The sequence below is a fragment of the Entelurus aequoreus genome, linkage group LG02 (genome assembly GCF_033978785.1).
Source record: "Entelurus aequoreus isolate RoL-2023_Sb linkage group LG02, RoL_Eaeq_v1.1, whole genome shotgun sequence".
NCBI classification, from domain to species: domain Eukaryota; kingdom Metazoa; phylum Chordata; class Actinopteri; order Syngnathiformes; family Syngnathidae; genus Entelurus; species Entelurus aequoreus.
Genome location: NC_084732.1, coordinates 27,226,154 through 27,297,030, shown reverse-complemented (window position 1 = coordinate 27,297,030; position 70,877 = coordinate 27,226,154). Strand labels below are relative to the sequence as shown.

The 70,877-nt window shown below is 39.8% G+C and overlaps 1 protein-coding gene across 1 annotated transcript; it reads left to right on the top strand.

The window, feature by feature from the left end:
- The first annotated feature begins 37,272 nt into the window (after positions 1-37,272).
- Positions 37,273-70,483, top strand: LOC133632059 (secretory carrier-associated membrane protein 5-like). Its single transcript, XM_062024303.1, has 7 exons — positions 37,273-37,468; positions 43,159-43,203; positions 43,285-43,404; positions 50,094-50,250; positions 50,480-50,581; positions 56,859-56,976; positions 69,765-70,483. Exons 2-7 carry the CDS (start codon positions 43,197-43,199, stop codon positions 69,942-69,944), a joined length of 684 nt encoding a protein of 227 aa, XP_061880287.1. The 5' UTR covers positions 37,273-37,468; positions 43,159-43,196; the 3' UTR covers positions 69,945-70,483.
- Positions 70,484-70,877: the final 394 nt, after the last annotated feature.

Genomic DNA, 70,877 nt, shown 5'->3' with positions numbered 1-70,877 from the left:
TACGCAAAGTGTTCAAAAAACCATTACTATTAAACAAGAGTTACAGTGCAAGTATTCATCACTTTTTCCACATTTTGCTCCGTTGCAGCCTTACTCCAAAATGGAATGAATGCATGTCTATCCAACAAGAATACCACATAATGACAATGTGAAAATGTTTATTAAAAAATGTTTGCAAATGTATATAAAATAAATAAATAATCCAATGCACATAATTGCTCAATACTTTGTTGATGCACCTTTGGCAGCAATTACAGCAGACCTGGGCAAATTAAAGGCCTACTGAAATGAAATGTTCTTATCTAAACGGGGATAGCAGGTCCATTCTATGTGTCGTACTTGATCATTTCGCGACATTGTCATATTTTTGCTGAAAGGATTTAGTAGAGAACATCGACGATAAAGTTCGCAACTTTTGGTCGCTGATAAAAAAAAGCCTTGCCTGTACCGGAAGTAGCGTGACGTCACAGGTTGTGGAGCGCCTCACATCTGCACATTGTTTACAATCATGACCACCAGCAGCGAAAGCGATTCGGACCGAGAAAGCGACGATTACCCCATTAATTTGAGCGAGGATGAAAGATTTGTGGATGAGGAAAGTGAGAGTGAAGGATTAGAGGGCAGTGGAAGCGATTCAGATAGGGAAGATGCTGTGAGAGGTGGGTGGGACCTGATATTCAGCTGGGAATGACTAAAACAGTAAATAAACACAAGACATACACTACCGTTCAAAAGTTTGGGGTCACCCAAACAATTTTGTGGAGTAGCCTTCATTTCTAAGAACAAGTATAGACTGTCGCGTTTCAGATGAAAGTTCTCTTTTTCTGGCCATTTTGAGCGTTTAATTGACCCCACAAATGTGATGCTCCAGAAACTCAATCTGCTCAAAGGAAGGTCAGTTTTGTAGCTTCTGTAACGAGCTAAACTGTTTTCAGATGTGTGAACATGATTGCACAAGGGTTTTCTAATCATCAATTAGCCTTCTGAGCCAATGAGCAAAGACATTGTACCATTAGAACACTGGAGTGATAGTTGCTGGAAATGGGCCTCTATACACCTATGTAGATATTGCACCAAAAACCAGACATTTGCAGCTAGAATAGTCATTTACCACATTAGCAATGTATAGAGTGTATTTCTTTAAAGTTAAGACTAGTTTAAAGTTATCTTCATTGAAAAGTACAGTGCTTTTCCTTCAAAAATAAGGACATTTTAATGTGACCCCAAACTTTTGAACGGTAGTGTATATATACTCTATTAGCCACAACACAACCAGGTTTATATTTAATATGCCACAAATTAATCTGCATAACAAACACCTCCCCCCTCCCGTCCATATAACCCACCAATACAACTCAAACACCCGCACAACACACTCAATCCCACAGCCCAAAGTACCGTTCACCTCCATAAAGTTCATACAGCACATATATTTCCCCAAAGTTACGTACGTGACATGCACATAGCGGCACGCACGTACGGGCAAGCGATCAAATGTTTGGAAGCCAAAGCTGCGTACTCACAGTAGCGCGTCTGCTATCCAACTCAAAGTTCTCCTGGTTGTGTTGCTGCAGCCAGCCGCTAATAAACCGATCCCACCTACAGCTTTCTTCTTTGCTGTCTCCATTGTTCATTAAACAAATTGCAAAAGATTCACCAACACAGATGTCCAGAATACTGTGGAATTTTGCGATGAAAACAGACGACTTAATAGCTGGCCACAATGGTGTCCTAATATGTCCGCACAATCCGTGACGTCACGCGCAAACTTCATCATACCGAGACGTTTTCAGCAGAATATTTCGCGGGAAATTTAAAATTGCACTTTACTAATCTAACCCGGCCGTATTGGCATGTATTGCAATGTTAAGATTTCATCATTGATATATAAACTATCAGACTGCGTGGTCGGTAGTAGTGGGTTTCAGTAGACCTTTAAGTCCCGGGGGCCACATGCGGCCCGTTAAGCTTTTCAATCCAAACATTTTTTTAAGATCTTTAAGATGGAAACTGTAGCTGACATTATGATGTGCAGTGATGTTTTCAAATTACCATAAGTCTTGAACTATACAACGTATTTCAATGGTTGGAATCTGCGTTTTTGCATGATATTTTAGTGACTAGTCTTGTTCTGATACCAATATTATTTCGATACTTTTCGGTACTTTTCTAAATAAAGGGGACCAGAAAAAAATTGCATTATTGGCTTTATTTTAACAAAAAATTTTAGGGTGTGGCGGACCGGTACTTTCCAAATGCGGTATGGTATCGAATATGATTCATTAGTATCGGGGTACTATACTAATACCCGTATACCGTACAATCGTACTTGTTACTATGGTAATCTACGAGACGAGGCACCAAGCAGTGTGGGTGGGGATCGTTTCCACAGAGTGTTTCCAGAGTGGTCAGCCTGAAATGTGGGTGTCAGGGACAGACGCGGAAGGAGATTTTTACAAGAAAGTTCTAAAGCTTAGTGGTATATCAGATTTATCAGATTGTAGATGTTTTTTGTTTTTTTACCTTTCACGTTGATATTTCGCTGTGTTTGTTGCATTTTTGTTGCATTTTGCTTGATTGTAAAATATGTTGACTGAGAGGGGGTGTGACGTTCATATGTTGTCAATATTCAGGGTTTTATCGTTCATAGAAAAACATACAATTCCATTCCGTTTTTAAGGCGGTCTGTCATAACATTTTTAGCATTCAATCAGACTTTATTGTGAGATTTTGTATTAGTTTTCCTAAAAATAGATATAATGGCCCCAGACAAATTTTTTTCTCTAAATTTGGCCCCCGAGTCAAAATAATTGCCCAGGCCTGAATTACAGCCTCAATGTAATGATCGGGTCGCATTGTGATGCGGGGATTCGTTCTCCCAAGATGCAGATGGACTCCGGACACGGCGTGCAGGTAGGAAATGATTTATTCTTCATAAATCATGTGGGGAAAAAACAGGAAACTGTCGTTACCTGTTGCGTGATGCAATCCTGCCCACCCACTCCACCTGACAATTAAGGGACAGCGGAGCTCATACTCCAACAGGCTCCTTCAACTTCCTTCCCGCACTGTGCGATTCAAGAACTCCTTCATTCCGTACTCCATCCAGCTGTACAATCACTCGCCATACAGCAATAGATGACATCTGCCTATTATCTGACACCTGACATGTTAGCTACTTCTCTTTGTTTATAATGTCTATCTTCTATTTCCTGCTGGACCTACTCTCTATTTTATGCTGCTGCTGTTATATATACTGTATATACTGTAATATATATGTTATAGATATAATATAATATATCTGTATATAAATTATTCTCTACACATATTATGTATATATTCATATATATGTTGGTTTTTTTTATAGCTTTTTTAGTCTATTTATACCTGCATTGTCCTTTCCATCCTTACACTTTCCATCATTGTAACTGAGCTACTGTGTTGAACAATTTCCCTTGTGGATCATTAAAGTTTGTCTAAGTCTAAGCAAACTCTTTTAAAGGGGGGTACTGTTATGATCCGCTGCCTGGATCATAGTCTGTTTACATTTTCAAGTCACATGTGTTTTCTGCACCTTTCGAGTTTGTGTGTTTCAGTTGCCATGACGGCATATTACAATCACCTGCCTCTGGTTAGTGTTCGGGACGTTCACCTGTTGCCCGGGCACTAATCAGAGAGCTATTTAGTCTATGCCCTGGCCTCACTCGGTCTGGCTTCCTAAATTGCTTTATGCAACAGTCGACAACAATTTTGATTCCTGCTAGCTTCCACGCTAGGCTCTTTTGCTTGCTAGCTCCCACGCTAGCCCCTTTGGTTTTTTGCCTTCTGTGCTATGAGCATGTTTTTGTTTGTTCCCGTCTGATTTATTTTCCAAAATAAATCATTTCCTACCTGTCCGTTTGCATCTTGGGAGAACGACCCCCGCATCACCATGCGACCCGGTCGTCACACCCAAGTCTTTTTGAATATTATGCCACAAGCTTGGCACACCTATCTTTGGTTAGTTTCACACGTTCCTCCTTGCCCATATCTCCCAAGCTCCATCAGATTGGATGCGAAGCATTGATTTTCATCCGGGATGTCTCCGTACATTGCTGCATTCCTCTTTCCCTCTATCATGAATAGGCTGTAATTGCTGCCAAAGGTGCATCAACAAAGTATTGAACGAAAGCTGTGAATACCTACTAGGGGTGTGGGAAAAAATCAATTCAAATTTGAATCGCGATTCTCACGTTGTATGATTCAGAATCAATTCTCATTTTTAAAAAATCTATATTTTTATTTTTATTTATTTAATTACTATTATTTATTTTTATTTTTTTAAATTAATCAATCCAACAAAACAATACACAGCAATACCATAACAATGCAATCCAATTCCTAAACCAAACCCGACCCAGCAACACTCAGAACTGCAATAAACAGAGCAATTGAGAGGAGACACAAACACGACACAGAACAAACCAAAAGTAGTGAAACAAAAATGAATATTATCAACAACAGTATCAATATTAGTTACAATTTCAACATAGCAGTGATTAAAAATCCCTCATTGACATTATCATTAGACATTTATAAAAATTAAAAAAAAAAAGAACAATAGTGTCACAGTGGCTTACACTTGCATCGCATCTCATAAGCTTGACAACACACTGTGTCCAATATTTTCACAAAGATAAAATAAGTCATATTTTTGGTTCATTTAATAGTTAAAACAAATTTACATTATTGCAATCAGTTGATAAAACATTGTCCTTTACAATTATGAAAGCTTTTTACAAAAATCTACTACTCTGCTTGCATGTCAGCAGTCTGGGGTAGATCCTGCTGAAATCATATGTATTGAATGAATAAAGAATCGTTTTGAATCGGGAAAAAATCGTCTTTGAATTGAGAATCGTGTTGAATTGAAAAAAAATTGATTTTGAATCGAATCGTAACGCCAAGAATCGATATTGAATCGAATCATGGGACACCCAAAGATTCACAGCCCTAATATTGGAAGTGTAGACCGATTTGGCAAAAATACCCGTCAATTCAGTCAATTTCATGGCTGGCTCACAGCGTGGTCACTCCGTGATCACTTACGACCGTCATACGATTCTGGATGTGGAGAGATCGGGCCATTTTGGGCTGAAAGATGTGTGTAGCTTGGGAATTCTTCGCGAGCTACATCCAGCAGTGGCCTTTGAAGCAGCGGGGTCCACTACCAGCGGGGACCGTCAACGAAAGAGACGTAAGCGGTGTGTTCGGAAGCAGAAGCAGGGATGCCGGGCGGGGCTAACAACAAAGCTAAAGGCTAATCCTCAAAGAAGCGCTAATAAGGAGTCCGTTAAGCTAGAAATAGCCAGCGCCAGGCTGGATAATCCCTGCACACATAGCAATTCTCTTAGAATAAAACACAACTCACATTATGTTTTTTCTTTTGTGACTGTGTCAGAGGCAGACATACAATCTACTGAGGTGGCTAACTATGATGCATTCAATTTATTGCAGCACCAAACAAGCAATCTGAAAATTCCCGTCGTATCAATTCCTAGATATGGTCGAAACTATTTAAAGTGCACTACGCATAATAAACGCAACATTATTAATATTGCTACTTCGGATAATTTCAACAAACAATCCTCAAAACAGCCCACTACCTATAATATGGGCTTTTTAAACATAAGATCATTATCTTCCAAAACGTTATTAGTTAATGAAGTCATTAGAGACAACAAACTTGACGTCGTTGGTCTCGCCGAGACCTGGCTCAAACCAGACGATTTTTTTGCGCTAAATGAGGCATCTCCTCCTAACTATACGAATGCACGTGTTGCCCATCCTCTTAAAAGGGGAGGGGGTGTCGCACTAATATGCAATGAAAACTTTAATCTTACACCTATCGTAAATAATAAATATGACTCATTTGAGGTGCTCACTATGAGGTTTGTCACACCGCTGCCTCTCCACCTGGCTGTTATCTACCGCCCCCCTGGGCCCTATTCGGACTTTATCAGTGAATTCTCAGAGTTTGTTGCTGATCTAGTGACGCACGCCGACAATATAATCATAATGGGGGACTTTAATATCCATATGAATACCCCATCGGACCCTCCGTGCGTGGCGCTCCAGACTATAATTGATAGCTGTGGTCTTACACAAATAATAAATGAACCCACGCATCGCAACGGTAATACGATAGATCTAGTGCTTGTCAGGGGTGTCACCACCTCTAAAGTTACGATACTACCGTACATTAAAGTAATAACCGATCATTACCTTATAAAATTCGAAGTTCTGACTCATTGTCAACAAACTAATAATAATAATAATAACTACTATAGCAGCAGCAACATTAATGCTGCCACAACGACGACTCTTGCTGACCTACTGCCTTCGGTAATGGCACCATTCCCAAATTATGTGGGCTCTATTGATAACCTCACTAACAACTTTAACGACGCCCTGCGCGACACCATTGATAGTGTAGCACCGCTAAAGCTAAAAAGGGCCCCTAAAAGGCGTACCCCATGGTTTACAGAAGAAACTAAAGCCCATAAATGATCATGTAGAAAGCTGGAACGCAAACGGCATGCGACTAAACTTGAGGTTTTCCATCAAGCTTGGAGTGATAGTTTAATAACTTATAAACGCATGCTTACCTCAGCTAAAGCTAAATATTACTCAAATCTCATCCACCTCAACAGAAATGATCCTACATTTTTGTTTAGTACAGTAGCATCGCTAACCCAACAAGGGACTCCTCCCAGTAGCTCCACCCACTCAGCAGATGACTTTATGAATTTCTTTAATAAGAAAATTGAAGTCATTAGAAAATAGATTAAAGACAATGCATCCCAGCTACAACTGGGTTATATTAACACAAATACGACTGTATATACGACGGACACTGCCCTCCAAAATAGTTTCTCTCTCTTTGATGAAATAACATTGGAGGAATTGTTAAAATGTGTAAATGGGACAAAACAAACAACATGTTTACTTGACCCAATTCCTGGGAAACTTATTAAGGAGCTTTTTGTTTTATTAGGTCCATCAGTGTTAAATATTATAAACTTATCACTTTCCTCTGGCACTGTTCCCCTAGCATTCAAAAAAGAGGTTATTCATCCTCTACTCAAAAGACCTAACCTCGATCCTGATCTCTTGGTAAACTACCGGCCGGTGTCCCACCTTCCGTTTATCTCGAAAATCCTCGAAAAAAATTGTTGGACAGCAGCTAAATGAACACTTAGCGTCTAACAATCTCTGTGAACCTTTTCAATCCGGTTTCAGGGCAAATCACTCTACGGAGACAGCCCTCGCAAAAATGACTAATGATCTATTGCTAACGATGGATTCTGATGCTTCATCTATGTTGCTGCTTCTTGATCTTAGCGCCGCTTTCGATACTGTTGATCATAATATTTTATTAGAGCGTATCAAAACGCGTATTGGGATGTCAGACTTAGCCTTGTCTTGGTTTAACTCTTATCTTACTGACAGGATGCAGTGTGTCTCCCATAACAATGTGACCTCGGACTATGTTAAGGTAACGTGCGGAGTTCCCCAGGGTTCGGTTCTTGGCCCTGCACTCTTTAGTATTTACATGCTGCCGCTAGGTGACATCATACGCAAATACGGTGTTAGCTTTCACTGTTATGCTGATGACACCCAACTCTACATGCCCCTAAAGCTGACCAACACGCCGGATTGTAGTCAGCTGGAGGCGTGTCTTAATGAAATTAAACAATGGATGTCCGCTAACTTTTTGCAACTCAACGCTAAGAAAACGGAAATGCTGATTATCGGTCCTGCTCAACACCGACATCTATTTAATAATACCACCTTAACATTTGACAACCAAACAATTAAACAAGGCGACTCGGTAAAGAATCTGGGTATTATCTTCGACCCAACTCTCTCGTTTGAGTCACACATTAAGAGTGTTACTAAAACGGCCTTCTTTCATCTCCGTAATATCGCTAAAATTCGTTCCATTTTGTCCACAAGCGATGCTGAGATCATTATTCATGCGTTCGTTACATCTCGTCTCGATTACTGTAACGTTTTGTTTTCGGGCCTCCCTATGTCTAGCATTAAAAGATCACAGATGGTGATACAAAATGCGGCTGCTAGACTTTTGACAAAAACAAGAAAGTTTGATCATATTACGCCTATACTGGCTCACTTGCACTGGCTTCCTGTGCACCTAAGATGCGACTTTAAGGTTTTACTACTTACGTATAAAATACTACACGGTCAAGCTCCATCCTATCTTGCCGATTGTATTGTACCATATGTCCCGACAAGAAATCTGCGTTCAAAGAACTCCGGCTTATTAGTGATTCCCAGAGCCCCAAAAAAGTCTGCGGGCTATAGAGCGTTTTCTATTCGGGCTCCAATATTATGGAATGCCCTCCCGGTAAAAGTTAGAGATGCTACCTCAGTAGAAGCATTTAAGTCTCATCTTAAAACTCATTTGTATACTCTAGCCTTTAAATAGACTCCCTTTTTAGACCAGTTGATCTGCCGTTTCTTTTCTTTTCTTTTCTACTCTGCTCCGGGGTGGACCGCTAGCCTGTTCATCGGATGGGGACATCTCTACGCTGCTGACCCGTCTCCGCTCGGGATGGTTCCTGCTGGCCCCACTATGGACTGGACTCTCGCTGATGTGTTGGACTTTCACAATATTATGTCAGACCCACTCGACATCCATTGCTTTCGGTCTCCCCTAGAGGGGGGGGGGGGGGGGGGGGTTACCCACATATGCGGTCCTCTCCAAGGTTTCTCATAGTCATTCACATTGACGTCCCACTGGGGTGAGTTTTCCTTGCCCGTATGTGGGCTCTGTACCGAGGATGTCGTTGTGGCTTGTACAGCCCTTTGAGACACTTGTGATTTAGGGCCATATAAATAAACATTGATTGATTGATTGATTGATTGAACTACAAAGGGTCAGCAGGCTCAGCATCAGTGACCCCTGACCTCACAAACGGACAACATTTTGTAGAAAGTCTGTTTTAGAAAAGGGGGCAGGTCAACAATTTTTTCTTCTATTTTCACTTCCTGCAGGTTGTGACGATCACATGGTCAAATACTTTAATACAAAAGAAAAAAATGTGCAGAAGCAATGGCATGTGCTGAGCATAATGTGTGTATGATGTACCATTAACACCCACATATTAAGACTTGAACATTAAAAAAATATGACTATCACTATAGTGTGGCATTAAATGTTGAGGTGCAAATAGACCTCCAAGATTAGAAGATTATGCAATGAGGTTAAAGGCTGATTGCATGTAATACCGACAGGCCGCTATAATATTGTATTATATGAATAAATCATAATATAATACAGGAAGGGACGTCAATATGAAGCAGGCGACAATTGGAGAGAGTCGGTTATTTCCAAACTGTGACAACTGATGATAAAAATCTTAAATGATAATTTGGAGTGCATGAGAAAGTGCTGAGGAAAACATACCGTGGCTTTTTTTTTTTAACAAAAATGTCTTTTTTTTTTTTAAACAAATGTAATGCCTTTCCATCAGCGTCAGGACACACCTACATTGATCAAGTACGACACATGAGCTTTACCCAAGTACAAGCCCTTCCTACCACTTCGGAAAACACCACTTTGAGTGCAGTACATGCTACAAGTATTGGCATGCATTCAAATGTATATTCTACACATCTTTTAACGTGACACAAATATACATGGTGCGTGCAACTGGTAAGTTGTACAAAAATACCTTTAATAATAATAGAGAATATACATTTTTAAGCCGTGCAGATTTCATAGTATTTCATTTACTTTCATACAGGTGAGTTATAAAGGAATCAGTGAATATAAAAAGCATCTGTGCCTACCTTGCAAAGCTACATGATTGACTTGAACGCCGCTTGGTCACATAGGAATGGATGCACATTTGATCAAGGACGATACATTACACGCCCAACACACCCAGAGATGCAGAAATCGGAAACATGGAGAAATGTATGCAAAAGGCCAGAACTTTGTCTCTACTGACTGATGTTCAGTGGGATCTGATTGTTTTAAATGTTGATCACATGTCTAAAACAACACTGTCTGACATGTTTAAAAATGTATTGATGGATTGGGATGGTGACAATTTTAACGTTGGTCATTTATTTACCACGTATGTACTGTTTGTCGATGTTGTGAGATACTGCATACAAAACTCTGTACCAGTAAACATTACCGCAGAGTTAACAGCATTACAAAAAAATAATTGAAACAAAAGCAAAAAAATATGTATTAATGCAGGGTCTCATGGTCATTATTAGGTCGTCATAATTCATGTTTTTACATGTTTTCTTTTGTACAGTTGTTAGGTTGTATTTTTTCATTTATTAGGTCACTATATTTAAATAAATTTTGTTTTGCTCAGATGTGGGACCAAATCTGAGGATGTTGTCGTGGTTTATGCAGCCCTTTGAGACCTTTGTGATTAAGGGCTATAAAAATAATCTTTGATTGATTTATGTTTTTCAGCGGAATTCAAGTTTGTATTGTCGTAATTTCAGATTTAATTAGATATTGTGACAACAGTTCAACACATGACGCAATTATGGTTAGTAGGTGCTTTATAGCTTCATATCCCAAATAGGCCACACTTTGTAAACTTTACAGAATATAATGTACCAATAATAGCAAGTTGCACTTCTTCTTTGTCTTTATACATTTCTTAAACCCTAACCCCAAAACATTGTTTTTCCTTCATGAAATTGGGAAAAAAAAAATCTAAACAAAATTGTTTTTAAATACCTCATCTATGTACACTTAAATGTTAAACCTAACCATTTTTTGTTTTTTCTGAAGTCTAATTTTATTTGAAATGTAAATATATTCTTTCTGAATGGTAAAATCACTACCAATAAACCTTACCATTAACTATTTTTAAATGAAATAAAAAAAAAAAAAATTGTAACTCTAATACAACTTAAATTTCATAACGTAATTGGCATACTTTTTCAATTGCTTTAATACCGAACAAACCAAAACACTGCATACATTTTGTTTTTCCACATTTGAAGAAACTGGCCATCACATTATTACACAACAACGATTTGGTGCATTTGCAAACAGCTAAAATGATGTACAAAGCAAACTATAACCTGCTACCCAGGAATATACAACAATTCTTCTCAACAAAAGAGAAACATAACCTTAGAAGAACATCTAATCTGAAACATTTATATGCACGTACAACACTTAAAACCTTTAGTATATCAGTAAGTGGAATTACATTATGGAATGGATTAATTAAAGAAATTAAACAGTGTACTAATATGACACAATTCAAGAAACTGTTCAAACTCAAAATGTTTACAAAGAACAACAATGAAAAATCATGATGAACATTCTGAACTTATTGATAATCTTAATTATCTTATTATATGAAATACAACTTACTTTGCTATTTATTATTATTATTTTTTAATGGTATTATTTATGGAGTATATTGTGGATACATTAAGAATGGGAAGTGAACAAAAGTAGTAGTCATTTTATTTCAGACACAGGGGGATACATATCACAGAAAAAGGAACCATACAACGATAAAACCAAAATAAAAGAAATACAAGCAGAAATAAAACAAATAAAAAACTTGTATAAAAAATAAAATAAAAAACACTCCACAATATTCCAATGTACAGCATACAGGCTTACTCGCCAATGGTTCCACAGACCGGATGGAAATCTGACAGAACTGCGAGTCGGGTTAGTTACACCATGCATGACATTGTTGTCTGACTCAGCTGCCCTGCACATGAACCTGTACATGAGATGAGTTATCATTTATCAGGAAAAAGTGTTAGCAACTGCTATGTAATGGAAAATACGTTTTTTTAAATAAGCTTTGCTTCTTCCTACTCCTTTTCAAACATGTTGAAAAGAGAAAATGGAAATTCTGATGGATCATGTTGTAATTGTATGCATGTTCGAAATAAACTCAATCCATAAACCATAAACTGATATAACGTTATGGACAGTTGTATTTTTCATGCACTTATATTTGCTGTATTTATCTGGCACACATGGAAGATATTGATGCATGGTTGGTTATGGTTTAAAGTCTTATCCAACAATTGCGACAACGACTTTTTACTGTCAACTGAGTTTCGTTTTTTAATGATTTCTGCTGGTGGTGTGCCTCCGGATTTTTTCAATGCAAAAAATATGCCTTGGCTCAAAAAAGTTTGAAAAACACTGATATAACTTATCTGTGATGAGTACAAATGCACAAATGCGCAAGGTGTACAGGTCAGTGTAATAAAAATCATTAAACTAGGAAAATGTGACATAAAAATAAACTTTACAAATGTATAAAAAGTATTTAAACACAGCTAAACACACACAAAAAAATAATAATATGTGGATTAAAAATTAACAGTATTTACTTAGACTTAGACTTACACAAACTTTAATGATCCACAAGGGAAATTGTTCACAAGACATGGATGAAAACTCTTGTCATAATAAAAAATAAACATATTCTGAAAATCTTACAATGATAAAATGTAGACATTTAAAGTTTAAAAAGTAGTATGGGAAGATTTGAAAAACTTTGACATTAATAACTTTAAAGGCCTACTGAAACCCACTACTACCGACCACGCAGTCTGATAGTTTATATATCAATGATGAAATCTTAACATTGCAACACATGCCAATACGGCCGGGTTAACTTATAAAGTGCAATTTTAAATTTCCCGCGAAACTTCCGGTTGAAATCGTCTCGGTATGATGATGTTTGTGCGTGACGTCACGGAGTGAACGGAAGTATTCTGACCCCATTGGATCCAATACAAAAAGCTCTGTTTTCACCACATAATTCCACAGTATTCTGGACATCTGTGTTGGTGAATCTTTTGCAATTTCTTTAATGAACAATGAAGACTGCAAAGAAGAAAGCAGTAGGTGGGATCGGTGTATTAGCAGCGGACTACAGCAACACAACCAGGAGGACTTTGACATGGATAGCAGACGCGCTAGCCGCCGACCTCACCTTGACTTCCTCCGTCTCCGGGCCGCCGACCGCATCTATGATCAGGTGAAGTCCTTTGTCGCTCCGTCGATCGCTGGAACGCAGGTGAGCACGGGTGTTGATGAGCAGATGAGGGCTGGCTGGCGTAGGTGGAGAGCTAATGTTTTTAGCATAGCTCTGTCGAGGTCCCGTAGCTAAGTTAGTTTCAATGGCGTCATTAGCAACAGCATTATTAAGCTTCGACAGGCTGGAAAGCATTAACCGTGTAGTTACATGTCCATGGTTTAATAGTATTGTTGATTTTCTGTCTATCCTTCCAGTCAGGGGTTTATTTCTTTTGTTTTTATCTGCATTTAAGCACGATGCTATCACGTTAGCTCCGTAGCTAAAGAGCTTCGCCGATGTATTGTCATGGAGATAAAAGTCACTGTGAATGTCCATTTCGCGTTCTCGACTCTCATTTTCAAGAGGATATAGTATCCGAGTTGGTTTAAAATACAAATCCGTGATCCACAATAGAAAAAGGAGAAAGTGTGGAATCCAATTAACCCTTGTACCTAAGTTACGGTCAGAGCGAAAAAAGATACGTCCTGCACTGCACTCTAGTCCTTCACTCTCACGTTCCTCATCCACAAATCTTTCATCCTCGCTCAAATTAATGGGGTAATCGTCGCTTTCTCGGTCCGAATTGCTCTCGCTGCATTGTAAACAATGGGGAAATGTGAGGAGCCCTTCAACCTGTGACGTCACGCTACTTCCGGTACAGGCAAGGCTTTTTTTTTATCAGCGATCAAAAGTTGTGAACTTTATCGTCGATGTTCTCTACTAAATCCTTTCAGCAAAAATATGGCAATATCGCAAAATGATCAAGTATGACACATAGAATGGATCTGCTATCCCCGTTTAAATAAAAAAAATTCATTTCAGTATGCCTTTAATCATTTACCATTCATATGAAACTAATTGTTCGTCTTTTTTAACTGCAGGGTATGGCTTAAAACCTGAACTAAACCATACAATCAACAACATTACTTTATTAGTAGTAGTATTGTTTAAACTATTGTTGCATATTATATTTTAATGCTGGTAAAAAAAATATTGAATCTGTTGGTGGTATTTAAAATCAAGATATAATTCAGAAACAAAGAAAGGCTTATTTCTAAGTTTTTTAGTTTGACTCTGATATACAGTAAGATTAAATGTACCGTAACATTATAAAACATTACAAAATTTTCCTGAAAATAGTGGACAGTGTTAGGGTTAGGTAGAAACTGATGGGATGTCGCGATGTCATTGTATGATCAATTGTCTCAGCATCATCCAACGATGGGCAGCATAGTTACATTCAATAATGAAGGATGTGACTATTTTGATTGTTACGATAGAGCAAATTTGATTTATGTAACGGCATTGTGCTCGTGCTTATATAACTGCTTCTATTTGTCTTTCATTGTTATCTCTTTCAACAGCAATCATCTTTTCAAACACACGCTGCGATGACTTTATTATAAATACACAGAAGGGAATAAGCGGTAGAAAATGGATGGATGGAAGGACACCTGTTCTCGTAATTTGTTTGTTTTTTTAAACTCTGAACTGTCACGCATGGAAATTGATTGTCTTTCCAGATTGTACACGTTTGTAGAAATGGATGTCTGTCTCCTCTACATCGACATCAACATCTTCAACTTGCTTCCTCAGGGGGTCAGAGCCTCCGCTTTTTGCATGGAATAGGCTGACCCCAACTGACCCCCACCCCATAAAACCCATCATGGTAGAACATGGTAGACATTCTTCTACCCTTCTTGGGTGGTCCCACACATACACATACACACACACATTAACATGCCTAACATAACACCCTCACCATTTTTTTCAGAGTTCCAGGGATAATGACATTTCCTGTCAAATCAAATATATTAAATATATAGAGATGACATAGACACATCTTTCAAAGACCTGTCAAAATAAATATATTAAATATATAGAGATGACATAGACACATCTTTCGAAGACCTGTCAAATTGGATATAGTAAATATAAATCATATCTAGGGCTGGGCGATATGGCCATCTCGATATTTTTAGGCCATGTCACGATACACAATATATATCTCTATATTTTGCCTAAGCCTTGAATGAACACTTGATGCATACAATCACAGCAGTATGATGATTCTATGTGTCTACATTAAAACATTCTTGTTACTGCATTAATATATGCTCATTTTAAACTTTCATGCAGAGAGGGAAATCACAACTAAGTCAATTTACCAAAAGTCTATTTATTAAACAGTTATCAAGCAGTGGCACAAACATTCATGTCATTTCAAAACACAAAGTGCAAGATTGTCAGAGACATTTTAATCCAAGCTATTAGTGCACTTTTGTGCATGATGTCACTAAGATGACAACACTAAATTTAAGTGCACTTTTTGTACAGAACGCCACCACGATATTGTAAAACAAATAAAGTGCACTTTTGTGCATGATGTCACACAAGATATTTCAAAAACTAGCTGCATAATAGGTAATCAAATAGTGTATGTCCTTTGCTATGTGGTAGGTTCCTGCAGACGTTATCTCCTGTTTTTGACTATTTTCTGTTGATGTGGAAATGGAAGACGCCAGGCTCAATTGGGTCAGTGCTGGTTGCTTCGGCATTTTGTCGGGTGTGGCACCGGCCGGAGATGTTGACATGGGGAGTTTCAAGCACTCTTCATTCTCTAGCGGGTGACTTTTCAAATGATGCAACAAATTAGTAGTGCTGCTACTTTTTGTAGCAACGCTTTTTCCGCATACTTGACATATTACGGTTGTCTGTTCAACATCTTCCCGCTTGAAGCCAAACCACCGCCAGGCTGTTTTTCTTGGGATTTAATTATTCTTCCTCCATTTGTTACCAGATTAGCACCTTCTCTCTCTCGTATTACCACTCGCACCGCTCCGCTTGCACCACAGCTAACTTTACCCATGCCGCTACCTCTTTGCTTCGCGAGGGCGTATGACGTTGCACGCGGGACAGTGTTTGACGTAACAAGGTGCGCTTGTTTTATCACTCTGTGAGAAGGAGAGACAAGAAAGAGTGAGAAAAGCCTGTAGTGTAATGCCCGCAGCTAAAAGCAACTGCGTGAACACGTATACCCGAATACTCACGAAATAGTCATTTTCTACATCGCACAGAGACAAACCCGCGATATATCGAGTATATTCGATATATCGAGTATATTCGATATATTGAGCATATTCGATATATCGCCCAGCACTAATCATATCTTATCACGTCATAGATGCCAGAGGGCGGGACATTCACACCGGATGCCAGGGGGCGGGGCTTTCAGGTCATAAACCATTTTGATTGATGGGTTTAACACTAAGTATATCCTATATTCTCTCTTATGCTGAGTAGCCGCATTTTAAAGTGCATGCAGAGGTACATAAGGTCTGCTTAAAATGCAGTTACTGCAGTCTTGGGAAGTTAACGAAAAAAACATTAAGCCGCTAATGACAATGTTTTTGACCCACCATTAAGACTAATTATTTGCTGCTGTTGTAGACCACACACCATGAGACTTGGCGGTTAATTGAATAGAAGCGTTAATTGGAGCATTTAGGATAGGGGTCTACAAACACGATTTAGTGTACACAGCCATTACTGTAGGTCATTCCTCAATGGTTACTGTTTTATTAACAGGGGAAAGGTAGATCAGGAAGGGCACATGTGCTCTTTTTGCATGATAAAGGAGGAGGTGGCGTAGGAGCAGGAGGAAGAGGAGGGGCAGGTTGGGGTGTGGCGTCATCGTTGTGCATCCCAATCAATCAGCCGCTGGGCGCTGAGGGCTTTACCGACTTGTGCATGCAAACACGTCGCAAGGAGCCAACTGGAACCCTGCCTGGCTGCACTTCTTCTTCCTCTTCCCCACAAAGGAGCTGCATCCTTTACATGCAAGAGTGATGCAGAGCGAGTGTGCATCAATGACAAACAGTACGCGTATGTCGGGGAGAAAAAAACCACGAGGCCGGCGATTATTAAAGCTTCTAATGTCGGGATCGTATTAATTTCCTACTGATATGAGATTGATGTGGCCTTGATGAAAGCAAATGGCACGGATGCATTTCCCAGGTGTCTAATTAGAAGCAATGTCCATAGTTGGGGGGGAGTAGTGGGGTGGGGGGGTCCTTCTGTGATTGTGGTCAAGCTGTAATGAACACAAACTAGCAGCTGCTCACAAATCACGCTCTGCAAGGTAAAGTGAGCAATAACGATCTGAAAGTACGCCGTGTCATAAAATGCTACTATTTGGCTCACTGCCTTCAGTGTAGTGCAGTATACGGTATAAAGCGGTGTAAAAAAAAAAAAAAAAAAAAGCAAATAAAAAAGTAGTCTGAATGTAATGTGCAGGACAGGATTGTAGAATGGAAAAATTTATGTTGCAATACCAAAGCTGCCGGCGATGAAAAGATGATCAATCAGATAAAAGATTGTTTAAAGTGTAGCTGATTAAGAATTACACTACTATACAACTGTATACATTTATACACTCTCTGTGGTGGGAGCTTCAAACATGTTTAGTTCAGTTCAGTTCAGTTTCAGTTTATTTTGAACATGCATACAATACAATGTAATGCATCACACAGTTCCAGATGTTTCATTACAGCACATCCGAAAAGGAGTAGGAAGAATCAATCAATCAATCAATGTTTACTTATATAGCCCTACATCACGAGTGTCTCAAAGGGCTGCACAAGCCACAACGACATCCTCGACTCAGATCCCACATCAGGGCAAGAAAAAACTCAACCAAATGGGATGGCAATGAGAAACCTTGGAGGGGACCGCAGATGTGGGGACCCCCTCCCCCCCTGGGCGACCGGTGCAATGGATGTCGAATGGATCTAGCATAATATTGTGAGAGTCCAGTCCATAGTGGATCTAACATAATAGTGAGAGTCCAGTCCAGAGACGTCCCCATCTGATGCACAGATGAGTGGTCCACCTTGGGTCCCGACTTTGGACAGCTAGCGGTTCATTTGTGGTCATCGAATCTGTGCCCCCCCCCCTCCCTCCTCCTTCGTGGAGAGGGGGGGCACAGAAAAGAAACGGCAGATCAACTGGTCTAAAAGGGGGGTCTATTTAAAGGCTAGGGGATGGCGTGGCGCGGTTGGGAGAGTGGCTGTGTACACTTCACCCTTGCTTCTGATGGGTCGTAGTTAGGGCCTTGCATGGCAGCTCCCGCCATCAGTGTGTGAATGTGTGTGTGAATGGGTGAATGTGGAAATAGTGTCAAAGCGCTTTGAGTACCTTGAAGGTAGAAAAGCGCTGTACAAGTATAACCCATTTACCATTACATTTACCATATAAAGTAGCATCCCTAACTGTTACCGGGAGGGCATTCCAGAGTACTGGAGCCCGAATAGAAAACGCTCTATAGCCCGCAGACTTTTTTTGGGCTCTGGGAATCACTAATAAGCCTGAGTTCTTTGAACGCAGATTTCTTGCCGGGACATATGGTACAATACAATCAGCAAGATAGGATGGAGCTAGACAGTGTAGTATTTTATACGCAAGTAGCAAAACCTTAAAGTCACATCTTAAGTGCACAGGAAGCCAGTGCAGGTGAGCCAGTGTAGCAGAGCTTATTTAATCCTACCCCTTTTCATACCGTAACAATTTTATCCAATTTCCTTGTTCTCTGTAACAGAACAGTGAACAGATAAATAATAAATAAATAATGTACCATAGTAAACATACAAATATTAAATACATAAATAATCTTTGTCTCAATAAAAAATGGGGGGGGAAAAAAAGGGTTCAAGATGTTCATCATAATTCTTGTTCTGTGTACTTTGTGAAAACTCGTAGTTTGAACCGTCTCTTAAACTGAATCATATTGGTGCTTTGTTTGATTTCTTTGGTTAATCCGTTCCATAATTAAACAAGTTGAAGTACATCATTTTTACACACTACTACCCCTTCCAGTCTATTCACTTCCTTTAACGCAGTGTTTCTTAACCATAGGGCTGAGGCCCTGCGAGCTGCCAAAAATACAAACCCCGTTTCCATATGAGTTGGGATATTGTGTTAGATGTAAATACAAACGGAATACAATGATTTGCAAATCACGGACGGTGTGGCGAAGTTGGTAGAGTGGCTGGTTACTGGGGTTCAATTCCCACCTTCTACCTTCCTAGTCACGTCTGTTGTGTCCTTGGGCAAGACACTTCACCCTTTGCCTCTGATGGCTGCTGGTTAGCGCCTTGCATGGCAGCTCCCGCCGTGAATGTGTGTGTGAATGGGTAAATGTGGAAATACTGTCAAAGCGCTTTGAGTACCTTGAAGGTAGAAAAGCGCTATACAAGTATAACCCATTTATCATTTTCAACGCATATTAAGTTGAATATGCTACAAAAACAACATATTTGATGTTCAAACTGATAAAAAAATTTTTTTTGCAAATAATCATTAACTTTAGAATTTGATGCCAGCAACACGTGACAAAGAAGTTGGGAAAGGTGGCAATAAATACTGATAAAGTTGAGGAATGCTCATCAAACACTTATTTGGAACATCCCACAGGTGAACAGGCAAATTGGGAACAGGTGGGTGCCATGATTGGGTATAAAAGTAGATTCCATGAAATGCTCAGTCATTCACAAACAAGGATGGGGCCAGGGTCACCACTTTGTCAACAAATGCGTGAGCAAATTCTTGAACAGTTTAAGAAAAACCTTTCTCAACCAGCTATTGCTAGGAATTTAGGGATTTCACCATCTACAGTCAGTAATATCATCAAAGGGTTCAGAGAATCGGGAGAAATCACTGCACGTAAGCAGCTAAGCCCGTGACCTTCGATCCCTCAGGCTGTACTGCATCAACAAGCGACATCAGTGTGTTAAGGATATCACCACATGGGCTCAGGAACACTTCAGAAACCCACTGTCAGTAACTACAGTTGGTCGCTATATCTGTAAGTGCAAGTTAAAACTCTCCTATGCAAGGCGAAAACCGTTTATCAACAACACCCAGAAACGCCGTCGGCTTCGCTGGGCCTGAACTCATCTAAGATGGACTGATACAAAGTGGAAAAGTGTTCTGTGATCTGACGAGTCCACATTTCAAATTGTTTTTGGAAACTGTGGACGTCTTGTCTTCCGGACCAAAGAGGAAAAGAACCATCCGGATTGTTATAGGCGCAAAGTTGAAAAGCCAGCATCTGTGATGGTATGGGGGTGTATTAGTGCCCAAGACATGGGTAACTTACACATCTGTGAAGGCGCCATTAATGCTGAAAGGTACATACAGGTTTTGGAGCAACATATGTTGCCATCCAAGCAACGTTACCATGGACGCCCCTGCTTATTTCAGCAAGACAATGCCAAGCCACGTGTTACATTAACGTGGCTTCATAGTAAAAGAGTGCGGGTACTAGACTGGCCTGCCTGTAGTCCAGACCTGTCTCCTATTGAAAATGTGTGGCACATCATGGAGCCTAAAATACCACAACGGAGACCCCCGGACTGTTGAACAACCTAAGCTGTACATCAAGCAAGAATGGGAAAGAATTCCACCTGAGAAGCTTAAAAAATGTGTCTCCTCAGTTCACAAATGTTTCCTGAGTGTTGTTATAATAATGATAAATGGGTTATACTTGTATAGCGCTTTTCTACCTTCAAGGTACTCAAAGCGCTTTGACAGTATTTCCACATTCACCCATTCACACACACATTCACACACTGATGGCGGGAGCTGCCATGCAAGGCGCTAACCAGCAGCCATCAGGAGCAAGGGTGAAGTGTCTTGCCCACGGACACAATGGACGTGACTAGGATGGTAGAAGGTGGGGATTGAACCCCAGTAACCAGCAACCCTCCGATTGCTGGCATGGCCACTCTACCAACTTAAGGCCATGTAACACAGTGATGAACATGCCCTTTCCCAACTACTTTGGCACGTGTTGCAGCCATGAAATTCTAAGTTAATTATTATTTGCAAAAAAAAAAAAAGGTTTATGAGTTTGAACATCAAATATCTTGTCTTTGTAGTGCATTCAATTGAATACGGGTTGAAAAAGATTTGCAAATCATTGTATTCCGTTTATATTTACATCTAACACAATTTCCCAACTCATATGGAAACGGGGTTTGTATTTGTTTCTCAGCTGTGGTCCGTTTGGGCCACAGGGGTACTCAGTTGTAATACACTTTTCCACCACTTGTGGCAGTAATGGCAATATAAACAGAAGAAATCAGGAGCTAAAGTCATAAAGAAGTTTCTTAAGTGCAAAAATTATGACTAAAGTGGTGAAGCTGTATTTTCATTTTATTTTATTTCTAATGTAGAAACAGAGACTATGAGATATTTTGAGAGGGAATTAATGCAAAATCGAGCATTGAAATGCTGGTAAGTAAGATTTGAGAGTTGAGTTAGTACACTGTAAAAAATTTTTTAGATATTAGACTTAAAAGCTGTAACAGAATATGGACCACAGCAGTACTCAGCTGTAATACACTTCTCAGCCACTTGTAGCAGTAATGGCAATATCAAACAAACAGAAGAAGTCTGGAGCTAGGGTCATAGAGAAGTTTCTTAAGCTCCATAATTATGACTTAAGTGGTGAAGCTGTATTTTCATTCACACTTAACTTTTATTGAAACAGAATGTTACCATACAATTTACAGTGTATATGGAAAAAACAGTACAACTGTTATTTTTTAAGGTAAAATTCTGGCGACTGAGACACCATTTTATTTTTCTCGTAAAATCTACAGTCGTTAATTTGACAGTCCATTACTGTTAATTGAAAAACTTTACCACTGTTATTTTTACGGTAAAAATTCTGGCATCTGAGCTGACAGGTTTTTATTTTTATTTTTACAGCTGGCTGTTGTTTTTACATTCCGTTACTGTAAATTGGAAATATGGTACCACTGTTTTTTTTAATGGTAAAACAATTGTGACGTCTTAGATAAAGAGATCAGTTATGATTTTGGTTTACAGAGTAAACAACTAAAAACTAAGGTTTTGGGCATTGTTTTCTCTAAGCACATACATTTGTCTAAATATGGCCTAGGACACGCATTATTGTGGGTTTCCTGGATGTCGTCTTCATCACTAAAGGAAAAATCAAATATGCGGGAGATAGTCCCTCTGCCATTTTAAAGTCTGTTTTTTTTGGAATCGTCAGCTTGAAGCGTCCCTCTGTCTCCGACTCCCTCGTCGTCATGGGACGTGAGTGCGTTTCTGTTATGATTTTGCGTCCTATGATTGGCAAGTCCGTAATGTTTAGCCGATTGTGACTCAACCAACCTATCATCATGGATTTTCTCCGTCTGTATGGATGTTCTCATTCGTCCAGGTCATTGTATTTTCTCCATATTTTTTCTGGCCTGGATTCGCTGTGAAAATAGCTAAGCTACAAGAATAGAGACTCGTTCAAAAAGTAGTGAAGCTACCCCCAAGCTACGGGGAAATGTAGTTAAGCTACGTAGCTTGGCTACTTGTAGTTTGTAACTGCCCGTCACGGTTTATATGTACCTTAAAATCAAAAAAGTCCCATTATATACAGTATCAGTATAGATTCTCAGTCATCCAGGTCATGGTATTCCGCGAAGGTTGACTTTTAAGTTGAATTGAGGCATCTTTTTTTTGCTGGAGTTTATTTTTGTGTAATAACACAAAATTAAATTGTCACAAATTCAAATCTAGTGGAAACTATTTCAGAACTTTATCAAAATATGAAGAGAAGACAATTTTAGGCTCTTGTTGAGAGCTCAGGTACTGTTTAAACAGACACAATCTGAATGTAATACCTCCCACTTTATGCAGAATTGACTTTTTAATTATGTTCTAAGAGTAATAGAAGTTGCTGTCAAAATGTGATTTATTATTATTGTAGCTCACATAGCTATGCTAGTGTTGCTAACGTTTGTGTCCTCCTGTCCCACTCTTTTTTATTAAGTTGTTGTATGTGATATATGGCATCTGTTACATTGGACAAGTGCAGATGTACAGTCAGGCATACATGATACGTCACCATTGATACAACTGAATGGAATTTGAACAAATACTGTTGTTGGGCTGGTAGAAGCATCACTTCAATGTATCTTAACAACTGTTGTTTTTCACCACAATAGAGCAAAAACATCCTTGTCTGGGCATGTCCTACTTTTAGAGGATAGATCATTTGGATACTGCACCATCCTTTTAGTTTAGAGACGTCCTATCTACAGTAAGTCTGTGAGCATGGCCTGAAAAAACCTGCAAAACGTCTTCGCAGATTGAACAGTCCAGTTGTGATCAATATAAAGTCCTCAGAATACAATGACCTGGATAAATGAGAATATTCACAGGCTTGATATGTCATGTCAGAGACAAAGACAACTAATTAGCAGATGTACAGTCAGGCATACATTATACCTCACCATTGATACAACTGAATGGAATTTGAACAAAGACTGTTGTTGGGCTGGTAGAAGCTTCACTTCAATGTATCTTAACTACTGTTGTTTTTCACCACAATAGAGCAAAAACATACTTGTCTGGGCATGTCCTACTTTTAGAGGATAGATCATTTGGATACTGCACCATCCTCTTAGTTTAGAGACGTCCTATCTACAGTAAGTCTGTGAGCATGTCCTGAAAAAACCTGCTCTCATGAGAAGCAAAACGTCTTCGCAGACAGAACAGTCCAGTTGTGTTCGATATAAAGTCCTCAGAATACAATGAACTGGATAAATGAGAATATTCACAGGCTTGATATGTCATGTCAGAGACAAAGACAACTAATTAGCATCAAAGCTTTAGACCATGGGTGTCAAACGTGCGGCCCACAAACTGATTTAATCCGGCCCGCGGCCTGCAAAATGAGTTTGAGACACCTGTGATTTTTTTATTGAAAGAAACTGCTGTTCTAAATGTGTCGCAATAACAATTTCAGTGTAACCCACATGACATTGTTTAAAGATGAGGTGTCAGCTGACTTTAAGCGCTATTCTACTAATTAGATGCTCCTGTTGTGGCTGGCGGCAGACTAATGCTGAAGTGATGCAAAATACCTTCTTTTATTGGAAATTATCCACTCAACAGATAAAATAACAAAACTGTAAGATGCAAAGACTTAACCTTCGTCTTGTGTTAGGGTCGGCACCGACCCGTTTTAGTTTTTAAATGCATAAAAGAACCACATACATTTATTTTTTTGCATCAAGGCTTTTTGACTTTGTCAGGAACCTCTATTTCAACAAAATAAAACTTTTTTTTTTTTTTCACTAAATTATAAAATGCTCTGGTTGAAATTATGACCTTGGTGTTGTTAGGGTCGGTTTCGACCCAGTTATAAAAATAAGATTAATAAGCATTAATTAGAGCCAAAACTGAACACACTGACAGCCAGCTCCTCTCCCAATCATGTGAGCTTTAGGGGATTCTCATTTTACCTTGTTATCCAGTACAAAAACAAACAAAGATGGGCATGTCCAGACATGTGAGGTCAGTTCAGTATAGAGTTGGTGACTTGCAGAGTGCACATCTCCAATTTGCAGCATGCAAAAAAGAAAAAAAGATTTACAGTGAGAGAAGTTATGGATAATATTTTTGGTGAAAATGAGGGAGAGGACACATAGCAGCATAGTGATACGGATGAACAGGTTTCTGAGGAGGAAGACAATGTGGAGTATCATCCAGAAGACACAGACACATCTGATGAGTCTGATGAGGAGGTCACCGGTGGTGAAGCTACTCCCGCTGAAAGATTCAAGTCCTAAAATGGTAAGATCTGTTGGAGCTCAGTACCTCATGATTTACATGGCAGGGCAGCTGCTGCAAATGTCATCAAAATGACCCCTGGAATCTCAAGGTTTGCTGTGACGAGAGTCACTGACATCAAGACATGTTTTGAGCTATTTATGCCATCGTCACAAAAAAGAGTCATCATTGCTATGACAAACCTTGAAGGAAAAAAAGTCCATGGCGAAATGTGGAAAGACATGGATGAGGAATACCCGGTTGCTTATATTGAAGTTCTTCTTATTGCTGGAGTGTACAGATCCTGCTATTAGGCCACTGATAGTCTCTGGGACGCATCGACAGGCAGAAATATTTTCCGGGCAACAATGTCACTTAAGACCTTTCATATGATATCAAGAGTCTTCAGATTTGACAACCGAGATACCAGAGCAAGATCTGACAAGCTTGCCCCCATCAGGGATGTCTGAGACAGATGGGTGCAGCTCCTTCCACTGATGTTCAACCCAGGGCCAGAGGTGAAAGTGGATGAACGTCTTGTCCCTTTCCCAGGAAAATGCCCCTTCCGACAATACATACCCAGTAAGCCACGGAAGTACGGCATAAAAATATGGGCAGTCTGAGATGCAAAAACCAGCTATGCCTGGAATCTACAGATTTACACAGGCAAAGCTGCGAGTGGCATCCCTGAGAAAAACCAAGGAAAACGTGTGGTCCTTGATATGACTACTGGACTGTCGGGTCACAATATCACCTGTGACAATTTCTTTACCAGCTATGACCTTGGACAAGAACTTCTCAGGAGGAAACTTACCATGGTGGGCACAGTGAAGAAAAATAAACCTGAGCTGCCTGCTGAAATTTTGCAGGTGAAGGACAGGGCTCCGTTTTCCTCAAAGTTTGCTTTTGCAGACACCACCACTGTTGTCCCATTACTGTCCAAAAAAAAAAAACGGAATGTGATACTTATGTCTACTCTTCACAACGATGCAGCTGTGTCATCAGGAAGTGACAAAAAGCCCACAATTATCCTCGACTATAACAAAAAGAAAGGAGGAGTGGACAACCTGGACAAGCTGACTGCCACTTACACTTGCCAGCGAATGACCAGGAGATGTTTGTGTTATGACTTGTTCTTCTTTTCATTTTGTGTTTGTATGAAAGTTTTGTTGCTGAAAAAAAAAAGTTTTAGCCTATTTCTTAAAGTAAATATATATGGGTCGAAATTGACCCGTAACACCATAGATGTTACAAAAGTTAAAATTATTCAAATGAAAAAATAAATAAAACACATTTTTTAAAAGATGTGTTCTAATACCCCTCAGTAATAGTCAGGTAACACAACAATATTTTATTTATTTATACGATTCTCTTGAGGTTCATTTGACCATTTTTTAAATTGAAATCGAAGGGTATACTGACAAAAAAAGGCCCAATGGCCCACATCAAAAATATTAAAACCAATATTTTCATGGATAAGGAAACCTAACAAGTTAACCAAGAGATGAGAAACAAATTGGATGATAGATAATTGTTTTTAGTGTATTTTACAGCTGAGTCAAAACCGACTTGTTAACATCAGAGATGGTAACAGAAAGCTAACACAAGAGGAAGGTTTTAAGTCAACATGACCATCATCTTTGTAGTTAGAGTTCCGTGCAGCGCTCGCAATTTGTTGACGGCACGATGTGCACCCTGAACTCCATTGTGAAAATGTGTGTTTCTACATTTGTTGTTTGTTCTATTTTATTTTATGCTTAAATCTACCATGTTTACATTGGTTAAGTTTGTAGTTAAGTTAATTATTCATTTTGATCATTGTTTTGTTAATATGATATTTGTAATATATGAATGATGATAAATACATGTGTTGTGGCAGTTGCGGATGTCACCAATGTGGCGGTTTGAGGAAACACTTGCTTTTCCAAACACGTCTTTAATGGTGAACTGCCAACATGAGAATGCTAAACAGGAAGCGCTTAAAGTTTAATAGCTTTGTAAATACACTGAGACAAAGTCTAAGTTCATTGTGTTCTTTATGGTGTTTTTGAAACTGCATCAATTTTTTCTCAGAATTTTCAACTAACTTGAAGTGTTTTGTCAAGAGGATTATTTGTAATGTGTACATTTTCAGAATGTACTTGTTTTTTGTTTGGCCAAAGTAAGACAAAGAAAACCGTTTTGAAGTTGTCTTTGTTTTCAAATGATTATGCCATGAATTTACCAGTCCTGCCTGCGTGGGAATAGATTTTCCTCCAAGTGGCCCCTGAGCTAAAATGAGTTTTGACACCCCTGCTTTAGACACACAAAACCATGTGATCGCAGTTGGCTAAACTCCAACGACAAGGCTAGATTTTTAATAAAACACTTCCAATACACCTCAGAGTAAAATAGTATAAATCTCAAATCATGTCATTCCTTTGTGGTACTTAAAAAAAGTTGAACAATTTAATAGTTGTTTACAGATGACCGGTACGCCCAATTGGTGGCACTTTTTCTTTGCATACTCATTACTTTGAATACACTATCTTTAAGTCTGGAAAGGTTGCAACTCGACTGTGTGGTATAGTATGGTATAGTAGTTTCTTATTTTAGTTGAGGTACCTTGACATTTTGAGTACTCAGAGGTCTGCGAGTCAAAACATGTCAACACATCTAATATACCTAAACCTGTCTGAAAATAAAAAAAGGAAACATATATTCTGTAAGAGGACAACATCAACCTACTCGAGCTGGGTGGCGACCATTCTTCCTGTGCGAGCTTGGCAGGCTCCCAGCAAACCAAACAGTAAGAGTCGTTAAGATAATGGATGGACGTCTGTGACATGAAAGATGGCTCCTTCAAGCGACCTTCGAACATGTTGATGTATCACCTGTGACTCTTACCGGGAGACGCGGCCAGGCTGGCGCTCGAGCACCTCGCTATTCTAACCTTTACACACTGCAGTCATACAATACAATAGTATTTAAAAAATGACTTATTTTTAATGGTTGAAGTTTATTTCGAACGTGCACACAGTTACAATGTGATACATCGCATATTTTCATATTCTCGAAAATGAATAGGGAGAAGCATGGCCTTTTTAATCCTGCCCCTTTTCCATTTCAGCAATTACCCGTACCAACACATTTGTTCACTTCCTGTTCTAAATGTGTAGACAATTTAAATCTATAATTTAGAAATAGTAAATGAAATAATGAGATTGATAAGATTATCTTATTTTTCAATAAGGTTCAAGATGTTTATCAGGATTCTTCTTCTCTGTACGGGATGAACACTTTGAGTTTGAACAGTTTTTTAAAGTGGGTCTTATTAGTACATTGTTTGACTTCTTTGCTTAATCCATTCCATATTTTAATACTGTTATACAAAAGGTCTGTACATGCATACAAATGTTTCAAGTTACATTTTCCCTAAGATTATAGTTCTCCTCTTTTGGTGAGAAGAATTGTTGTATGTTCTTGGTAATAGGTTATATTTTGCTTTGTGCTTAACTTTAGCTGTTTGGTAATCATTGAATTTTAAATTTTTTGATTTGAATGAATAAAGGGTTTAAATGTTCTCGATAGCCAACATTATTTATTTTTCTAACTGACCTTTTTTGTACCACGGTTAATGAATGAAGTGTACTTTTGTAATTATTTCCCCATGCTTCTACACAATAACTCAGATATGGTAGTACTAGTTAGCAGTAGAGAATATGAAGTGATTTTTGGTCCATTGCATATTTTGCCTTATTCATTATAGACATTTTTCTTGCCACCTTATGGTGTATATTTTTTACATGAGATTTCCAGTTCCTTTTTTCATCCATTACTAACCCCAAAAATGTGATTTATTTTTCTCTTTCTATATCTACTCCATCTATTTGTACTTGTTTTTGACTTTCTCTTCTGCTGTTACCAAATAACATTCATTTAGTTTTGATGAGATTCAAAAATAAAAATGAATTTGTTCATTTATTCTGTTATAATTTGTATTAGCTTCTGTGTGTTCTCTTCTGAACAAAACACAGTTATATCATCTGCAAATAATACTAATTTTAAGTCCTTTGTAACTTTACAAATATCGTTTACATAAAGATTGAACAATTTTGGTCCCAGTATTGACCCCTGAGGTACGCCACAATATATATTTAGCCCGGTAGACGTGTGTTGACCTAGCTTCATGTATTGTTTCCTGTTGGTTAAGTCACTTCTTACCCAGTTCAAGACCGACCCTCTGATTCCGTACTGTTCTAATTTGTTAATTAAAGGCCTACTGAAACCCACTACTACCGACCACGCAGTCTGATAGTTTATATATCAATGATGAAATCTTAACATTGCAACACATGCCAATACGGCCGGGTTAACTTATAAAGTGCAATTTTAAATTTCCCGCTAAACTTCCGGTTGAAAATGTCTATGTATGATGACGTATGCGCGTGACATCGATTTTTGAAATGGGAAGTATGCGGACACATTGAATCCTATACAAAAAACTCTGTTTTCATCTCAAAATTCCACAGTATTCAGGACATCTGTGTTGGTGAATCTTTTGCAATTTGTTTAATGAACAATGAAGACTGCAAAGAAGAAAGTTGTAGGTGGGATCGGTGTATTACCGGCGGACTACAGCAACACAACCAGGAGGACTGAGAGATGGATAGCAGACGCGTTAGCCGGGAAACTCACCTTAACTTCCTCCGTCTCCGGGCCACCGACCGCATCTATGATCGGGTAAAGTCCTTCGTCGCACCATCGATCGCTGGAATGCAGGTGAGCACGGGTGTTCATGAGCAGATGAGGGCTGGCTGGCGTAGGTGGATAGCTAATGTTTTTAGCATAGCTCTGTGAGGTCCGGTTGCTAAGTTAGCTTCAATGGCGTCGTTAGCAACAGCATTGTTAACCTTCGCCAAGCTGGAAAGCATTAACCGTGTAGTTACAGGTCCATGGTTTAATAGTATTGTTGATTTTCTATCTATCCTTCCAGTCAGGGGTTTATTTCTTTTGTTTCTATATGCAGTTAAGCACGATGATATCACGTTAGCTCCGTAGCTAAAGTGTTTCGCCGATGTATTGTCGTGGAGATAAAAGTCACTGTGAATGTCCATTTCCCGTTCTCGACTCTCATTTTCAAGAGGATATAGTATAAGAGGTGGTTTAAAATACAAATCTGTGATCCACAATAGAAAAAGGAAAGAGTGTGGAATCCAATGAGCCAGCTTGTACCTAAATTACGGTCAGAGCGAAAAAAGATATGTCTTGCACTGCATTCTAGTCCTTCACTCTAACGTTCCTCATCCACGAATCTTTCATCCTCGCTCAAATTAATGGGGTAATCGTCGCTTTCTCGGTCCGAATCGCTCTAGCTGCATTGAAAACAATGGGGAAATGTGAGGAGCCATTCAACTGTTGACGTCACGCTACTTCCGGTACAGGCAAGGCTTTTTTTATCAGCGACCAAAAGTTGCAGCTTTATCGTCAATGTTCTCTACTAAATCCTTTCAGCAAAAATATGGCAATATCGCGAAATGTTTAAGTATGACACATAGAATGGATCTGCTTTCCCCATTTAAATAAAACAATTTCATTTCAGTAGGCCTTTAAGATATTATGATTCATTATGTCAAATGCCTTTGTCAGATATATAAACACTGCAGCTGCATTCTGTTTACCATCTATTGCATTTATTAATGTAACCCCTTTCCGTTGTTTTAATTAATACCATCGATTTTGAATTGTTGGCTCTGAATCCGTTTGCAAGTGTTCCATTTTTATTTATGGTAATTCTACTCCGAGAGGGACAAACGGAAGAAAATGGATGGATGGATGGATAATCCACATTTAACATACTTTTTTATGGTCTAGATCAGTGGTTCTCAAACTGTGGTTCGTGTACCACTAGTGATGCGCGGGCTCCATCTGGTGGTACGCCAAAGAATCATTCGATTAAAGTACAGTTAATCTTCCTATATTCAAACACAGTGTTGCTGTTCAAACTGTATGTAATGTTACAGGGGTCAAACATAATAAATATACTTGTTAAATAAAACCTCTGCTTTGTTTTTCAATGAATACTTAGGCCTACTACGCTACTGTATTTGAATTTTGGTCTTTATGGTGGTACTTGGACAGCCAGTGTTTTTTCTGAGGTGGTACTTGGTGAAAAAAGTCCAAGACCCACTGGTCTAGATAATGTGTATTGCTGTGAATATTGTGGACATTTTGCTCCACTGTCAGCCCCTTTCTGAGGTATGTCTGCAAAGCGGTTTAAGTAGCTGTCCTTTTAGATTACTTTTAGACCACTATTATTGCTGTTTTTTCTTTTAGACTTGATTGAAAATAAACTTACTTGCGTATCCTACTACATGTCAAACGTCACTGTTATTGTATGTCAGTTAGATGATTATAATTCCTAATACACGTCCATCTATGAGGTAAGTAGTACACAGCTTGATTGAAAACTTTACATTAGCTCCCTTCAAGTACATTCATGTCACACACTTTTTTTCCACAAAATAAACAGTTAAGACACCAACAAATGTACTTACAGTAGTAGTAATGTCGGAATGGTGCAGTCTTTCAGCAGCAGTTAAGCGGATAATCCAACTTTGCACTCATGGCCCATGTTGACAAAACAGTCCCCTGTAAAATGTCGTAGACAAATAAACTTTTTATATAGGCATCAGAGCAGGCGGGAAGGAATGAGACAAGACACAGTGGTCACGAAAGGGGTCTGGCAGAGAGCGTATACTAAAATGCTCACATAAATACGTTTGTCGAACTGTGACGTCACAAATGCACTGTTAAAAAAAACACAGCGTTTAGAGCAGTGTCTTTCAACAACTGTGCCGCGGCACACTAGTGTGCCGTGAGATACAGTCTAGTGTGCCGTGGGAGATGATCTAATTTCACCTATTTGGGTTAAAAATATTTTCTGCAAACCAGTCATTATAGTCTGCAAATTATGTGTTGTTGTTGAGTGTCTGCGTTGTCTAGAGCGCGGCAGAGTAACCATGTAATATTCTTCCACATCAGTAGGTGGCAGCCGGTAGCTAATTGCTTTGTATATGTCGGAAACAGCGGGAGGCAGTGTGCAGGTAAAAAGGTGTCTAATGCTTAAACCAAAAATAAACAAAAGGTGAGTGCCCCTAAGAAAAGGCATCGAAGCTTAGGGAAGGCTACGCAGAACGAAACTAAAACTGAACTGGCTACAAAGTAAACAAAAACAGAATGCTGGACGACAGCTAAGACTTACTGTGGAGCAAAGACGGCGTCCACAATGTACATCCGAACATGACATGACAATCAACAATGTCCCCACAAAGAAGGATAAAAACAACTGAAATATTCTTGATTGCTAAAACAAAGTAGATGCGGGAAATATTGCTCAAAGGAAGACATGAAACTGCTACAGGAAAATACAGAAACAAGAGAAAAAGCCACTAAAATAGGAGCACAAGACAAGAACTAAAACACTACACACTGGAAAACAGCAAAAAACTCAAGATAAGTCATGACAGGTCGTGACAGTACACCTACTTTGAGACAAGAGCTATATTGATGCATGGTTGGTTATGGTTTTAAGTCATATCCAACAGTTGCGACAACGACATTTTACTGTCAACTGAGTTTCGTTTTTTAATGATTTCTGCTGGTGGTGTGCCTCCGGATTTTTTCAACGCAAAAAATGTGCCTTGGCTCAAAAAAGGTTGAAAGACATTGGTTTAGAGCATGGGTGTCAAACTCTGGCCCGCGGGCCAAAATTGGTCCGCCGTGTAATTTCACTTGGCCCTTGAGGCGATATCAAATTAACACTAGAGCTGGCCCGCCGATTATATACAGCGGCGGTGCCGCGGTAACACCGCATTCACCGCTACAAGGTGTGTGTGTGTGTGGGGGGGTCAGTTGGTGGTAGCGGGCGGGGGGTGTATTTTGTAGCGTCCCGGAAGAGTTAGTGTTGCAAAGGGTTCTGGGTATTTGTTCTGTTGTGTTTATGTTGTGTTACGGTGCGGATGTTCTCCCGAAATGTGTTTGTCATTATTGTTTGGTGTGGATTCACAGTGTGGCGTATATTTCTAACAGTATTAAAGTTGTTTATACGTCCACCCTCAGTGTAACCTGTATCGCTGTTGATCAAGTATGCGTTGCATTCACGTGTGTGCTCGTATAGAAGCCGCACATATCTTGTGACTGGGCCGGCACGTTGTTAGAATGGATGAAAAGCGGACGTGACGACAGCTCGTAGAGGACGTTAAAGGCAGTGCCTTTAAGGCGCGCCCCTAAGACTGTGGTCCGGGTGGACTACGAGATATACTGGCTGATGAACAACTTCGTTCGATAAAGAAGGTTGCCTCAGCTCAAAACCTGAGCCCGGACATTAATGAACTAGCATCCAAGAAAAGATGTGAGGTATCTGGCTTGGGCACATCAGATTAATAATAGTAATAATAATAGTAATAATAATGGATTAGATTTATATAGCGCTTTTCTAGACACTCAAAGCGCTTCACAGAAAAGTGAGAACCCATCATTCATTTTTACAACTCATTCATTCATCATTCTTCCTCCGGTGTGAGCGGCACCGGGGGCAAGGGTGAAGTGTCCTGCCCATGGACACAACGGCAGCTATTTTTGGATGGTAAGAGGCGGGGAGCGAACCTGCAACCCTCAGGTTTTTGGCACAGCCACTCTACCCGCTACGCCATACCAGATTAGATCAGTGTGTTGCAAACTGAGCAGTTTAAAGTCCTGAATGGTTGGTTTATTCATGGTTATTTTATTTTCAAATGTATTAGCCTGTGGAAAAAGTTAAAGGCCTACTGAAATGATTTTTTTTTATTTAACTGGGGATAGCAGATACTTGATCATTTCGCGATATTGCCATATTTTTGCTGAAAGGATTTAGTAGAGAACAATGACGATAAAGTTCGCAACTTTTGGTCGCTGATAAAAAAAGCCTTGCCTGTACCGTAAGTAGCGTGACGTCACAGGTTGAAGGGCTCCTCACATTTCCCCATTGTTTACACCAGCAGCGAGAGCAATTCAGACCGAGAAAGCGACGATTACCCCATTAATTTGAGCCAGGATGAAAGATTCGTGGATGAGTAAAGGGAGAGTGAAGGATTAGAGTGCAGTGCAGGACGCATCTTTTTTCGCTCTGACCGTAACTTAGGTACAAGCTGGCTCATTGGATTCCACACTCTCTCCTTTTTCTATTGTGGATCACGGATTTGTATTTCAAACCACCTCGGATACTATATCCTCTTGAAAATGAGAGTCGAGAACGCGAAATGGACATTCACAGTGACTTTTATCTCCACGACAATATATCGGCAAAGCTCTTTAGCTACGGAGCTAACGTGATAGCATCGTGCTTAAATGCAGATAGAAAAAGAAGAAATAAACCCCTGACTGGAAGGATAGACAGAAAATCAACAATACTATTAACCCATGGACCTGTGAATACACGGTTAATGCTTTCCAGATTGGCGAAGCTTAACAATGCTGTTGCTAACGACGCCATTGAAGCTAACTTAGCAACGGGACCTCACTGAGCTATGATAAAAACATTAGCGCTCCACCTACGCCAGCCAGCCCTCATCTGCTCATCAACACCTGTGCTCACCTGCATTCCAGCGATCGACGGAAGGACGAAGGACTTCACCCGATCATCCGTGCGGTCGGCGGCTAGCGTCGGCGGCTAGCGTCGGCGGCTAGCGTCGGCGGCTAGCGTCGGCGGCTAGCGTCGGCGGCTAGCGTCGGATAGCGCGTCTGCTATCCAAGTCAAAGTCCTCCTGGTTGTGTTGCTACAGCCAGCCGCTAATACACCGATCCCACCTACAACTTTCTTCTTTGCAGTCTTCATTGTTCATTAAACAAATTGCAAAAGATTCACCAACACAGATGTCCAGAATACTGTGGAATTTTGAGATGAAAACAGAGCTTTTTGTATTGGTTTCAATGGTGTACCAATACTTCCGGTTCAACGATTGACGTCACGCGCATACGTCATCATACATAGACAGTTTCAACCGGAAGTTTAGCGGGAAATTTCAAATTGCACTTTATAAGTTAACCCGGCCGTATTGGCATGTGTTGCAATGTTAAGATTTCATCATTGATATATAAACTATCAGACTGCGTGGTCGGTAGTAGTGGGGAGACAAGATGGCGGCGCATGGGTATGCTGCGGCTATGCTAACGCTCTTGGGAGTGTAGAGCGATTTGGCAAAAAACACCCGTCATTTCTGTCAATTTCATAGCTGGCTCAAAGCGTGAACACTCTGTGATCACATATGACCGACAGACAATTCTGGATGTGGATGGATCGGGTCGTTATAGACTGAAAGATGCATGTACGGTGGACCTCCTCGCTAGCATGGGAATACTTCGTGGGCTACATCGAGCGGCCTTTGTAGCAGCGGAGTCAAGTGCTAGCGGTGACCGCCAATGGAGACGACATAAGCGGTGCGAGCGGAAGCAGAAGCGGGGATGCCGAGCTGGGCTAACAACAAAGAGAAAAGCTAACCAAAGAAGCATGGAGTCTCCGGGTAAGAAGCCTTTTAAACTAGAACTAGCCGGCGTCAGGCTGGATAATCCCTGCACACATAGCAATTCTCTTAGAATAAAACACAACTCACAAAATGTTTTTTCTTTTGTGACCGTGTCAGAGGCAGACATACATAGTACTGAGGTAGCTAACTATGATGAGTTCAGTTTATCGCAACATCAAGCAAACAATCTGAATATCCCCGTCGTATCAATTCCTAGATATGGTCGAAACTATTTAAAGTGCAATACGCATAATAAACGCAACATTATTAATATTGCTACTTCTGATAATTTCAACAAACAATCCTCAAAACAGCCCACTACCTATAATATGGACTTTTTAAACATAAGATCTTTATCTTCCAAAACGTTATTAGTTAATGAAGTCATTAGAGACAACAAACTTGACGTCTTTGGTCTCGCCGAGACCTGGCTCAAACCAGACGATTTTTTTGCGCTAAATGAGGCATCTCCTCCTAACTATACCAATACACATGTTGCCCGACCTCTTAAAAGGGGAGGGGGTGTCGCACTAATATACAATGAAAACTATAATCTTACACCTAACCTAAATAATAAATATAACTCGTTTGAGGTGCTCACTTTGAGGTTTGTCACACCGCTGCCTCTCCACCTGGCTGTTATCTACCGCCCCCCTGGGCCCTATTCGGACTTCATCAGTGAATTCTCAGAGTTTGTTGCTGATCTAGTGACGCACGCCGACAATATAATCATAATGGGGGACTTTAATATCCATATGAATACCCCATCGGACCCTCCATGCGTGGCGCTCCAGACTATAATTGATAGCTGTGGTCTTACACAAATAATAAATGAACCCACGCATCGCATCGGTAATACAATAGATCTAGTGCTTGTCAGGGGTGTCACCACCTCTAAAGTTACGATACTCCCGTACACTAAAGTAATGTCCGATCATTACCTTATAAAAATCGAAGTTCTGACTCATTGTCAACAAACTAATAATAATAATAATAACTACTATAGCAGCCGCAACATTAATGCTGCCACAACGACGACTCTTACTGACCTACTGCCTTCGGTAATGGCACCATTCACAAATTATGTGGGCTCTATTGATAACCTCACTAACAACAAGTATAACCCATTTATCATTTATCTAACATTGTAACATTTATAAGTTAGAAAAGAAGATTATCATCCGATGTCCCAATTTTTTTTATCAGTACTTTTGTAAAGTTTAAACTGGCATTGTCTGTGCTACTTTAATTATACATGCACATACAATAGACAATGCAGTACCATGCAGTGGTGAGGGCTTTGAGGTTTATTAACGTGTGAATAATTCATCGAGGGACGACGTCATGGCTTCATGTAATCAGCATTGTTTGACATATATAGATAGATGGATACACTGCAGGATCTTGTCCTGGGATGTGTTGCATTAATATGTGCAGGTGTACCTAATATTGTGGTTTATATGTCCTTGACACCCTCCCAGTCAAAGCAGAGTCTATCACAGTGAAATGGCGACCTCAGCTGGCAAAAATATGTCATTACATTTACCCCAGAAACCCTTCTAACAGACTCAACGTCACTTATGTTGCATTCATGGAGTCAACATATTAAAAAACCCCTCTCAGTATGATGCAATGTAATGCAAACTACAACCACAAAAACAAATGCATTACCAGCCTAAGTCAAATCATGCGTTGTAAGATACAGTGCGAATAATAATTTTGTGGCCTGTGTGTGTATTTGCTGTCAAAATAATGCAGGTGACTCTGTGCCTGGTGAAGCATCTTTCATGAGGAGAAATCATCACAAAACTATCATTTGCGTAGCTTTTATCACCTGAAATAAGTGAATAACTAAAAAATATCCTGGATAAATACAAGTCTATATTGTTCAGCACCATGGACAGAGAGCTCCGTACAGGGATTGGATCATAAATACAACGTCAGGGATTACAATAATCCATGCCTATTGGTCTGAGAGGAGGGCAGCATTGGAGCCACAGATGATGATTGGTCAGAGGCCGGACTATCTGGGATTTAGGAAGGCTGTGGAAGTAAGTACTATAATCGACTAATGCTGCCGTTTGCTTTTCAGACACTATCTGATTGGAAGTGTCACATTCCCTAACCTGTGAGGCCTCAGGTGGTAGTTTGTGGCCGCATAGACAAAGCTGCTCTCTGGAGAAGGTAAGAAGATTATGTCTCTCTGTAATTCCTCTCTGCAGTTTTTCTTTTGTCCTCTTTTGTGTTTTCCGTGCATGTACACACACACAGAGTCCCTTGCGGTGGATGCACGCTATGCGTGTGTGTGAGTTTGTGAATGTGTGGGCCCCCTTTTGGGTGTGTGTGTGTGTGTGTGTGCGCTCGTTAGCATGTTATCAGTAACATTTCAGCATGCAACAAAGGGCATCAAATCCCCCCCACCCGCAGGCGCAAACGCCTTAATGACGTCGGCTTGTTTAGCCCCCACTGAATAGCCTTAATCACTATGTGTGGGATGGACTAATGTTGTGCACAAGAAAGAAAGCTGCATTTCTAAACGGAATTTGCATAGAAATAAGTTGTTTGGGTACTATTAAACTCACAAACTAGGAAATCGCCGTTCCTGGTGATTTTCAGGCCAAAATACCCAAGAATGACATACAATAAGGACTCTCGGGCTGGTTTATGCATTTCATAATCTATGACATTTGACCTCTAGTGGTTTTAGGCAGCATAGATCATGTGAATTGAATTGAATTAAAATGAGTTCATTTTGGTCATATACCGAATTTTTCGGAGTATATGACCGTATAAGTATAAGTCGCACCTGCCGAAAATGGATAATAAAGAAGGAAAAAAACATATAAGTTGCACTGGAGTATAAATCGCATATTTTGGGGAAATTTATTTGATAAAACCCAACACTTATAATAGACATTTGAAAGGCAATTTAAAATAAATAAAGAATAGTGAACAACAGGCTGAATAAGTGTACGTTATATGACGCATAAATAACCAACTGAGAACGTGCCTGGTATGTTAACGTAACATGTTATGGTAAGAGTCATTCAAATAACTATAACATATAGAACATGCTATACGTTTACCAAACAATCTGTTACTCCTAATCGCTAAATCCGATGAAATCTTATACGTCTAGTCTCTTACGTGAATGAGCTAAATAATATTATTTGATATTTTACGGTAATGTGTTGATTTCACACACAAGTCGCACCCCCGGCCAAACTATGAAAAAAACTGCGATTTATAGTCCGAAAAATACGGTAATCAACCATTTTGTGTGATCAATTTAACAGCACAGATTATACATATTAACAATCATACACATACACACACACACAAAGAAAAAGAATGACCGAAAAAGGAATAGGCTGAAGCCAAGGCTTATATTTGCCTATCCTATACATTCATTGAAAATTAGATTGCCTGGAACATCAACGTTAAAAAAAAAATCAATGGGATGAAAGTAATCATTGCTATATTTTATAATTTTCCATTATTTCACCTTTCAAGGCTTTCTTAGACTTTAACAAAGAACTACATGTCTTTAACTCATCCCTGAGCTTGTTCCACCATTTAGCTCATAAAACTGAAATTAATTTGTAATTTATATTCGTTCTTAATTTACATATTTCAAAAATCAATATCCCCTGTAAATTATAGTTTTCTCTTTTTTTAATTTAAATAACCAAAGAATACAAGCTGGAAGGCTGTTATTCTTTGCTCGAAACACAATTTCCATTAAAAAAAAAAAACGCAATATCTGAAAATGTTAACACATTAGAACTTATGAATAATGGTTTGGTAGGTTCAAAGTAGTATGTTTTGTGTATTATTCTTTTTTTTTTTTTTTTTTTTTTTTTTTTTTTTTGTGTATTATTCTAATGACCCTTTTTGGAAGTTTAACTATTGGGTCTATGTTTGTTTTATAAACATTTCCCCAAACTTCAACACAATATGTTAGATATAGAAAAATAAAATAATAATGTAACATATGCAGACATTTCTTATTCAGCATGTGACTTACTTTATAAAGAATAGCAATGGATGTGGATATCTTTCCCTTTATATATTCAATCTGCGGTTTTCCAAATAATGTTGTGATTCAGCATTGGATGGGAACTGGAAACATGAATTTTTATAAACTAACATGCATGTTTATTGTGTTTATTGTCCAAGACTGTGGTCCTAAATACTTGATTTTCCAGTTATATGGAATGTTACAAAAGATTGCAGCAATGGCAGCACATCTATTGCTTTGCCGTTCATCTTCAAGTGAAATATTACAAAACTCATAATTGATTTGGCTGAGAAAAGTAACAACAGACCAGTCTTCAAAAAGTCACATCATTTTGTTTTTGATGGTGTTGGAATTCTGTGAATAGTTGAATTGCGATTAGGCGCTAAAAAAATGTAAGAATGACTCCAAATTGCATGTAAATGTGGAAAAATTGAAACCGACTATCCCATGTTTTATTATTTTAGTAATAATAAAATACAGTTAATGCTTTAAATACCGTCTCTATTAAGTTGACCACAAGCTCCTTGAAGAAACTGCTGTGGCTATAGGCAACATTTTGATGTTATTTTTTTTTATCAAACCACAACATATCAGTAGTATAATAAATGTCACATCAAACATTCACACATTCAGATGTTGGTGCAAATAACTACTTTTCCTTTTTTACTTTCTCATGCACTCCAATTTTTTTGCAGAAGTTAATACTGCACATAAAATGAGTTTTCCAAAATTGGGAATAACAGCATCTGGCCAATTATTGCCCACTTCTTTTTTGGCTATGATGAGAGCATTTACAGCCTTGGTGTCCAAACTTGTTCCAGCAAGGACCGCATTGAGAAAGATTTATAAATGTGGGGTCTACTTTGAGAAAGGTAGTACATTCGAGTTGCTAAATCAATTCAATGCACACACTATAAGCTATTTTAGCAAAAAATCCACATATTTGCTTTTATTTACTTATAACTAACAAAGCAGAATCTAACCCCATCAAAATATTTTATTTTTGTTTACTAATTATTTAATTTGTTGAAAGGACTAGTTGGTACAATCCCTGGGGACTCCGCATGGCAGGGGCGTCCTCCTCCCTGAGCCAGGCTTGCACCTGACACCTTGTTTACTAAAATTAAGGGTCAAGGTCAAGGTCCATGTATTTATATAGCACATTTCTAAAACAGGCTACGGTCCCAAAGTGTTGTCCAGATTAAAACAAAAAGGTAAAATATATTAAAAAAAATAATAATCAAAATCAAAAATAAGCACAAAATATTCTATGCAAAAAACACAGTTAAAATGCATAAAAATTGTGCAAAAACCCCCAAAAGGTAAAACAGTAAAAATATTAAAAATAATACAATTCACATTCTATATATAAAACACAGTTAGAAATGGATAAAAAAAAAAATAAAAAAAAAATTCCCTACTAATGTCCAGCCCAGCTTGTGTTAAACGCCAGCGCAAGTAAGTGAGTTTTTAAAGAAGATTTAAAAGTATCGAGAGAGGTTGCCGCTCTGAGACTCAGAGGGAGACTTTAGGGCTTGCTACTGCAAAAGCCATGTCTCCTCTGGTCTTCATTTTCGACCTTGGGCCCTCTAAAAACACTGGTCAGACGACCTTAAAACTCTGACCGGGGGACCTTAAAACTCTGACCGGGGTGTACAGAATAAGTAGGTCAGATATGTATGGTGGAGCCAGCCCATGGAGAGATTTAAAAACAAATACAATCTTGAACTGAATCCTAAAAACAACAGGCAGCCAGTGGAGAAAAACCAGTACAGGAGTGATGTGCTCATGTTTCCTCGTTCCTGTGAGCAAGCGTGCAGCTGCGTTTTGGACCAGTTGTAAGTGACGAGTGGAAGACTGATTGATGCCAATGTATAAAGAGTTACAGTAGTCCAAGTGGGATGTTATCAGTGCATGCACGACTGTTTCTAACAGGTTTATGGGAAAGGTAAGAGTCAAGTTTTGTCAAGTTTACAAGAGTTATCAATAAAAACACTAAACGCCAAATTAGTTTTATTTCGCCGACTAAAACCTTTTTACACACACTTGAAAACTTACCATATTTTGCCAGAAATGCATACACATATTCAATATGACAGGATGCATGAAAATCATGTAAATCTCGGCCATTTTGGTTTTCAGTAGGGATGGGCAGCTTTCACATTTGAACTGATACAGTACCAGTTCTCTGTCCCTAGGAGTCAACGATGCACATTGTTTGTGTGAGGTAATAAATATTGTGTAGTATGAAAAAAAAAAGTTTTTATGTAAAATTAAAAAAATAGCTGATTATGAAAACCATGCTGTCCAGTTGTTATATCTTGGGTTTTTTTTTAATTACATTTCTCATTTGCAAGTATTATATAGTAGACTATGCATGCAGTTGCAAATCCAAGGCATTAGATGGCAGTAGAGTATAGACTACGGCAGAGCCATGCATGGAGAGAGTATGGCCAACTTGGTTTCAAAGTTGGTAGCAAACATAACCAAATATTGACCAATCATTTAGGAGATCCAGTGGCCATACTCTCTGATTGAAAATCAAAAGCCCCTCATGTGACTACAGGGTGCCATGTTCGCTTCTAACTTTGAATCCAAGTTGGCCATACTCTCTTTATACATGGCTCTGGACGACGGTGTGTTGCCTAGCTAGGCAGCAGTGTTTGCCGTGAAGTTGAATGCACCAGTCTAGTCTCATGTTGTGCCCTACAAAGTGTTTATACTGTAAGTATAGCACTTATGACACACCAGCTGACTGGGACATGCATCTTAGTTGTAGTTTTCATTACCAAATCTGGAGGTGTTAAAATCGGCATGTAAATTTGCTTAAGCTAATCATTAGCATGTATAGAAAACCACTGAAAAATTTGCATCGGGCTAGCCCATTTAGGAAAAGAGGAGCCTTACTTTACGTTTGCCATGAACAGCCCTTTGAGACACTTGTGATTTAGGGCTACATAAATAAACATTGATTGATTGATTGATTGAAGTTGAATGTACCAGTCTAGTCTCATGTTGTGCCCTACAAAGTGTTCATACTGTAAGTATTGCATCCATTACACACCCGCTGTTTGATTGTGACATGCATCTTAGTTGGAGTTTTCATTACCAAATTTGGAGGTGTTAAAATCGGCATGTAAAATCGCTGAAGCTAATCAGTAGCATGTATATAAAGCCACTGAAAAATTTGCATCGGGCTAGCCCATTTTGGAAAAGAGGAGCCTTACTTTACGTTTGCCATGAAGTTGAATGTACCAGTCTAGTCTCATGTTGTGCCCTACAAAGTGTTTATACTGTAAGTATGGCACTTATTACACACCAGCTGTTTGATTGTGACATGCATCTTAGTTGTAGTTTTCTTTAGCAAATCTGGAGGTGTTAAAAATCGGCATGTAAATTTGCTAAAGCTAATCATTAGCATGTATAGAAAACCACTGAAAAATTAAGGCTCCTCTTTAGGAAAAGAGGAGCCTTACTTTTTTGTTTGAGCGTTTTGATCAGGCATTTTTGCTTTGTTGGTACGAAAAATTGTAACATCACCTGGAGGCAGTTTGACTGAGAGCTGCTTGTGCGGTTGATTCCTCGCCAAGTGTTTGAGACAGTGTTTAGTCTGTAACTGGACGTATTGAAATATGATTTTATGTGACTCGATACTCGGTAGTACCGATGAAATGTGGTCAATGTTTATTAGAGTACTGAATTTGGTACCGGTCCTTGATTTTCAGGTCCCATTTTAGGGGGATTTTGAGTGGGGCCACACTTTGTACACCCGTGATTTACAGTATATACACCAGCAATGACATCATTGCTTATACAAATAACCCTTTAAGTCTTTTCTGATTCCTTATGGCAGGTTGAAGAGACTAGATTGGGGGTCAACCTGCTATCTTAATGGCGGGTCAGTATAAATCATTTTCTTTATGCAAGTTTCTCCCAGCATGCGTCATATGGTTGCCAAATATCTACCATCTCTTTGTAGAGCCCAACTTCCCCCCGCTGCCCGGATTCATTCCGCTCAGGCCGTGCTTCTACCAGGACTTTGACGAGATTCCCGACCAACACCGCAGCCTGTGCAAGAAAATGTACCACCTGTGGATGTGTGAGTGGCATTAAGACTACAAGCTTTACGTAATAACCGCTACTAAAAGTTACAAGACCCTCATTAGGCTGTGATGGGTCGTACAGATGGAATCATCTGTGTTACCACCGTCTGCACTCCTGATAGCGACAGTTTGCAACAAGAGTGGGACGCTTTACAAGGGTCCTCACGCAATAACAGCCTGTGCTATGGGTGGGTTTTATTTGTTCGCGAATAACTGAGCAGATGGTCTCAGTTTGAGCGTGGGGGCATTTAAGGATAAATAGAGTATGTGTAACTTTTGCATCATTTTATTGGCCCATAAACGAACGGTGCAAAGAGGCTGGTCATAAAGCCTTCACCCTAAAACACGTTTACATTTATGAACTATGCAAACAAGGCGTTGTTTTACGCAGAAAGAAGGGTTGGTAATTTCTTGAAAAAAAGTGTGAAAGGGAAATTGTAGGCATCTGGATTATTTTTGTTTGGTGAAGACGTTTTTACTAAGTGCAAGATCAAACGAGATGTGCATATTTTGGGGTAATGCAAATACATGGGAAACAAATTGTTCAATCATCCTTTTATGAATACAAAATAAGAAAACTAACAGCATAAGATAAATATTGTATTTTTTTTACGAATACAAACAGTTAATGCTCAACTTAACAGACTAAAAAATAAACATCAAAACCAGGGGTGGGGCCGAAGTGAGGGCCGGGGTCCAAATTTGACCCGTCGAGTCGTTTGATTTGGCCCACCAAAGGGTGGCTTCCCAAATGTAGTACATATTCATACTGACCTTCTAGCTCACTAGTGGTGCCCTGATCCGATATTGATATCACATATCTGTCCAATATCAGCATAAAAAAACAAAACAAGTATCGGATTATATCGGTAATTATGCATCAAAATTTAGACTTAGACTTGGACAACCTTTATTGATTCACAAGGGAAATTGTTCCACACAGTAGCTCAGTTACAAAGCATGGACATGATAAGGATGGTAAAGATAATGCAGGTATAAAGTAGACTAAAAATGTACCATAGTAGCAATATAAAATATAACATATATGTAATATTTACATATAATATATGCAGTATATAATATATACTGACATACTATATTATATTATATTTGTATGTAATATATACAATTTCCAATATTAGTTTAACTACAAGCAGTCCTGCAGCGTGTTTACTTGTTGGAGTTACAATATTGCAGTCTAGAACTGCACATTTGTCAATATAAACAAGTGTCAACTAATTATAGTTGCATATTGCGGCATAGTTGCGTAATATCGCTAAAATTCGTTCCATTTTGTCCACAAGCGATGCTGAGATCATTATTCATGCGTTCGTTACGTCTCGTCTCGATTACTGTAACGTATTATTTTCGGGTCTCCCTATGTCTAGCATTAAAAGATTACAGATGGTACAAAATGCGGCTGCTAGACTTTTGACAAGAACAAGAAAGTTTGATCATATTACGCCTATACTGGCTCACTTGCACTGGTTTCCTGTGCACTTAAGATGCAACTTTAAGGTTTTACTACTTACGTATAAAATACTACACGGTCTAGCTGCAGCCTATCTTGCTGACTGTATTGTACCATATGTCCCGGCAAGAAATCTGCGTTCAAAGAACTCCGGCTTATTAGTGATTCCCAGAGCCCAAAAAAAGTCTGCGGGCTATAGAGCGTTTTCTGTTCGGGCTCCAGTACTATGGAATGCCCTCCCGGTAAAAGTTAGAGATGCTACCTCAGTAGAAGCATTTAAGTCCCATCTTAAAACTCATTTGTATACTCTAGCCTTTAAATAGACCCCCTTTTTAGACCAGTTGATCTGCCGTTTTCTTTTCTCCTTTGCCCCCTCGCCGGGTTATTCCGGTTCCGGTGACCATGGATGAGATGCTGGCTGTCCAGAGTTGGGACCCGGGGTGGACCGCTCGCCTGTGCATCGGTTGGGGACGTCTCTGCGCTACTGACCTGTCTCCGCTCGAGATGGTCTCCTGTTGGCCCCACTATGGACTGGACTCTCACTGTTATGTGGATCCACTAGGGACTGTACTTAGAGGGGGGGTTTCCCACATATGCGGTCCCCTCCAAGGTTTCTCATAGTCATTCACATCTACGTCCCTTGTGTGGGCTCTGTGCCGAGGATGTCGTTGTGGCTTGTGCAGCCCTTTGAGACTTTTGTGATTTAGGGCTATATAAATAAACATTGATTGAACATTGATTGATATTACTCACACATACAAAGTCTCCAAGACAGAAGCGAATTAGAAAGTATCCAGTAACAAGCGTGTCTGCATCGTTCTACTTACTGCGTCATGAGCTTAACCACATTTTTGTGACCACTAGGTGTCGTCAAAAAAAATTATTACCAGTCCACTTCAACATAAAGACAGCATGATTATTAACACGGTTAATAATAAATATGTCAATATTTTTCATACCTACCATTTTTCTCTGTTTTACTAATTTTATTTGATCAAATATTTTCAAAAATTCTGCACAACAAAAAATCAATTATTGGGACGGTTGGAAACGAATTGCCACAATAGTCTGTGTTTGATCTAGGTGAACATTTGTGTAGCCATCTAAATTACAAAATATATATAATTAGATACAATAGTTTTTGATATAAAAAGTTGTCCCCCCTCCAAGGTTTCTCATAGTCATTCACATCTACGTCCCTTGTGTGGGCTCTGTGCCGAGGATGTCGTTGTGGCTTGTGCAGCCCTTTGAGACTTTTGTGATTTAGGGCTATATAAATAAACATTGATTGAACATTGATTGATATTACTCACACATACAAAGTCTCCAAGACAGAAGCGAATTAGAAAGTATCCAGTAACAAGCGTGTCTGCATCGTTCTACTTACTGCGTCATGAGCTTAACCACATTTTTGTGACCACTAGGTGTCGTCAAAAAAAATTATTACCAGTCCACTTCAACATAAAGACAGCATGATTATTAACACGGTTAATAATAAATATGTCAATATTTTTCATACCTACCATTTTTCTCTGTTTTACTAATTTTATTTGATCAAATATTTTCAAAAATTCTGCACAACAAAAAATCAATTATTGGGACGGTTGGAAACGAATTGCCACAATAGTCTGTGTTTGATCTAGGTGAACATTTGTGTAGCCATCTAAATTACAAAATATATATAATTAGATACAATAGTTTTTGATATAAAAAGTTGTTGGTGTAAACATGCTCCACAATTGTGGGATAAACCAAGTATATCCTATCCTATGCTATCCTAAGATTGCATTTAAAGACTAACTGCACTTTTTGGGGGAATTTTGCCTATTGTTCACAATCATTATGAAAGACATTATGACAGATGTATTTTTTTAATTGCATTGTAACCCATAATAAAAAATAAAAAAAGTCCACTTAGAGCGCAGCCAATGGGAGGTCCTGTATTCCGCCGAATAAAACCCAATAAAAAAAACATCCAAAAAAAATCGCAGACCATACTCCATTTATATTTTGTGACTTGAATATTAACCAAGTATTAGTGATATTGTTTTTATAAGCGCTAACACATACAAACTATTTATAGCGGCACTGTGATCACTAGCGCTTGTGCCAATGTTGACATGTTCAACTGATCAGCTGCTTCCTCGTTTCCTTGCTCGACGCGTCAAACGTTATTGTAGATAGTAAATCATGGCTCTCACCTGGACAGTAGAAGGATGAGGATGTATTCTGACAAGCTGGTGCACTTTGACAGCCAATTTAGACCTGGCAACGACAGGAAAATACGTTGTTTGGTTCCACCCTCCTTTTCTTCGAGAGGATTATGAGTCATTCTTCATCTAAACAGGAATATAACAAGATTCTATCAGTCAGCATCCTGATGACAGCAGACATTGTACAGTAAGTTTTGTTTTATTATGTTTGTTGGCTCTCATGAAGTCTGCAGTGAGTAATAATCAGTGATGTTGTTGAAAAAAAAAAGCAAAGTCGGAATGCTTTTTTAAAAATTAATGCGCAGCATATGCGTAAAATGATGAAAATACATAAATAATGACTGTTATTGTATATGTGCCTGTTAGTACATTACACATATACTTACATCATGTACATACAAACTCAATGGAGGTGTTTGGATGTTTTTAAGGGTTTTATAGGCAGAATAGAGCGGCTCCCATAGGCTCCATTGTAAGTGCACTTTTGATGGATTTATTTACTATTTAGAATGCATGAAAAAATACATATGTCGTCATGTCTTTCATAATGATCGTGAACGATAGGCAAAATTCCCTTTTAAGCAACTTGAAATATGTGCTTCATGCTAATATGGTAAACTCCCATTCATGAGTTAACTCAGACTTAGACTTAGACAAACTTTAATGATCCACAAGGGAAATTGTTCCACACAGTAGCTCAGTTACAAAAGCTGGAAAGGGGAAGAATGGAAAGGATAATGCAGGTATAAAGTAGACTAAAAATGTAACATAGTAGCAATATAAAATATAACATATTATATATACAGTATATAGAATATCCTGATATATTATATTATTATATGATATTATATTTTTATTGTCAAGACGGAGACTGTGGGGTGTTTGTTTTCCCGAGATGCAATAAAAGTTGGAGCGGACATGGCATGAAGGTAAGGACATATTCATTCTAACAAAGTACAAACAAAAGGGTACAAACAAAAGGGGCGCACAGGGCGGCGGTACAAACTTGACTATGAAACAAAAACTTACACTTAACGTAGACTAAGGACATGAAACAAAAGAACTGCTAAACGTGACATGAATGAACAAAAACTTACTTGGAACAAGCATGGAAACGATCATGGAACAATGGCATGAAATGAACTCATGAGTGACAAGGGTAACAGCAGATAATGTCGCCAGACAGACTGCCTGGCAACTGAAAGCTTAAATAATACCGACATGATTAGTGGCAGGTGCGCGAGTGCAAAACGTGAGACAGGTGCGTGACATGAGGACAGGTGAAAACTAATGGGTTGCCATGGAAACAAAACAAGGGAGTGAAAAAGCAGGAACTCAGTGACCTTGGTCGGGGGTGGGGGAGGGGTGGTTGGGGGCGGGGGGCGTGGTTGGGGGCGTGGTTATTTACAGCTAGAATTCACCAACTCGAGTATTTCATATATATATATATGTATGAAATACTTGACTTTCAGTGAATTCTAGCTATATATATATATATATATATATATATATATATATATATATATATATATATATATATATATATATATATATTTATTTTATTTACATAAAATAAATACTTGAATTTCAGTGTCCATTAGATGGCAGTATTGTCCTGTTTAACTTCTCCGTTCATGATGAGTATATCATTTCGGCCACCGTGTTCAATGGAGAAGTCTGTTCTACATATTTACAGGCAACATACACCTTCCCCTTCGAACTGTTCTGGATGAACTGAAATTCTTGTTTCCATTCGTTTGAATTCGTTAGGCAAGCTGTTTATATTGTGGGAAAGCGGACGTGAGAACAGGCTGTCCCCACTCAGTCTCAGGTCCGCATTGAGCTGGAGGGGGCGTGGCCTCCAGCTCCGGCTGAATACCGGGAGTTTGTCGGGAGAAAATCTCTGCCGGGAGGTTGTCGGGAGAGGCGCTGAATACCGGGATTCTCCCGCTAAAAACGGGAGGGTTGGCAAGTATGCACTACGGAAGCCTACAAACGACAGTAAAACTCACAACCAAAGTAAATGACAGCCTCTATATCAGTGGTTCTTAACCTGGGTTCGATCGAACCCTAGGGGTTTGGTGAGTCGGCCTCAGGGGTTCGGCGGAGCCTCCGCCACGGAGGTAAAGAGACATCCGACTTATTGTGTAAATAAAAACTTCTCCCTATCAGCGTATTATGGATACCCCCAAACAATGTTCCCTCTAATTTTCCATCTGATTTGCAGGTTTTTTGATTGATTGATTGAAACTTTTACTTGCAGATTGCAAAGCAAGAGAATACACAGTACAGTTTACACAGTACAGTACATATTCCGTACAATTGACCACTAAATGGTAAAACCCGAACACGTTTTTCAACTTGTTTAAGTCGGGGTCCACGTTAATCAATTCATGGTAATGTGTGTAAGGTGTGTAATTTGTTGTGAGTTCATGCACTGTGTTGGTTTTGTTCTTTGAACAAGGTGATATTCATGCACGGTTCATTTTGTGCACCAGTAAAAAAACATACGACTTCTTCTTGAATTTGAAAAAAACATATATATATATAGTTTTCACTAAAGAAGGGTTCGGTGAATGCGCATATGAAACTGGTGGGGTTCGGTACCTCCAACAAGGTTAAGAACCACTGCTCTATATATTAGATAGCTGGATAGATGGTCTAATTTTTGCCGTACAAATGCTTCTTCTTTTTTTTTTGAATAGGCTGTTATCCGAGTAAAAGTTAATCACTGTGAATATTGTCCTTTTGCAGGCCTCTTCTAATTTATTTGACTATAAGACGGTACGGATTGCCTCAACTGTTGTTTTTCTTGCATGTACTTTTCATATAATCCTGCTTTTGTTGTTGTTGTTGCATGGATGACATTTTAATTAGCATATATAGGTTTATAATGCATGCAGCTGCTGGCGTCTAATGAACCTAATGTTGTTTTGTCTCGTCTGAACGTGTCGGAGCTTTGAAGCCTAAATTACGTGTTTGTATGTTTTCGTTTCCTTAGTAAACTCTGCGACCCTGGCTGTCAATCTCATCGGCTGCTTTGCGTGGATGTTCGGAGGAGGAGGAGTGACCAACTTTGGCCTGTCCATCATTTGGCTGCTCATGTTTACGCCTTGCTCCTACGTGTGCTGGTTCAGGCCCATATACAAGGCTTTCAAGTAACCCATTATCTTATTATCTTGGTTTTTCCTCTCATTAGTTTGTGCAGGTGTATGTGTATAGTGGTCTGCTACCCCACTATGATCCAACAGGGGGCACTGATGTAGAAGTTTTTGTCCAATCTTAGCTCAGCCCTCTCTCAGTAATAATAACTGGCATGCACTTTGGATACAATGATAATTACATACAACACAACACAATAAACCTTTCTGATTATTTTCTCCTCAGGAGTGATAGCTCCTTCAACTACATGCTGTTCTTCTTTGTGTTCATGGCTCAAGTCGGCATCAGCATCATTCAAAGCATCGGTATCCCGGGATGGGGAGTCTGGTAAGAGTTTGCAAACAAAGAAATTCAATATCTAAACACAGCATGCAACATGTTACATATTTTCATATATTGCCAGATCCAAGACTGAACCACAATACTACCCTATTTTGAGAAAAATGATTAACTGTAAGTGTAAATGCTTTGATTATTTACATAAATCGCACAGAGACGCTGCGATAATTGGAAACAGGCAATAATTGGGGGAACTCATTGTACACATAAACACAAGTACGTTGGTCTTTGTTGTAACAAAGCTTCTTGGCAATACATCTGAAACCGTTCACGATAAAGCAGAGGTGTGAAGCTTGTTTTTATTGAAGGCCACATCGCAATTATGGCTGGCCCCAGTTGATCAATTGATGTGGCGGACTACATACAATTATGCGGCAGATTATATTGAATGACATGACGGGCGACTTTAAATGATGTGGCAGACCACGTCTAATGACATGGCGGGTCACTTTAAATGATGCGACGGGCCAGATCTGACCCCAGGGACTTCAGTTTTACTCATGTGTTTTAAAGCCTGTTTATTGACGTTTTAAGCAGCGCCATATTTGTAAAGACTACACATTTGTGGGACAAACAAGCAGGGCTGAGTATGTTGGCTGCACAGCTTACATTTTGTTTTGTTTTGAGCTCCTGATACCCCATTCACTGGTAAGAATGGGTCAGTAAGTTTCAACTCCATTCACTGGTAAGAATGGGTCAGTAAGTTTCAACCCCATTCACTGGTAAGAATGGGTCAGTAAGTTTCGGCTTTGCCAGGGGTCCTACAACCCTTGGCAAAGACTATGGAATCACCAGACTTGAAGGATGTTCATTCAGTTGGTTAATTTTGTAGAAAAAAACAACAGATAACAGACATAACACAAAACTATTGTAATTTCAATTAGCAACTTTCTGTCTTTAAGAAACACTAAAATACATCTTAAACATAAATAGTGGTAGTAACAGTTTCATTTTTAGATCAAGCAGAGTAAAAACATAATGGAATAAAATATGGAATCATATATGGAACACCTAGATCAGATTAAATCTGTTCATTAGTCTACAGTTAAAATGGAGTGTTCACACCTTGGAGAGCTGTTGCACCAGGTGGATTTACATGAATCATGGCCCCAACACAAGATATGCAAATTGAAACAAAAGGGAAGGACTATCAAACTTCTTCAAGAAAGTAAATCAACACACGATGTTGCAAAATATATAGATTGTTCATTGTCAGCTGTGTCTAAAATCTGGACCAAGTACAAACATGTGAAGGTTGTAAAAGGCAAGAATAGTGGTAGACCAAGGTAAACATCAAAGTGTCAAGACAGAAAACCTACAGCAATATGTCTTAAAAACAAAAAAATGCATAGCAAAAGAAATGAACAAATGGGTGGAAACTGGAGTCACCATATGTGACAGATCTGTAAAGGAAAACAAAAGCTGTCATTAACATCTAAACAAAAAACAAAGTTCCAATGGGCTAAGGAAAAGCAACTGTGGACTATGGATGAACTGGATGAATATCATATTCAGTGTGTCACGATCGGTGGGTGCAGCTTGCTGCGCGGTTGTTGCAAAATGGACAGCTCCAGACGACAGCGGTGAAGGTAGGATTTGATTTATTAACATAAATCACCCAACTACCAAAAACACAGGCAAAGAACAAAAAAGACAGGCGTGCCTAAAACACGTGAAGCTAATACTTAGCAGAAGCTATGGCATGGAACATGAAAACTTACTTGGTCAGAACGTGACATAAACAATGAAGCCACACCGAGTGACCGGAAAAGGCAGACTTAAAAAGAGTCTCTGATGACAAACAGGTGCGCGTCCAGAACACAAGCGGCAGGTGAAAATAATAAGTAGCCATGGTAACAAACTCAGGTGCATAAACAGGAAATAAAGGAGTCCAAAACAAACCGATAACACCATACATGATCCGGACCACGGATCATGACACAGTGATAAACCATGAATTTGCACTTGGCGAAGTGATGATGCTGGAACTTTCTTTTGGTGCCATTGCAATGAGATTTATAAAGACGACCGCCTGAAAAAAACCTTCACATTTCCACAGTCATTGATAATATGTGGCTGCATGTCCAGTCATGACACTGGGGAGATGTCTGTCCACTTGAACATCTGTGGTGGAAATTGAAGAAAATGGTCCATGACATGACTCCAACCTGCAAAGCTGATTTGACAACAGCAACCAGAGAAAGTTGGAGCGAGATTGATGATGCGTTCTCTTTGTCACTTTTTAAGCCCATGCCTCCGAGACTGCAAGCTGGAATAAAAGCCAAATGTGGTGCAGCAAAATACGAATGTTTTGTTTGTTTTTCATGATTCCATATTATCCAAGAATTTGAAATGACTATAGTTTTGTGTTATGTCTGTTATCTGCTTGTTCGTCTACAACAACTGAATGAACATCCTCCAAGACTGGTTATTCAATTTTCCAGGGGTAGTAGTTCTTGGTAATACATCCTATTCCATTAGAAATCATGTTTATCATAAATGGTGCCATATTGTTAGGATCATATCATACATTCAGTTTCGCTTTGTGTTTCCGATACCTCATTCACCGGTGAGAATGGGTCCTGCTACAGTATTCAGTAGGTTTCTGCTCTAAGAATCAGCATGCCATGTTCAACATGATAGCTCAGCTGCAGGCGGGTGTTCTGCAAAACCAAGTTGCGGCATTGTTGTGAGCCCTATTAAGCGAGTACCATCCCCAAACGAAAGGCCTTCCTCCATGTGATGTCCCAAGAAGATCGTTTCCTTACCCTGCCAGCACCTAGGTACCCTAGGTTGAATTCTACAGATTTGCAGTCAAGGTTTGCAGGCTGATATTGCCGACGTCTCTGCTCAGGCATTCCAAACAGACTGCATGCAGCTAATGTCCAGTCTCATACGTAGGGCTGCCAGGAGCCCTGCCACGACTGCCCTTCTCCACCAAGTCCATTTTAATCATCTCATCCACCAAACACTAAACAAGCAAGAGAAAATGTGGCATTATTTTTTACAGGCACAGCTGCACAACCAACATATTCAGCTAGGCTGTTCATCCCACAAATGCACCTTCCTTACAAATGTGGCCACCCGAAAAGCGAAGTGACAAAATGTCCTCACTTTTTGTGGTAAAACAACTTACCGTATTTTCCGGACCATAGGGTGCACCGGTTTATAAGGCGCACTGCTGATGAATGGTCTATTTTCGATCTTTTTTCATATATAAGGCGCGATTATAGGGCGCATTAAAGGAGTCGTATTATTTATTTATTTTTTCTAAATGTAAAACACTTCTTTGTGGTCTACATAACATGTAAGGGTGGTTCTTTGGTCAAAATGTTGCATAGATTTTGTTTTACAGATCATCTTCAAGTCGCTTTCTGACAGTCGCTTCTGAATGCGCCGTTTTGTGGGCGGTCTTATTTACGTCTTCTTCCCATCATCTTTGTTGTAGCGGTGTAGCGTGCAAGGACAGGAGTGTAAGAAGTGTCAAAAGATTGAGCTAACCATTATAATGACATTCAGACTTTTTTAAATCAATAACGGAGCAGCATCTCATCATCCGGAAACAACAACAAGCCGTCTGACCCGAACTCTCTAATAACTACATTTCCTTGAGTGAATAATGTAAACTCACTACGCCGGTATGTTTTAGCGCTTTCATGGCGAGTTTACTGACAGATATAAGTAAGAACTTTACACTACTTTATATTAGAAATGGCAACAGCAGAGGATGAATGTCCCATAACAAGAAGATAGAAAAAAAGAAGAAACTTATCGACTACGACTAATTTTTCAGGATTCATGCAGATCCCAAATACAGATCAGCAGGTACCAGAAGGTAAGAAATGTTGCTTTTACATAATATTGCGAAACAAAACGCCAGATAATATGTCTTACCTTATACACACACCATAAAAATACTCGTATGTTTAATGCGCCAACAATCCATCAAGCGGCGCGGCTTCATAGTTTACCAAAGTCGTACTGAGGCATTTTGGTAGATTTTTGAGTGCCGTGTGTAATGTTCTATATTTTCAATGGAACATATAAAATGTTGGTGTTGTTTACTTGAGTCATATTGCCATCATAGTGCAGTCTAAACATATATCTTATGTTTGACTGCCATCTACTGGTCACACTTATCATTACACACATGTACCAAATAAAATTGCTTCGAGGTCGGTTAGCAAAACCAGATTTATGCCGTACATTAGGTGCACCGGGTTATAAAGGCTAAAAAAAAGGATTTTATGGCTCTTTCAACATTTTGGGTTGCCGACCCCTGGTCTAAATAAAAGAAAGCAAATATGAGCAAACCATAAAAGAGTTAAGTTTTTTACCAAAGGCAGCAATCATAAATGAAGCGTTCAGCACATACACAACGTTGACATCTATAGTTATATTTTGATAAAGACGGGGGAAAACATGCATACTCGCAAAAGTCGAGTGCAACAGCAACAAACATGGCTATAGATGCAAAGTTGAATCACAAAATGCAATCTTACCCGAGCAAGAACGATGCATGATTTATCCGGGAGAGTCTTGATACCAATTTCCTTGACCCAGCCACACACAAAGAAGTTTTAGACCTCCATGCTTTTCAATTTTTTTATCGGTTTTGCCGTGGAGAATGACGTCAGCGCACAAGATAGTTCAAAAGGTCTGGGAACACCACCGACGGATAATCCTTGGTATCACTCGACAAATCTTTTTTTGATGAAGTATAGGGATCTATTACATCGCATACCGGTAGTTAGATTATTTTGCCCGTATCTGCTTTGTGCAAGAAGATCTGGGCCCCTTGCATACTCACAGCCATCTTGGCTTGGTTTTTCACTTCCGGGAAGAAGTCATGTGACTGAATAAAAGTAATAACAACACTATATAATTCCAATGCAATCGTTATATTGTGATAATGGATGTTTATGACACACTCTGGCCGCATCTCGCAGATTTGACAGCGACAAGCGAACAACCGAGTCCTTAACACATTGCAGCGTCCCTGTTAGCGAGCTAGCGGCTAATGTCCCTCCACAGTGCAGTTTGTGAATCACTAATCCTTGCTTCCATGGTGGTAAATAAACTAAGTTTTTTACACGTGTCATTATCACTGTAAGACGAGGAATAGCAAAACATGCTACGCTACAAACCGTAGGAGGTACAAAAAAAGCTAAGCTAAGCGCTAAGCTTGGATGTAAACAGACGTGGGTGGATAAGATACAAATATTGACAGTGGTCGATACTGCGGTATCGATGTTTTTTCATCACTATGTTTCGCTATTTTTGTCATTTTTGTTATTGTTTACAAACTCAGGATAAAAAGCCAAAAGTAGTTTTTGCTTTTGTTTGGTTATTTTGCACAATTGATTTTATCATAAATGTTGTATTTTAATAAAAAATACATTTAAAATGTCAATATTAATTGATATCATTTCCCCACATTCCGTGTTTTTGTTAGAATCCAGTTGCGATCGAAAGTGATCATTATTCAATGATCCTGAAAAATGATAAGCATGAATATTGATATCACCAATACTATCCAGCCACAAAAACTATATCAGGAGGTTGCTTACAGCCACAGTTGTTAATACCAATGTTTTTGACTCGAAGCAAATTAAAGACCCAGACCCATTTTAATTTTGAAGACTCAGTCATTGTTTTTTTCGTTGTTGTCGTTTAAAAAAAAAAAAAAGTAATATTGATTATAATAATAATATATTATTTATGCACTGTATATAAAAAATAGAAATGTTACACTAAAATGTACATTTTAAGACATGTTTTGGTCAAAGAGATTTATGCATTACTATGCCACAAAAGTTATATTAATGCTTTTTTTTTTTTTTTTACCAGCCCATATAATCTGCCTTTTCCTTGTGAAACACGCTTCCCCCCAACAATGTCTGCCGCCGTCATTAACACGACAGTGATGGACCATTAGAACCTACCCCCGTGGAAGTTTTATGACAGGTGTGTTATTAGATTTTTAGAGGCCGTTAACGAGCGCCTGACTCGGCCCGATGATCACAAATGAATCATATTATTATTACGACAGCCTCCATAAAGTTTATAAATGTCACTTTTGGATACACACCTGTGTGAAGAAGTGTCGGAAAAGTTTTTTAATCGCCTCTGTACTTTTAAGTCCACACCGTGATTGGCATTTAACGTACAGATGGCCAAAGTGGTGCTAATGTTGTCTTAGAGGTGGTCACAAATATCAGCTATGAGACATTTTTAACCATCAAAGTGTCATTTCTTTCTCCAGTGGCTGGTTGGCGACCATCTCCTTCTTCAGCTATAATATATTGATAGCTTTGGTCATGTTGGTTCCGACCATCATGTTCACTGCTGTTGCATCGCTGTCCTTCCTCGCCCTCACAAAGGTAAGACTTTATTGCACGTTTTTTTGCCATTTTATGCACTTGTGACGTACACACAACAATTAGTGGATGCTCAGTGGGATGGTCGTGGTCTACAACCACACACAAGCAGCTGTCTGTTTAAAGGCCCACTGAAACCCATTACTACCGACCACGCAGTCTGATAGTTTACATATCAATGATGAAATCTTAACATTGCAACACATGCCAATACGGCCGGGTTAGATTAGTAAAGTGCAATTTTAAATTTCCCGCGAAATATCCTGCTGAAAACGTCTCGGTATGATGAAGTTTGCGCGTGACGTCACGGATTGTAGCGGACATTTTGGGACACCATTGTGGCCAGCTATTAAGTTGTCTGTTTTCATCGCAAAATTCCACAGTATTCTGGACATCTGTGTTGGTGAATCTTTTGCAATTTGTTCAATGAACAATGGAGACAGCAAAGAAGAAAGCTGTAGGTGGGAACGGTGTATTAGCGGCCGGCTGCAGCAACACAAACGCGTAGCCGGTGTTTCATTGTTTACATTCCCGAACGATGACAGTCAAGCTTTACCATTGGCCTGGGACAAGCTTTACCATTGGCCTGGGACAACAGAGACTCTTACCAGGAGGACTTTGAGTTGGATACGCATGCTTGTGGAGAACTGGGACAACAGAGACTCTTACCAGGAGGACTTTGAGTTGGATACGCGCTACCGTGAGTACGCAGCTGCGGCTTCCAAACATTTGATCGCTTGCCCGTACGTGCGTGCCGCTGTGTGCATGTCACGTACGTAACTTTGGGGAAATATATGTGCTGTATGAACTTTGCGGAGGTGAACGGTACTTTGGGCTCTGGGATTGAGTGTGTTGTGCGGGTGTTTGATTTGTATTGGTGGGTTATATGGACGGGAGGGAGGAGGTGTTTGTTATGTGGGATTAATTTGTGGCATATTAAATATAAGCCTGGTTGTGTTGTGGCTAATAGAGTATCTATTTGTCTTGTGTTTATTTACCGTTTTAGTCATTCCCAGCTGAATATCAGGTCCCACCCGCCTCTCACAGCATCTTCCCTATCTGAATCGCTTCCACTGCCCTCTAGTCCTTCACTCTCCCTTTCCTCATCCACAAATCTTTCATCCTCGCTCAAATTAATGGGGAAATCGTCGCTTTCTCGGTCCGAATCGCTCTCGCTGCTTGTGGCCATGATTGTAAACAATGTGCAGATGTGAGGAGCTCCACAACCTGTGACGTCACGCTACTTCCGGTACAGGCAAGGCTTTTTTATCAGCGACCAAAAGTTGCAAACTTTATCGTCGATGTTTTCTACTAAATCCTTTCAGCAAAAATATGGCAATATCGTGAAATTATCAAGTATGACACATAGAATGGATCTGCTATCCCCGTTTAAATAAAAAAATCTCATTTCAGTAGGCCTTTAAATGCTTTAAAAACAGTACAGCTTGCAGGTGTACCAAATGTATGGGATAGGTACTGTTGCGTTTGACCAGATGTTCCTCCAAGTGGGATGTAAAGCGCTGGTCAGTCCCAAGTTCCTTAATGACATATAAACTGACTCAAAGGTACCACCAAGCACAGAATAGGTATTTTGTAATTTATTGTCAAATATTTGAGAATAGAGACCAGCCTCGAACAACACATACGAATGCGCAGCCCAAGTTGATCTGGCATTCCAAAGGAAAAAGCAACTCTTTTCACACAAAGAAAGTGTAATTCAGCTTTTGGGCCACAAATGGAAGAAGTCGGGTGGAATTGTCAACAGGAGGGTACACACTAGCCAACAAATTGCACCCTGGTGGCGTGGGTTCAGACAACAAGGAAATAAGACAGTTTGAGCCATTTATGTCAGTCAACTTAAAAGGGGCGGGATAAGTGTGGGGAAAAGGACGTCCAGCGAAACAAGCAACACAGTCACCCAGGATTTGGCATCCACCTGAGTCACAGGTTTACCTGTACCCGCTCCTAAGGTCAAAGTTACCAGGCCTTCGGTGGTGATGTCATTAGCACGCACAGATGTGAGAGCCTTTGAAACACCACCAAGGTGGGGTGGTACTTTAGGTGCTACAGAGGGTGTAGAGGTAGTTAACGCCCTCTCAAGGACATTAATTTTAATAATTCCTTTAGAGTCTGTATCAGTCAAGTCAACCCCCAAAACAACATAAAAGGGACGATGGGCACCACTTACCATAGTATGTTGTCTGCATCCGACACCAATGGTTCAGGGTTGAGTCGTAACAAATATAGAGGTTATTACCACGGTAATAGCTATTGTGTCCCCCGTAATTAATCACACTGCACAGGTCAAAAAATAAGTCTTGCTATCCCCTTTGACCCAGTCTATTTAAAGTCCGCTGTATGTTCTTAGACACTTGTCAGTCACTGTCGTCAGGAAGGATGAACTGAGACACAAAAACAGTAGAACACGCCCAAGCACCAGTCCGTCAGGGAACACTACCGGGTGTAACATCCTGCCTTTCGTCTATCAATATCAGAGTAATTTAGGTAACAAAACGGGGATAAACATCAAACTTTTCACTTAATGTAACGACACATGTAGTTATGCTGAAAACAAGCAAGAGAAATTGGATAACTTCGAGTATAAAGGCTGGTCTCAAATAAGGATATACAATATAGAAGTTAAAAAGAGTAATATTGGTAGAAAATCTCTCTCTCAGCGTCGTCTTCTGGGCTGTAGGATTATGTGTGTGTAATTAAAACCTCGCTCTTCTATGACCTAGAGGGGGAGAGGTTACTAGCACAATCACCCCTTATGTGTGTTACTTCGTTAACACACACACTAAAAATGAGTCTTTTTCTGCTCCCGTTCTTCTTCAGATGCCTCAGGCTCAAAAGGCGCTGCTGGGGGGTCGAGTGGGGCAGATGTAGTGGCGATGTCAGCAATGATATCCGCTGGTAATCTGTCAGGTTCTTCAGCAGGAGTGTAGAGGGAGAGGTGGTACCAGGTGTCCCCTTTTCCAGCTAGTCGAAGGGCGTGAGACGTCCGTTCCACGACCTTGAAGGGACCAGTCCACCTGGGCTCCGTCCACTTGTGTTTGATGACCTAGATCTTGACCCTCTCAGCGGGCGGAAGGGAATCTGGAGTGGCGGGCTGTCATCCTCGTATCTGTACAGAAGAACTGGCACACAAATTCTGCATTTTTTGTGTAAAATACCATTTTGGTTTTACGCTGAGTCCTCCTTCCATGGCGGCTGCTGGTCCTGGGCTGACCTGTATGCAGCTCATAGGGTGAAAAACTCAAAGGGCGGTAAAACAGTTTTATTCACGGACCTTCGAATGATCATTAACGCTAATTGCAACATGTCAATCCAATTAAATTTGGTCTGTGCACAGATTTTAGCCAATTAGTTTTTAATATTCTGGTCCATCCTTTCAACCTTACCTTGGGACTCAGGATGGTACCCCAAACCTGTGTTCTAGTCCGAAAGCCTTTTCGACCAAGGCTAAGTGAGTATTTTTTTTTTTTTTTTTAATGGTTGCCGTTGTCTGACCTAATCTTTTTGGGGAAACCATGTCGGGGTACTAAGTCATTCACAAGTCATTTAATTACTGATATTGTATCCTCTTTTGAGGCTGTTGTTGCTTCCGGCCAATCACTGTAATTGTCAACACAAGTCAGTACGTACCTTTTCCCTTGTACCATATTGATCATATCAGTGAAATCAAAGACTATACATGGTTCACCCTCACCTCCTCCATATTCTAAATTTGATCTACTAAAGTACTATCAATGTGTAAAATCGTTATTTTCAAATTAAAATTAGTTATAACTTCTTACCCACGGGAAAAACGTTAAAACTATGGAATGTGTCAGAGTCGGATGATTGTCGATTTTGTTCCAAGGAGTCTGTATCTACCCTCACTCACCCCCTTCTGTTTCTGAAAAAGGACTGTGTTAGTCATACTATCACTTTCAGAAACATCTAAGAAAAAGGTCAGCTAATAGTCAAGTAGCGGAGGACAAGTCATGTTTGAACCACCCCCTCTGTGGTCCACTGGGGGGTGTTGTTAGGGTAGGGGACCCCTTAGCAATATCACAAATAACTCAAACTCAACTAAACCCTAACTTTTATGTAACTTATTCAATATGGTGAAAGTAACAACATATGCTCATATTTATATTGTCACAAATACAAGAAAAATACTACCCTTATGGCGGATGCTTTAGCAATAGTATTTTGAAATTTTACCACACCTGGTGGCCCCAATAATTGATTAAGTCAAGCTCATGTTGTAGAAAGTCGAATGATGCGGACACGTTTGTTACTGAATACTTTCTATCAGACTTCTGCCATGGCAACTTTGTGTATGTAATGAGCAACTATAATTATTTGATATGCTTAAATGTGTAATGTTTGGCAGCTACGCCGTGTCTTATCATTGCACCTAAGTTCTTTGGTTTTGTAGACGAGACAGAGAGCAAGTGAACAATGTGGGACACAATTGTGTCCATCTTATACCATGCTAGTTGTTTCAAAGATAGGTCAACATGAGCAACCACACCTTGAGTTCCAACATATATAAATATACAAAGGAGTCAAAGGTCTCCTGGTATGAGTGTCTAACTGGTGATCATAACATATGGCGAGTCGGGTGGCAGAACACACGGAAGCATCTCAGTCAGTCAGGGTTTTCACTGTTAGAGCAGCTGGATGTCAGCCATTCCTGTTGTTTCAGGCTGTGGTATGAGCTCATGGAAGAGCCTTGGTAGTGGTGTCGCAGCTTGGTGGTTGAGCCGTCAGGTAACACCAGGAAGGTTCCTTCTGTGCGATATTGAATGTCAGGGTACAGTCTGTAAAGGAGGTCATTACCAATCTGGCAGGGTGTGTGCAGGTCAATCACGAACGGGTGCTTTAGTGTGTGTCCCGCAATCTGAACCGGAAGTGGTTTGGTGACAGGTAACCTTCTTGTGACCCCAGCGAAGCCTTCGACCTTTAAAGAGGAAGCACACAGTTTCTTTGGTACCTCTGCATTCAGAATCGAATGGGTGGTGCCAGTGTCAATCACAAACTGATAACATTGTCCGTTGACACTCATGTCCAGCAGGGGGCCAGTCTGTATCTCCTGCTGGGGCTCCTGCGGTGGGCGTCCTTTGCCACGCTTTTGTGTTCGTTTGTTGGCACTACGGAACCTTTCCTGTTCGAAAATGTTCGGACAGTCACGACTCCAGTGACCAGGCTGGTCACAGCCGAAACAGTTACCACCCCGGACTGGCTTTGAAGCACCGTGTTGTCCACCACCCGAGTCCAACCGTCTGGTCGCACGTCTGTTGAGGATTCTTTCCTCCACCTGTTGGAACTCAGAAGCAAGGTCACCCAGTGCTGAATATACCCTAGCTGATTTTTTACTAATTAGTTCTTTTGACCTTTTATCTTCAGCGATCTGTAAATTAAGGAGTTGCTTCCTTGCTGCTCTGTCATTAGCCTTATCATCCTCATCTTGAGGAAAGAGACTGCGCATAGCAGTAGCTATGTTTGTAACGTATGGTGTTATCGGTGAGGTCGAAGATTCAGCCTTTAATCCTGCTTGTTGTTCTGTATTTTTGCCATCTTGTGTGGAAACACAACGATACAAAATGCTTCTAGAGTCTGCTACGGAGAGAGTGTATCCTGCTGTTAGCTTGTCTAATGTGTTGAGCCAAAGACTCCCACCTTCAGACACAGGTGGAAGTTTGTCAACAATGGCTTGCATGTCTGCCACAGCAAAAGGCTTATATTGAAATATGCCGCTTTTATCAGGAAAAAGTGGATATGCGTGTCCCTCCAGCTTTTTTGAGCGTGTGTTGTATGCATGTGGTTCATGTGGGTGTTGGTCAATGTAGCCTTCCATTGAGCCATTAACAGTTACAGGAGACCACAAAGTCTGGCTCTGTTGTGTGTTGCTCAAGAATGTCTGATGTGCACGTGAGAGGCTGTCATCTACTGGGGGAGGGCATTTGTTTATGGCAACAAAATGGTCTGGCGTGTAAAGTGAGGAGTTTTGCGTTGACTCATGCATTATCTGCTGTCTAGTAAGATTAGGCATATTCGGGAGGTTTTCCGCTGGGTGGCTGTTATTTTGGGGCTTAGGCACCAGAGGTGATTTACACTCAGGAGACAGCGTTAGTTTTGGAGGAGGGTTCAATCTTAGAGAGGCTGTGTGAGCACCGCCCTCATTTGTCACAGGAGTAGGGGGTGAACCAGAGAGCTTTGTTTCTGTTTCGACCACCAGGGCTCCTCCTGTGACTGTCAAAAGTGGGTATAAAGACACCTCCGGCTTTACGTCATAGGGCGGTGGCTTAGTCAAAGTCTGGGCGGGTCGTTTGAATTGTCTTACGCATGCGCGCCAGGCAAAAGACCAATCAATTCATCTGTCATATTTGTCTCATTAATCATCTGTTCTTTTGCTGCATTTCGTTTTTCCACGTAATCCCCGTTTACTTTTATCATACGCCAAACTCTTAAATTCTCGAGCACCAACCCTGCTCTTTTTTCTCTTGACCTGCCTGTTCCATTTTCACCAGCGCACACACACACACACACACACACACACACACATGATCACGCGCATCCAGCACACACGCACACACATGCACGTGTAAGCACTCACGCACACACAAGCAAGTGCCTACGGCCCTACGCACACACACACACACGCAAACGTAAGCACTCTCTCTCTGCGTTTCACTTTACCATAAAACTTCCAGTTACTTTTTTATTTTATTTTTTATTTTACCAGACGTTTGAGTTCACAACTTTTCGAGTATTGTAAACTCTCTCTTAACCCTTTCAAGGAACGTTCTCTTTTCGACAACCGTCCATTCAATTGATCATTACAAAGTAATGACTAATCACATTTTCCCCAGCCGCCATCACATTCTTGTCTGTCACACTCCTTGGCCATTGTGTCCATTTTTTTTTCAGGGGCCTCAAACCCCTGAACCATACGGCGGCCTTTAACCCCGTACTTTTATCATACAATACGCAGCTAGAGCCTCTAACTCTAACCCGTGCAATTTATCGTACAATACGCAGCTAGAGCCTCTAACTCTAACCCGTGCAATTTATCGTACAATACGCAGCTAGAGCCTCTAACTCTAACCCGTGCAATTTATCGTACAATACGCAGCTAGAGCCTCTAACTCTAACCCGTGCAATTTATCGTACAATACGCAGCTAGAGCCTCTAACTCTAACCCGTGCAATTTATCGTACAATACGCAGCTAGAGCCTCTAACTCTAACCCGTGCAATTTATTGTACAATACGCAGCTAGAGCCTCTAACTCTAACCCGTTACTATTTGCTTACTCGTCAGTGAAGCAGCCCGTCACGGTAATCTTGACACAATGACGTGAGTGGTATTCACAACTTTTATGCAATGGTGGCTACGGCAAAATGCAACCAATCTATCAAAATGCAATCAATCAATCAAAACCACCACTCTGTGTCTGGGGTACAATTCTGTGTTTGACTTACAGACCTCAGGACAGACTCCTAATGCAGATTTTATCTAAAAAGAAAGGTTCTGCTTACCTTGAATTATGTTTTGGCCATGTGAGTCTGTCCAGAAGATTGCAAGAGAAGGTCCAATTGTCAGCGTGTCATCCCGGACGAGCCCCCAAATTGTTGCGTTTGACCAGATGTTCCTCCAAGTGGGATGTAAAGCGCTGGTCAGTCCCAAGTTCCTTAATGACATATAAACTGACTCAAAGGTACCACCAAGCACAGAATAGGTATTTTGTAATTTATTGTCAAATATTTGAGAATAGAGACCAGCCTCGAACAACACATACGAATGCGCAGCCCAAGTTGATCTGGCATTCCAAAGGAAAAAGCAACTCTTTTCACACAAAGAAAGCCCCCCCCCCCCCCCCTCCTCTCAACACTGATAAGAAGAGAGACTTGGGGGTTGTGTTCACATTCCTGATGGTTTACGACCCTGTCTAAACAGGCAATCTGAAGACAAAGAGAAACTAGTATACAGAGTATACATGGAAAATTATGAGCTGATTCAAACATGATTATGAATAAAGAAATAGCTCTTAAACATATGCATTATCCACAGTACCGAATCCGGTACTTTTTTTTTTGACCCCGACCGAATCCCGCTAGTCCTATCGAGCATGTGAGATCCAACGGTGCCACGTTATGGTACCTTGACGTCAGTCCAGCAGCACTGAGAGTGAACTCAGCCAAACTACCTCTGGGTAATGTTGCAATTTTCAATACCAGCAAAGAAATTGACTCCAAAAAAAAGGCTCCAACCTAAACTACCGTAAATTCCGGACTGTATGACACTACTTTTTTCTTACCCTTGCGACTTATAAGACTGTGCGGTAAATTTTTTGAAATTTCTCCGAAACAGACATAATAGAAATATTTTTTTAAAAACAAGCAAATACACATAGAAAGTGTTTTATTGGTTGTGCTATGCTGCCATCTTATGGACGAGTTTGCTAACTGCAGGTGTCCTTCTCGTCTTCCAGCTGTGCAATGTACCTTAAATTGTTTATACTTACAAAACCTGCCAATGTGTGATGTCTGTAGGAGTGTTTTCATGCATATTTGTACGTGCAATTGTAATGTTAGGAAGTTAGCGTCGTTAGCTAATATGCTAACACGTTTACGAGTGTCTGTGTTCGTAATATTAACTTACAATGGCATTCTTTTAGTATTGTTTCAGTTTCTCAAATTCCTCAGTAAATTCACCAAGACGTCACCGTGGACTTATTGAGTCTGTTTTTAGCGGATTGGAGAGCTAGCTTCCGCAGCTAGTGGTTCCATGGCGATGAATTCTGTTTTGTTTGAAACATTTACAGAATTTTTCTGTGTACATAATTCATTTCGCCACGTATATCTGTGGCTTATAGTTTGGTGCGGCTAATATATGAAAACATATTTTTTCTTCTAAAATCTAGTGAGTGCGGCTTGTATCCCGGTGCACTCTATACTCCGGAAAATACGGTAAGAAAGGTCCCACTTTTCCAAAAATGCATTAGCTTGACGCTAATATACATTGGCTTAACTATTGACATGCTACTGATTTGCATTAGAGATTTTACACCTAAGATTCATGTTACAACCAAACAGCTTGCGTGCACTAAGTACAATACTCACAGTATTGATACTTTTTAGGGCGCAACAAAAGACTAGATTCAGCAAAGAGTGACATGACTAGCCAACACGCCATAAACTATACACTACTGCCATCTAACATCTTGGACTTGCAACTGTAATTGCAACTTATTGTTATACTGGCAAATGAGATATGTGATAACAAATCAAAATATAACAGCTCGATAGCAGTTATCATAATCAGCTCATTTTTAAATGTTGCAATACATTTTTTATTTTATTATAAAAAACAATTAATATTTACTAACACACACAAAAGATTCCAATCGGTTCAAATGTAAACTTTACCCATCCCTAACCAAACATGTACTGTACATAGTGTGTTCGAAATATTGTATTAAAATCAACAAAGGACGTGTCTCTTTTCCCTTAAAAAAACATCAGAACAAGACGCACAGTCTTATATTTAGGGTCTAGAAACTGACAGTTGGCATCAAACTCCCCCGTGCGAGTCGGAGCTGTCAAAAGATGTGTTGGTGAAGATATTTGGGATCTAACCCAGCAGGCACTAGACATTAAAACAACGTTGAGAACTTGTTGAGTTAGGTCCTGACATTGAGCAACTCAAACGTTGCGTTGAAACAACATGCTTTTTGACTACGTTTAATCAATGTTGGGTTCTGACGTTGATTTGACCTTTGAAATGTGGTCATTTGCCAACCAACGTGGCTCTAACGTTAGACACCAACAATGTAAAAAATTACAAATACAACTATTTTGCAGAGTTGTTTCAAAGTCCGTTTTAAAGGACATGTACGTATAATCAGCGTTTGTATCAATGTCTTCAAAGACCAACATGTCGAGCAATTCAGAAACCTACAGGTGGCGCCATGCAACCAACTTTTCACCGAGGGAGTCGGAGCTTTTCTTCCTATCACTTTGAAAAGACGGGTCATCTGATAGTCCAGGTCCCACAAACCGACAGGGAGTCTGTGTTTGTTTTACTTTCACTTGAAAAAGATGGCTTGTTATGCTCGGGGTCAAAAAAACAACAAGCAACTTCTGCCGAGAAAGTTGGTGCTTTTCTTCTAGTCACTCGAACAATGCATGACATCGTATTACAAAACCCAAAACCAATGAAGTTGGCATGTTGTGTAAATGGTAAATAAAAACAGAATACAATGATTTGCAAATCCTTTTCAACCTATATTCAATTGAATAGAGTGCAAAGACAAGAACTGGTAAACTTTGTATATTTTTTATATTGTGGACGTCGTATCTTTCGGACCAAAGAGGAAAAGAACCATCCGGACTGTTATAGGCGCAAAGTTCAAAAGCCAGCATCTGTGATGGTATGGGGGTGTATTAGTGCCCAAGACATGGGTAACTTACACATCTGTGAAGGCACCATTAATGCTGAAAGGTACATACAGGTTTTGGAGCAACATATGTTGCCATCCAAGCAACGTTATCATGGACGCCCCTGCTTATTTCAGCAAGACGATGACAAACCACATGTTATAACAGCGTGGCTTCGTAGTAAAAGAGTGCTGGTACTAGACTGGTACTAGTCCAGACCTGTCTCCCATTGAAAATGTGTGGCGCATTATGAAGCGTAAAATACCATAACGGAGACTCCGGACTGTTGAACAACTAAAGCTGTACATCAAGCAAGAATGGGAAATAATTCCACCTGAGAAGCTTCAAAAATTGGTGTCCTCAGTTCCCAAACGTCTACTGAGTGTTGTTAAAAGGAAAGGCCATGTAACACAGTGGTAAAAATGCCCCTGTGCCTAACTTTTTTGCAATGTGTTGCTGCCATTAAATTCTAAGTTAATGATTATTTGCCAAAAAAAAAATAAGTTTCTCAATTCAAACCTGAAATATCTTGTCTTTGCAGTCTATTCAATTGAATATAAGTTGAAAAGGATTTGCAAATCATTGTATTCTGTTTTTATTTACGATTTACACAACGTGCCAACTTCACTTGGTTTTGGGTTTTGTATTTGGGGTCCGCAAACCAACAGATGGCGCCAAGCGACTTTTGCCCAAGGGAGGTTTTCTTCCTGTCATTTGAGAAATGTGTGTCATCGTATATTTGGGGTACCCAAGAGAGCCAGAGCTTTTCTTCCTGTCACTTGGAAAACAGGTATGATCTTATATTTGGAGTAAAGAAGACGGCAGGTGGTGCCAAGCCACTTCTCTCCGAGCCAGTCATAGCTTTTCTTAAAGGCCTACTGAAATTATTTTTTTTATTTAAACGGGGATAGCAGATCCATTCTATGTGTCATACTTGATCATTTTGCGATATTGCCATATTATTGCTGAAAGGATTTAGTAGAGAACAACGACGATAAAGGTCGCAACTTTTGGTCGCTGATAAAAAAAAGCCTTGCCTATACCGGAAGTAGCGTAACGTCACCGGAGGAAGGACTCCTCACATGTCCCCATTGTTTACAATGCAGCGAGAGAGATTCGGACCGAGAAAGCGACGATTACCCCATTAATTTGAGCCAGGATGAAAGATTTGTGGATGAGGAAAGTGAGAGTGAAGGACTACATTGCAGTGCAGGATGTATCTTTTTTCGCTCTGACTGTAACTTAGGTACAAGGGCTCATTGGATTCCACACTTTCTCCTTTTTCTATTGTGGATCACGGATTTGTATTTGAAACCACCTCGGATACTATATCCTCTTGAAAATGAGAGTCGAGAACGCGAAATGGACATTCACAGTGACTTTTATCTCCACGACAATACATCGGCGAAGCTCTTTAGCTACTGAGCTAACGTGATAGCATCAGGCTCAAATGCAGATAGAAACAAAATAAATAAACCCCTGACTGTAAGGATAGACAGAAGATCAACAATACCATTAAACTATGGACATGTAAATACACGGTTAATAATTCCCAGCTTGGCGAAGCTTAACAATGCTGTTGCTAACGACGCCATTGAAGCTAACTCAGCAACGGGACCTCACAGAGCTATGATAAAAACATTAGCGCTCCACTTACGCCAGCCAGCCCTCATCTGCTCATCAACACCCGTGCTCACCTGCGTTCCAGCGATTGACGGAAGGACGAAGGACTTCACCCGATCATCCGTGCGGTCGGCGGCTAGCGTCGGCTAGCGCCGGCTAGCGCGTCTGCTATCCAAGTCAAAGTCCTCCTGGTTGTGTTGCTACAGCCAGCCGCTAATACACCGATCCCACCTACAACTTTCTTCTTTGCAGTCTTCATTGTTCATTAAACAAATTGCAAAAGATTCACCAACACAGATGTCCAGAATACTGTGGAATTTTGAGATGAAAACAGAGCTTTTTTGTATTGGATTCAATGGGGTACCAATACTTACGTTTCAACGATTGACGTCACGCGCATACGTCATCATATATAGACGTTTTCAACCGGAAGTTTAGCGGGAAATTAAAAATTGCAATTTAGAAGTTAACCCGGCCGTATTGGCATGTGTTGCAATGTTAAGAATTCATCATTGATATACAAACTATCAGACTGCGTGGTCGGTAGTTGTGGGTTTCAGTAGGCCTTTAAGGTCACTTGAAAAAGAGGGGTCACCGGAAAAGGTGGCGCCCAGCATTTCCTCCTGTCGCCCACACACCGTGACCTAGCTGTGGGTCTATGTAACGTGACATAACAGCAGTCCAACTAAATGTCAGAAAAATATGAGATTTTGTGATTCTCGTCTTGCCTGCAGATCCATAATTTCTACCGGGGGAGCGGGGGCAGCATGTCCAAGGCGCAGGAGGAGTGGACCACGGGAGCCTGGAAGAACCCTCATGTCCAGCAGGCCGCCCAGCAGGCTGCGATCGGGGCAGCGGGCGGCGCCATGCAGGATCAGTACTCGGCCCCGCAGTACAACGACAACCAAATGTAACCTTCGTATACGTCGGGGAAAAGGCCAAAGTTTGAACGGCAGCCTCACTTGGATAGCAAAGTCTGAAGGAATGAATGATGCCGATTTGCTTGCACTTCAAAGAAACATCAGAAAAATGCGTGTTTGCAAGCTGTTTCATCAGGTGGCAAACAAATCTCTCATATTGTTGAATATTTTATATTCTTTCATATACTAGTCATTTTTTTCTCTTGTTCCTAATGCATTTTTTTTTAGTATTTGACAGCGTTAATGACGAACTGCGTTATCACCAAAGACACTAGTATTGTAAGTATTTAAATCAGGGGTCCCCAAACTACGGCCCGTGGGCCGGATACGGTCCCCCAGCATCCAAAATCCGGCCCGCGGGAAGTCCCAAGTTAAAAAAATAAAAATAAAAATAAATAAAAATAAATATATACATATTTTTTTGTATTATTATTTTTTTAATTTGTCCTTACTAGTCCATTTTCTACCGTCTCCTAGCCACTCAGGCAAATCATATTGTCTAAAAATGCATTTTACCATCGATAACGTGACATGCAGCACTGTAAATATATATATATATATACACTACCGTTCAAAAGTTTGGGGTCACATTGAAATGTCCTTATTTTTTAAGGAAAAGCACTGTACTTTTCAATGAAGATAACTTTAAACTAGTCTTAACTTTAAAGAAATACACTCTATACATTGCTAATGTGGTAAATGATTATTCTAGCTGCAAATGTCTGGTTTTTGGTGCAATATCTACATAGGTGTATAGAGGCCCATTTCCAGCAACTATCACTCCAGTGTTCTAATGGTACAATGTGTTTGCTCATTGGCTCAGAAGGCTAATTGATGATTAGAAAACCCTTGTGCAATCATGTTCACACATCTGAAAACAGTTTAGCTCGTTACAGAAGCTACAAAACTGACCTTCCTTTGAGCAGA

Excerpts from the sequence above, each read along its gene's own strand:
- LOC133632059 (XM_062024303.1), top strand. Across the intron at positions 43,405-50,093 it reads AATGTACCACCTGTGGATGT|TAAACTCTGCGACCCTGGCT; the intron begins GTGAGTGGCATT and ends TCGTTTCCTTAG. Across the intron at positions 56,977-69,764 it reads CCTTCCTCGCCCTCACAAAG|ATCCATAATTTCTACCGGGG; the intron begins GTAAGACTTTAT and ends TCTTGCCTGCAG.